This window comes from Delphinapterus leucas, unplaced genomic scaffold, assembly GCF_059928025.1.
Source record: "Delphinapterus leucas isolate spDelLeu-1000000601 "Yukka" unplaced genomic scaffold, BTC_Dleu_Yukka2 spDelLeu_asBTCV2_sq31, whole genome shotgun sequence".
Classification (NCBI taxonomy): domain Eukaryota; kingdom Metazoa; phylum Chordata; class Mammalia; order Artiodactyla; family Monodontidae; genus Delphinapterus; species Delphinapterus leucas.
In genome coordinates this window covers 7,546,075-7,618,163 of record NW_028322240.1, presented here as the reverse complement: position 1 = coordinate 7,618,163, position 72,089 = coordinate 7,546,075, and positions in this window count along the sequence as shown.

Genomic DNA, 72,089 nt, shown 5'->3' with positions numbered 1-72,089 from the left:
TTTGTTTCCTTCGTGTTTCACGAAACACCATACACTTCTCCACAGTGACTGTTGGCAATTTTCATCCCGCCCATCAGCTTAACAAGGCTCCCTGTTCTCCATGACCTGTCCTGCCTTTCTGGATTTTACACTTTTCTCAGATGGCCCTTTTGACCGTGGGGCAGTGAGACTTCATTGTAGTGCAGATTTCTTTACACGCTTGCTTGGTTGGCCAAAAAGGGCGTATGCGTTTTTTCCTGAATATATTCAGGAAAAAACTCATACGCCCTTTTTGGCTAAGTGCATCAGGGTCGACATTCTGCCTCTTTTCCTATGCTTTAAGTGCAATTCCAGTCTATCCCCTGAAATCGTGTTCCTGAAATTCTGCCCCGCTGTCAAGTCCTCTTCGAAGACTTACTTCAATACATTCTTGGACGATAGCTGCCATTCATAACTCTGCAGGTGTGTGAATTACAGTGCCCCTGAGCTCCTTTCTTCAACTCGCTTTCTTGTGAGCTGGCCGCAAAACCGCAAGATTGCTTCAGGCCCTAATCTGTTTCCGGCAGGGCACGCTGAGCCTTTGGTTAATTCCTCTTCCTGGTGCGAAATGAGCGTTCCATTTGCCCGTGCATACACCTACAGCTGGTCTCTCATTGGTTCTCCCTATTCCTGTTCATCTTGCGCAGAAATTGCAAACTGTGCCAAACAGGAGGTTAAAGGCACTGACTCTCCAAGTGGGGAGAGTGTTAGTAAAGCGTCTGGAATGGTGAACCCGAGTACCAGGGGACGAAACCTGAGATGCATTTGAAAACGTTTCCCAATCACACGGCGGACGATAGTCTGGGTTTCCCATGGATGTTTTAACTGAAGGAAGAATCCCTTAAACCTGGAGAGTTGGGACCCATGGAATGGGTTCCATGCAGTAGGACTTCAAAGGGTCTGCGTTTGCTCACCGAACCTCACCAATGCTATCAGCCCGAAGTGCCCAGCCTTATGTCTCACCCAGCTCTGGGTGTAGATGTGGTAAATCCAGGTTGCATCACAAGCCCTGAATGAATGATTTAAGAATTGCTCTCTATTTCACTGTCATTGTGTTTTGTTTTTGAAATTTATTTTGATAATGGGATTTATCGGAATTTCACTGCTGCGTTTAGGCCGTTGTACACACGCTTGATTTCCTTATGGAGACATATAAATCCATGGGTTTTAAGATTCTTACTTGTCAGGTATCTTGCCAGGCGTTGAATATGGGGTGTTGAGTCCATTTCGTTGGGCAAGGAGTAGGGCTTGTCTATTATATATTTGGCTTATGGAACGGTATCTGTGCTAATTTCAATCTCTGGTTTTATGCAGCACCCGAACTCACCTTTCCCCATAAGCAAGCATAAGTTGGTTTTCTAAATTTGAGACCCTGTTCTGTTTTGTAATTCAGTTCATGGGTAGCCAAGTTTACATTCCGTGTATTAGTGATATCTTATGATGTTTCTTTTTCTGTGTGACTTATTTCTCGTAGAATCATCGTACCTGAATCCACTCATTATGCCGCTACGGGCCCGATGACGTAGATTTCATTGCTGAGTGATATTCCATTGTACGTGCGTACCACAACTTCTTTATCCATTTTTTGCTTTCTGGGATATTTTACTTGTACCGTAGACGAGGTTCTTGTAAACAGAGCCGTCCCAAACTCGGGTGGCTGTGTGTTTTTGATTTTAATTTCCCTAAGCTATAGGACCAATAGTGGAAGTGCCATAGGCTGTGTTGCTTTGTTTCCTACGTGTTTCTAGAAACACCATACACTTCTCCAGAGTGGTTGTTGGCAATTTACATCCCGCCCATCAGCATGACAAGGCTCCCTGTTCTCCATGACCTGTCCTGACATTCTGGATTTTGCATTTTTTTCAGATGGCCCTTTTGACCGGGAGGCAGTGAGACTTCATTGTAGTGCAGATTTCCATTACACGCTTGCTTGGTTGGCCAAAAAGGGCGTATGCGTTTTTTCCTGAATATATTCAGGAAAAAACGCATACGCCCTTTTTGGCCAAGTGCATCATTGTCGACATTCTGCCTCTTTTCCTATGCTTTTAGTACAATTCCAGTCTATCCCCTGAAATCGTTTTCCTGAAATTCTGCCCCGCTTTCAAGTCCTCTTCGAAGACTTACTTCAATACATTTTTGGACGATAGCTGTCATTCATAACTCTGCAGGTTTGTGAATTACAGTGCCCCTGAGCTCATTTCTTCAACTCGCTTCCTTGTGAGCTGGCCGCAAAACCGCAGGATTGCTTCAGGCCCTAATCTGTTTCCGGCAGGGCACGCTGAGCCTTTGGTTAATTCCTCTTCCTGGTGGGAAATGAGCGTTCCATTTGCCCGTGCAGACACCTACAGCTAGTCTCTCATTGCTTCTCCCTATTCCTGTTCATCTTGCGCAGAAATTGCAAACTGTGCCAAACAGGAGGTTAATGGCACTGACTCTCCAAGTGGGGAGAGTGTTAGTAAAGCGTTCAAATGTTGAACCCGAGTACCAGGGGACGAAAACTGAGATGCATTTGAAAACGTTTCCCAATCACATGGTGGACCATACTCTGGGTTTCCCATGCATGTTTTAGCTGAAGGAAGAATCCCTTAAACCTGGAGAGTTAGGACCCATGGAATGTGTACCGTGCAGTATGACTTCAAAGGGTCTGCGTTTGCTCACCGAACCTCACCAATGCTATCAGCCCGAAGTGTCCAGCCTTATGTCTCACCCAGCTCTGGGTGTAGAAGTCGTAAATCCAGGTTGCATCACAAGACCGTAATGAATTATTTAAGAATTGCTCTCTATTTCACTGTCATGGTGTTTTGTTTTTGAAATTTATTTTGATAATGGGATTTATCGGATATTCACTGCTGTGTTTAGGCCGCTGTACACACGCTTGATTTCCTTATGGAGACATATAAATCCATGGGTTTTAAGATTCTTACTTGTCAGGTATCTTGCCAGGCGTTGAATATGGGGTGTTGAGTCCATTTCGTTGAGCAAGGAGTAGGGCTTGTCTATTATATATTTGGCTTATGGAACGGTATCTGTGCTAATTTCAATCTCTGGTTTTATGCAGCACCCCAACTCACCTTTCCCCATAAGCAAGCATAAGTTTGTTTTCTAAATTTGAGACCCTGTTCTGTTTTGTAATTCAGTTTATGTGTAGCCAAGTTTACAATCCGTGTATTACTGATATATTATGATGTTTCTATTTCTGTGTGACTTATTTCTCGTAGAATCATCGTACCTGAATCCACTCATTATGCCGCTATGGGCCTGAAGACGTAGATTTCATTGCTGAGTGATATTCCATTGTACGTGCGTACCAGAACTTCTTTATCCATTTTTTCCTTTCTCGGATATTTAACTTGTACCGTAGACAAGGTTCTTGTAAACAGAGCCATCCCAAGCTTTGGGGTGGCTGTGTGTTTTTGATTTTAATTTCCCTAAGCTATAGGACCATAAGTGGAAGTGACATAGGCTGTGTTGCTTTGTTTCCTACGTGTTTCAGGATACACCATACATTTCTCCAGAGTGGCTGTTGGCAATTTACATCCCGCCCATCAGCATAACAAGGCTCCCTGTTCTCCATGACCTGTCCTGTCTTTCTGGATTTTACTCTTTTTTCAGATGGCACTTTTGACCGGGGGGCAGTGAGACTTCATTGTAGTGCAGATTTCCTTTACACGCTTGCTTGGTTGGCCAAAAAGGGCGTATGCGTTTTTTCCTGAATATATTCAGGAAAAAACGCATACGCACTTTTTGGCCCAGTGCATCATTGTCGACATTCTGCCTCTTTTCCTATGCTTTAAGTGCAATTCCAGTCTACCCCCTGAAATCGTTTTCCTGAAATTCTGCCCCGATTTCAAGTCCTCTTTGAAGACTTACTTCAGTACATTTTTGGACGATAGCTGTCATTCATAACTCTGCAGGTTTGTGAATTACACTGCCCCTGAGCTCCTTTCTTCAACTCGCTTTCTTGTGAGCTGGCCGCAAAACCGCAGGATTGCTTCAGGCCCTAATCTGTTTCCGGCAGGGCACGCTGAGCCTTTGGTTAATTCCTCTTCCTGGTGGGAAATGAGCGTTCCATTTGCCCGTGCAGACACCTACAGCTAGTCTCTCATTGCTTCTCCCTATTCTTGTTCATCTTGCGCAGAAATTGCAAACTGTGCCAAACAGGAGGTTAATGGCACTGACTCTCCAAGTGGGGAGAGTGTTAGTAAAGCGTTCAAATGTTGAACCCGAGTACCAGGGTCGAAAACTGAGATGCATTTGAAAACGTTTCCCAATCACACGGTGGACCATACTATGGGTTTCCCATGCATGTTTTAGCTGAAGGAAGTGTCCCTTAAACCTGGAGAGTTGGGACCCATGGAATGGGTACCATGCAGTGTGACTTCAAAGGGTCTGCGTTTGCTCACCGAACCTCACCAATGCTATCAGCCCGAAGTGTCCAGACTTATGTCTCATCGAGCTCTGGGTGTAGATGTGGTAAATCCAGGTTGCATCACAAGCCCTGAATGAATTATTTAAGAATTGCTCTCTATTTCACTGTCATTGTGTTTTGTTTTTGAAAATCATTTTGATAATGGGATTTATCGGATTTTCACTGTTGCTTTTAGGCCACTGTACACACGCTTGATTTCCTTATGGAGACATATAAATCCATGGGTTTTAAGATTCTTACTTGTCAGGTATCTTCCCAGGCGATGAATATAGGGTGTTGAGTCCATTTCGTTGAGCAAGGAGTAGGTTTTGTCTATTATATATTTGGCTTATGGAACGGTATCTGTGCTAATTTCAATCTCTGGTTTTATGCAGCATCCCAACTGACCTTTCCCCATAAGCAAGCATAAGTTGGTTTGCTAAATTTGAGACCCTGTTCTGTTTTGTAGTTCAGTTCATGGGTAGCCAAGTTTACATTCCGTGTATTAGTGATAACTTATGATGTTTCTTTTTCTGTGTGACTTATTTCTCGTAGAATCATCGTACCTGAATCCACTCATTATGCCGCTACGGGCCTGATGACGTAGATTTCATTGCTGAGTGATATTCCATTGTACGTGCGTACCACAACTTCTTTATCCATTTTTTGTTTTATCGGATATTTAACTTGTACTGTAGACGAGGTTCTTGTAAACAGACCAACCCAAACTTTGGGGTGGTTTGTGTTTTTGACTTTAATTTCCCTAAGCTATAAGACCATAAGTGGAAGTGCCAAAGGCTGTGTTGCTTTGTTTCCTACGTGTTTCAGGAAACCCCATACACTTCTCCAGAGTGGCTGTTGGCAATTTACATTCCACCCATCAGCATAACAAAGTTCCCTGTTCTCCATGACGTGTCCTGCCTTTCTGGATTTTACACTTTTTTCAGATGGCCCTTTTGACCGGGGGGCAGTGAGACTTCATTGTAGTGTAGATTTCCTTTACACGCTTGCTTGGTTGGCCAAAAAGGGCGTATGCTTTTTTTCCTGAATATATTCAGGAAAAAACGCATACGCCCTTTTTGGCCAAGTGCATCATTGTCGACATTCTGCCTCTTTTCCTGTGCTTTAAGTGCAATTCCAGTCTACCCCCTGAAATCGTTTTCCTGAAATTCTGCCCCGCTTTCAAGTCCTCTTCGAAGACTTAATTCAGTACATTTTTGGACGATAGTTGTCATTCATAACTCTGCAGGTTTGTGAATTACAGTGCCCCTGAGCTCCTTTCTTCAACTCGCTTTCTCGTGAGCTGGCCGCAAAACCGCAGGATTGCTTCAGGCCCTAATCTGTTTCCGGCAGGGCACGCTGAGCCTTTGGTTAATTCCTCTTCCTGGTGGGAAATGAGCGTTCCATTTGCCCGTGCAGACACCTACAGCTAGTCTCTCATTGGTTCTCCCTATTCCTGTTCATCTTGCGCAGAAATTGCAAACTGTGCCAAACAGGAGGTTAAAGGCACTGACTCTCCAAGTGGGGAGAGTGTTAGTAAAGCGTCTGGAGTGGTGAACCCGAGTACCAGGGTTCGAAAACTGAAATGCATTTGAAAACGTTTCCCAATCACACGGTGGACCATACTCTGGGTTTCCCATGCATGTTTTAGTTGAATTAAGAATCTCTTAAACCTGGAGAGTTGGGACCCGTGGAATGGGTACCATGCAGTATGACTTCAAATGGTCTGCGTTTGCTCACCGAACCTCACCAAAGCTATCAGCCCAAAGTGTCCAGCCTTATGTCTCACCCAGCTCTGGGTGTAGATGTGTTAAATCCAGGTTGCATCACATGCCCTGAATGAATTATTTAAGAATTGCTCTCTATTTCACTGTCATGGTGTTTGTTTTTGAAATTTATTTTGATAATGGGATTTATCGGATTTTCACTGCTGCGTTTAGGCCGCTGTACACACGCTTGATTTCCTTATGGAGACATATAAATCGATGGGTTTTAAGATTCTTACTTGTCAGGTATCTTCCTAGGCATTGAATATGGGGTGTTGAGTCCATTTCGTTGAGCTAGGAGTAGGTCTTGTCTATTATATATTTGGCTTATGGAACGGTATCTGTGCTAATTTCAATCTCTTGTTTTATGCAGCACTCCAACTCACTTTTCCCCATAAGCAAGCATAAGATGGTTTTCTAAATTTGAGACCATGTTCTGTTTTGTAATTCAGTTCATGTGTAGCCAAGTTTACATTCCGTGTATTAGTGATATCTTATGATGTTTCTTTTTCTGTGTGACTTATTTCTCGTAGAATCATCGTACCTGAATCCACTCATTATGCCGCTACGGGCCTGATGACGTAGATTTCATTGCTGAGTGATATTCCATTTTACGTGCGTACCACAACTTCTTTATCCATTTTTTGCTTTCTGGGATATTTTACTTGTACCATAGACGAGGTTCTTGTAAACAGAGCCGTCCCAAACTCTGGGGTGGCTGTGTGTTTTTGATTTTAATTTCCCTAAGCTATAGGACCATAAGTGGAAGTGCCATAGGCTGTGTTGCTTTGTTTCCTACGTGTTTCTGGAAACACCATACACTTCTCCAGAGTGGTTGTTGGCAATTTACATCCCGCCCATCAGCATGACAAGGCTCCCTGTTCTCCATGACCTGTCTTGACTTTCTGGATTTTACATTTTTTTCAGATGGCCCTTTTGACCGGGGGCCAGTGAGACTTCATGGTAGTGCAGATTGCCATTACACGCTTGCTTGGTTGGCCAAAAAGGGCGTATGCGTTTTTTCCTGAATATATTCAGGAAAAAACGCATACGCCCTTTTTGGCCAAGTGCATCATTGTCGACATTCTGCCTCTTTTCCTATGTTGTTAGTACAATTCCAGTCTACCCCCTGAAATCGTTTTCCTGAAATTCTGCCCCGCTATCAAGTCCCCTTCGAAGACTTACTTCAATACATTTTTGGACGATAGCTGTCATTCATAACTCTGCAGGTTTGTGAATTACAGTGCCCCTGAGCTCATTTCTTCAACTCGCTTTCTTGTGAGCTGGCCGCAAAACCGCAGGATTGCTTCAGGCCCTAATCTGTTTCCGGCAGGGCACGCTGAGCCTTTGGTTAATTCCTCTTCCTGGTGGGAAATGAGCGTTCCATTTGCCCGTGCAGACACCTACAGCTAGTCTCTCATTGCTTCTCCCTATTCTTGTTCATCTTGCGCAGAAATTGCAAACTGTGCCAAACAGGAGGTTAATGGCACTGACTCTCCAAGTGGGGAGAGTGTTAGTAAAGCGTTCAAATGTTGAACCCGAGTACCAGGGTCGAAAACGGAGATGCATTTGAAAACGTTTCCCAATCACATGGTGGACGATATTCTGGGTTTCCCATGCATGTTTTAGCTGAAGGAAGAATCCCTTAAACCTGGAGAGTTGGGACCCATGGAATGGGTACCATGCAGTATGACTTCAAAGGGTCTGCGTTTGTTCACCGAACCTCACCAATGCTATCAGCCCGAAGTGTCCAGCCTTATGTCTCATCCAGCTCTGGGTGTAGATGTGGTAAATACAGGTTGCATCACAAGCCCTGAATGAATTATTTAAGAATTGCTCTCTATTTCACTGTCATTGTGTTTTGTTTTTGAAATTCATTTTGATAATGGGATTTATCGGATTTTCACTGCTGCTTTTAGGCCACTGTACACACGCTTGATTTCCTTATAGAGACATATAAATCCATGGGTTTTAAGATTCTTACTTGTCAGGTATCTTCCCAGGCGTTGAATATATGGTGTTGAGTCCATTTCGTTGAGCAAGGAGTAGGTTTTGTCTATTATATATTTGGCTTATGGAACGGTATCTGTGCTAATTTCAATCTCTGGTTTTATGCAGCATCCCAACTGACCTTTCCCCATAAGCAAGCATAAGTTGGTTTGCTAAATTTGAGACCCTGTTCTGTTTTGTAATTCAGTGCATGGGTAGCCAAGTTTACATTCCGTGTATTAGTGATAACTTATGATGTTTCTTTTTCTGTCTGACTTATTTCTCATAGAATCATCGTACCTGAATCCACTCATTATGCCGCTACGGGCCTGATGACGTAGATTTCATTGCTGAGTGATATTCCATTTTACGTGCGTACCACAACTTCTTTATCCATTTTATGATTTCTCGGATATTTAACTTCTACCGTAGATGAGGTTCTTGTAAACAGAGCCATCCCAAACTTTGGGGTGGCTGTGTGTTTTTGATTTTAATTTCCCTAAGCTATAGGACCATAAGTGGAAGTGCCATAGGCTGTGTTGCTTTGTTTCCTACGTGTTTCCGGAAACACCATACAGTTTTCCAGAGTGGCTGTTGGCAATTTCTATCCGCCCATCAGCATAACAAGGCTCCCTGTTCTCCAAGACCTGTCCTGCCTTTATGGATTTTACACTTTTTTCAGATGGCCCTTTTGACCGGGGGCAGTGAGACTTCATTGTAGTGCGGATTTCCTTTACACGCTTGCTTGGTTGGCCAAAAAGGGCGTATGCGTTTTTTCCTGAATATATTCAGGAAAAAACGCATACGCCCTTTTTGGCCCAGTGCATCATTGTCGACATTCTGCCTCTTTTCCTATGCTTTAAGTGCAATTCCAGTCTACCCCCTGAAATCGTTTTCCTGAAATTCTGCCCCGCTTTCAAGTCCTCTCCGAAGACTTACTTCTATACATTTTTGGACGATAGCTGTCATTCATAACTCTGCAGGTTTGTGAATTACAGTGCCCCTGAGCTCCTTTCTTCAACTCCTTTTCTTGTGAGCTGGCCGCAAAACCGCAGGATTGCTTCAGGCCCTAATATGTTTCCGGCCGGGCACGCTGAGCCTTTGGTTAATTCCTCTTCCTGGTGGGAAATGATCATTCCATTTGCCCGTGCAGACACCAACAGTTAGTCTCTCATTGGTTCTCCCTATGCCTGTTCATCTTGCGCAGAAATTGCACACTGTGCCAAACAGGAGGTTAAATGCACTGACTCTCCAAGTGGGGAGAGTGTTAGTAAAGCGTCTGGAATGGTGAACCCGAGTACCAGGGGACGAAAACTGAGATGCATTTGAAAACGTTTCCCAATCACACGGCGGACGATAGTCTGGGTTTCCCATGCATGTTTTAGCTGAAGGAAGAATCCCTTAAACCTGGAGAGTTGGGACCCATGGAATGGGTACCATGAAGTATGACTTCAAAGGGTCTGCGTTTGCTCACCGAACCTCACCAATGCTATCAGCCCGAAGTGCCCAGCCTTATGTCTCACCCAGCTCTGGGTGTAGATGTGGAAAATCCAGGTTGCATCACAAGCCCTGAATGAATTATTTAAGAATTGCTCTCTATTTCACTGTCATTGTGTTTCGTTTTTGAAATTTATTTTGATAATGGGATTTATCGGATTTTCACTGCTGCGTTTAGGCCGCTGTACACATGCTTGATTTCCTTATGGAGACATATATATCCATGGGTTTTAAGATTCTTACTTGTCAGGTATCTTGCCAGGCGTTGAATATGGGGTGTTGAGTCCATTTCGTTGAGCAAGGAGTAGGGCTTTTCTATTATATATTTGGCTTATGGAACGGTATCTGTGCTAATTTCAATCTCTGGTTTTATGCAGCACCCCAACTCACCTTTCCCCATAAGCAAGCATAAGTTGGTTTTCTAAATTTGAGACCCTGTTCTGTTTTGTAATTCAGTTCATGTGTAGCCAAGTTTACATTCCATGTATTAGTGATATCTTATGATGTTTCTTTTTCTGTGTGACTTATTTCTCGTAGAATCATCGTACCTGAATCCACTCATTATGCCGCTACGGGCCTGATGACGTAGATTTCATTGCTGAGTGATATTCCATTGTACGTGCGTACCACAACTTCTTTATCCATTTTTTGTTTTATCGGATATTTAACTTGTACCGTAGACGAGGTTCTTGTAAACAGACCCACCCAAACTTTGGGGTGGTTTGTGTTTTTGACTTTAATTTCCCTAAGCTATAGGACCATAAGTGGAAGTGCCAAAGGCTGTGTTGCTTTGTTTCCTACGTGTTTCAGGAAACCCCATACACTTCTCCAGAGTGGCTGTTGGCAATTTACATTCCACCCATCAGCATAACAAAGTTCCCTGTTCTCCATGACGTGTCCTGCCTTTCTGGATTTTACACTTTTTTCAGATGGCCCTTTTGACCGGGGGGCAGTGAGACTTCATTGTAGTGTAGATTTCCTTTACACGCTTGCTTGGTTGGCTAAAAAGGGCGTATGCGTTTTTTTCCTGAATATGTTCAGGAAAAAACGCAAACGCCCTTTTTGGCCAAGTGCATCATTGTCGACATTCTGCCTCTTTTCCTGTGCTTTAAGTGCAATTCCAGTCTACCCCCTGAAATCGTTTTCCTGAAATTCTGCCCCGCTTTCAAGTCCTCTTCGAAGACTTAATTCAGTACATTTTTGGACGATAGTTGTCATTCATAACTCTGCAGCTTTGTGAATTACAGTGCCTCTGAGCTCCTTTCTTCAACTCGCTTTCTCGTGAGCTGGCCGCAAAACCGCAGGATTGCTTCAGGCCCTAATCTGTTTCCGGCAGGGCACGCTGAGCCTTTGGTTAATTCCTCTTCCTGGTGGGAAATGAGCGTTCCATTTGCCCGTGCAGACACCTACAGCTAGTCTCTCATTGGTTCTCCCTATTCCTGTTCATCTTGCGCAGAAATTGCAAACTGTGCCAAACAGGAGGTTAAAGGCACTGACTCTCCAAGTGGGGAGAGTGTTAGTAAAGCATCTGGATTGGTGAACCCGAGTACCAGGGTTCGAAAACTGAAATGCATTTGAAAACGTTTCCCAATCACACGGTGGACCATACTCTGGGTTTCCCATGCATGTTTTAGCTGAATTAAGAATCTCTTAAACCTGGAGAGTTGGGACCCGTGGAATGGGTACCATGCAGTATGACTTCAAAGGATCTGCGTTTGCTCACCGAACCTCACCAAAGCTATCAGCCCAAAGTGTCCAGCCTTATGTCTCACCCAGCTCTGGGTGTAGATGTGGTAAATCCAGGTTGCATCACATGCCCTGAATGAATTATTTAAGAATTGCTCTCTATTTCACTGTCATGGTGTTTGTTTTTGAAATTTATTTTGATAATGGGATTTATCGGATTTTCACTGCTGCGTTTAGGCCGCTGTACACACGCTTGATTTCCTTATGGAGACATATAAATCCATGGGTTTTAAGATTCTTACTTGTCAGGTATCTTCCTAGGCATTGAATATGGGGTGTTGAGTCCATTTCGTTGAGCTAGGAGTAGGTCTTGTCTATTATATATTTGGCTTATGGAACGGTATCTGTGCTAATTTCAATCTCTTGTTTTATGCAGCACTCCAACTCACTTTTCCCCATAAGCAAGCATAAGATGGTTTTCTAAATTTGAGACCATGTTCTGTTTTGTAATTCAGTTCATGTGTAGCCAAGTTTACATTCCGTGTATTAGTGATATCTTATGATGTTTCTTTTTCTGTGTGACTTAGTTCTCGTGGAATCATCGTACCTGAATCCACTCAATATGCCGCTACGGGCCTGATGACGTAGATTTCATTGCTGAGTGATATTCCATTGTACGTGCGTACCACAACTTCTTTATCCATTTTTTGTTTTATCGGATATTTAACTTCTACCGTAGACGAGGTTCTTGTAAACAGACACACCCAAACTTTGGGGTGGTTTGTGTTTTTGACTTTAATTTCCCTAAGCTATAGGACCATAAGTGGAAGTGCCAAAGGCTGTGTTGCTTTGTTTCCTACGTGTTTCAGGAAACCCCATACACTTCTCCAGAGTGGCTGTTGGCAATTTACATTCCGCCCATCAGCGTAACAAAGTTCCCTATTCTCCATGACCTGTCCTGCCTTTCTGGATTTTACACTTTTTTCAGATGGCCCTTTTGACCGGGGGGCTGTGAGACTTCATTGTAGTGCAGATTTCCTTTACACGCTTGCTTGGTTGGCCAAAAAGGGCGTATGCGTTTTTTCCTGAATATATTCAGGAAAAAACGCATACGCCCTTTTTGGCCAAGTGCATCATTGTCGACATTCTGCCTCTTTTCCTATGCTTTAAGTGCAATTCCAGTCTACCCCCTGAAATCGTTTTCCTGAAATTCTGCCCCGCTTTCAAGTCCTCTTCGAAGACTTACTTCAATACATTTTTGGACGATAGCTGTCATTCATAACTCTGCAGGTTTGTGAATTACAGTGCCCCTGAGCTCCTTTCTTCAACTCGCTTTCTCGTGAGCTGGCCGCAGAACCGCAGGATTGCTTCAGGCCTTAATCTGTTTCCGGCAGGACATGCTGAGCCTTTGTTTAATTCCTCTTCCTGGTGGGAAATGAGCGTTCCATTTGCCCGTGCAGACACCTACAGCTAGTCTCTCATTGGTTCTCCCTATTCCTGTTCATCTTGCGCAGAAATTGCAAACTGTGCCAAACAGGAGGTTAAAGGCACTGACTCTCCAAGTGGGGAGAGTGTTAGTAAAGCGTCTGGAATGTTGAACCCGTGTAAAAGGGGACGAAACCTGAGATGCATTGGAAAACGTTTCTCGGTCACATGGTGCAGCATACTGTGGGTTTCAAAGGCATGTTTTAGCTGAAGGAAGAATCCCTTATACCTGGAGAGTTGAGACCCATGGAATGGGTACTTCAAGGGGTCTGCATTTGCTCACCGAACCTCACCAGTGCTATCAGCCTGGTGTCCAGCCTTATGTCTCACTCATCTCTAGGTGTAGATATGGTAAATCCAGGTTGCATCACAGGCCCTGAATGAATTATTTAAGAATTGCTCTCTATTTCATTGTCATTGTGTTGTGTTTCTGTAATTTATTTTGATAATGGGATTTATCGTATTTTCACTGCTGTGTTCATGCCGCTGTACACACGCTTGATTGTCTTTCGGAGACATATAAACCCATAGGTTTGAAGATTCTTACTAGTCAGGTATATTCCTAGGCGTTGAATATGTGGTGTTGAGTCCATTTTGTTGAGCAAGCAGTAGGTCTTGACTATTACATATTTGTCTTATGGAACAGTATCTGTGCTAATTTCAATCTCTGGTTTTTTGCAGCACCCCAACTCACCTTTATCCTTAAGCAAGAATAAGTTGGTTTTCTAAATATGAGACCCTGTTCTGTTTTGTAATTCAGTTCATGTGTAGCCAAGTTTACATTCCATGTATTAGTGATATAGTATGTCTTTTACTTTTTGAATTCTGTGACTTTGTATGATCATATGTAACTCCTCTGGAGTTGTTACAAGTGGCCATATTGCATTGATTTCCAGGCTGAGTCATATTCCACTCTACATGAGCACCACATCTGTATCCATTTTTTCCCTCCAGAGACATTTAAGTTATATCCTATTCGAGGATCTTTTAAACAGTGAGGCGGTATACATTGGGGTGCCTGTGTCCTCTCGATTTTTGTTTTTCCCAAGATATACGTCCATGAGTGCAAGTGCCCTGTGCTCTGTAGCTCATTTTTTAGATGCTTTAGTAAACACAATACACTTCTCCAGAGTGACCATTGGTAATATACATTTCCAGTATAAGCCTCACAGGGCTCCCTTTTCTCCTTGCCCTGTCCTGCATTTCCGGTGTTTACACTTTATGAGGACGGCTCTTCTGACTGATGCGAAGTGACATGTTTTGTAGTATTGATTTCCAGTGCCCACCTGTTTGGTTGGCTAAAAACGTGTATGCTCTTTTCTTGAATATATACAGAAAAAGACGCATACACCCTTTTTGGCCAACTGCAATGTTGGCAATGTTCAGCCCCTTTTCTTGTGCTTAATGGCGAGTCCTTTCTACCTCTTCCAATCCCTTTCCTGCCATTCTCCGTTGCTTACAAGTCCTTTTCTCTGACTTTCCTCAGGACATTTTTCAGTGATAGATATTTTCAACTCTGCAGTTTCGTGAATTTTAGTGCCACTGAGCTCCATTTTTCAACTTGTGTTTATGGGAACTGGCCACAAAGCAGCGGGATTTCCTCAAGCCCTATTCTGTTTCCATGGGCAACCCTAGCCTTTGGTCAATTCGTCTTCCTGATTGGAAATTAGAGTGACATGTGCCTGTCCGAACCCCTAGGACTTGTCTCTCATTGTTCCTCCTCCTTCTGCTTCATCCTCTGGACAAATTCCAAACTGTATGCAACAGGATGTTGACAGTGCTGACATCTCCAAGTGGGGAGACTGTTAGTAAAGACGCTGGAGGGGTGAACCCGAGCACCAGGAGATGAGGAGATGAGATGCCTTTTCCAAACTCTTCCCGATCAGACGGTATACCATCCTCTGGGTGTGACAGGCATGCTTTAGCTGTAGGAAGGGTCCCATTCATGTGAGGAGAACACCAGGGCTTTTTCAAAATCAGTGTCTCTCCGCAACCCAAACTGGCGAATTTTTTAAGCTACGGCTACACATATGTTCATTAAGGGCCTTGGGAAGTAGGCAGAGTCCAAACTTTAGATGATTGAAGTCTTCAGGGTCAGAAGCACTCACCACCGGCTTCCCTTAGGTTCCATTTTAACTGTCATTAATAGATGATGTCAATAAAAATATCTATTCTTTTTCAGATTATTTCCCCTTATAGGTTATTGCAAAATATTGAGTGTAGTTCCCTGTGCTATACAGCAGTTCCTTGTTGATGATCGATTTTATACATAGCAGTGTGTATGTGTTAATCCCAAACTGTTAATTTATCCCTCCTCTCACCTTTCCCCTTTGGCAATAATAAATTATAAGACTTTATACTTCTCAGAAATGGGGGAGCTGAAAGAGAGGTATCATTTTCAATGGAAAAGCATTTAAAACAAGATTGAAGCTTTAACCAAGATTATTAGATGTACATCCTTGGAAAGAAATCACTTCGTTTCTCTAATATTGACCTGACAAATAAGACAAACCTTTTCACTGAACTTGCTTATAATAAAGTGATGGAAATATCAAATGGAAGTGTTAGAAACATCTTATTTTACCCGAGCCTTATACACTGTTCTATGTTAATTACAGTTTGGCTCACACATCTGTTCATTGAAGTTACAATGTTCTCAATTTCTGTTACTGATCCTCCAGAGTGGACCCCAACAAGTGTCCCCCTGCCCAGTGTCATTGGAGCCAACAGATCGAGACTGAGTTTGGTTCAGAAGCAAAGGAAACTTTATATTTTGATCAGAGAGTGGAGAGGTGAGAGCATGTGCTACCCCGTGGGCTGTGGGCTGGGCTGCTGTGTAGATATCCTGTCAGAGTTGGCTGCAGCTCAGGCTCTATATCACGGAGTGTGCACTGTGCCCCAGGAGCTGAGGTGTCGACCCAGACATTCTGCACTAGGAACTCTGGTCTGAAGTGCTGGGTGTGGAACCTCTGTATGCGGGACCCTAGGAGCATGTGAAATTAGACAAAGCACAAAGGATAAAAAAGGTTAGACTTTATTTTATTGCCCAGATTCTATTTTTATCTCCCAGGGATTTTTAAGGGGCTTTGCCTGGGACAAAACCCTCTTCTGCCTTTTGTCCCCTTCCTCATTCTTGGAGTGCTGAGGGTGCAGACCCTTCTTCTGTAACTGCTGAGTGCTGAGTTAGGAGCCCTCATACCCGTGGGCGAGGGTCAGAACTTCTCCCCAGCAGCCTCCAGGTGACGTTGATTGTCCCCAGGCCTCCTGCCTCCCTGCTCGTCCGCCTGAGCACCAGTATTGGAAGTGTTATAGATTCTAATGAGCTTTGAGGGTCCAGGAAGGAGATGTGCAGTGACGCTGTGAGGTCCAGTTTCACCCCGCCCCACATTTGTTCGGCCACCTTAGGCTGACCGTTTCTGCCAGCCTAGATGCTCTGACCAGTAGTCTGCGCTTTCTTCAATTAGGCCGCTGAATTAACGTAAAAACAGCACCAGGTGTCAGGACCCTGTCCGCTCAACTCCCAGACAGTCCAGGGTCACTGGTGATGAAGGACCATGATGGCCACTGAGTCAACAGCCTTTTGAAGTAAACAGGAGTCCAGCCGGTCTTATTGGCCACCATTATCACAGTGTCTGTAGGCTTTTCTATGGTGACAGCGTGATATACGGTTCCCCCGCCAAGATTATTAGGTCCGCTCTGGGTGCAGTAAGTCCTGCAAGCAGTAGTCTACTCTTTTGGGACACACTCTTGTTGTTTTATGAGAGAAACTCCAGGTCAAGTGATGGTCACATGAGTCGTCATGGTGCCCCGTTGCCCCCGGTTATCTCTCTGGAGGTTGGAGTTGGAGGGCCTCCTCACTCGAGGTCAGTGTGCCCACGGAGCAAACCCTGCAACTTCAGGGCATGGTTGGGGGTTAGGATCACCACGTGGGGTCCTTTTCCCTTAGGAGGGAGGTGGCCTTTTGGGCTGCTGATTTCCAGGTTTTTAGATACCGCCAGTATCTTGGCCAGATGTGGCAGTGGGCCAAGCCCCTTGGTGACTGTAGTTTATCCTACCTGGATGGCATTCTTGCATTGTTCCATTTCAAGTGGTCCCAGGTTTTGCACTAATACTCCAATGGCGATTCACTTTTCACCAGGAATGTAAAGATCAAAGGGTTTAGCTAAATTAGGGAGTTCCAGGGCAAGGGTCTGAATTGACTGCTCTTTCCATTCTTGAAAGGCCACTTCTGGATTCTATTCAAAAGGATCATCATCTTTTCCTTTCAGTGTTTCATATAGAGGCCCAGCTAGTAGACTGTAGTTAGGGATCCAGAAGCAGCAAACCCTGGCCTCCCCAGGAACCCCTAAGCTGTCTTCTAGTTTTAGATATGGGTAAGACTGTAAATTGTTTCTTCCCTTTCCTGGGATGGGCTTCTCCGACCTTCTGTGAGAATGAAGCCCAGGCAGGTCACCGTAGTCTGTGATATTTGAGCTTTTTCTTGGACAACCTGTATCCTTTATTGGCTTGGTAGTTCAGAGGTCTCCTTAGTAGGGCTGGCAATCAGAATGTCATCTGCAAATTGAAGGAGTGTTTCCTTTTCCAGAGGTAGAACTTTTAGGTCTTTAGCTGAGCTTTCCCCAAAGATGGTGTGGGAATTTTTGAACCCTTGGGGCAAGACGGCCCAGAAGTATTGTTTTAGTTGTATGTTGAGTCCTGCCACTCACAAGCCAAAATTTCTTGTGACTCTGGGACTAATAGAATACAAAAGAAGGCATCATTGAAGACTAATACAGAATACCATGTCCTGGTGGTTGGTAGAATGACCAGCAGGGTGTAGAATTTAGGAACTACTGGAGGTATATCCTCGGTGGCTTCACTGACTGTCCTGACATCATTTACCAGGACTCCAGCAGCCCGTGGGGCTCTCGAGGTCAGGCCAATCCCAGGATATGGAGATCACCTGCACAGGTACCCTACCCGAACCCCATACCACGGGGTTCTCGTGGTCAGGCCCCTCCCAGGATATGGGGTTCCCTTGGCAGGTTCCCCTGCAGCTCATGGGGCTCTCGTGGTCAGGCCCCTCCCAGGATACAGAGCTACCCATGCAGGTACCATGGCAGGGCTGGGAACACAGGAACCGTGCATATCGCCCTCATTGCAGAGCACTCCCAGCTCACCTGTCACTCAGATCTGACACAGAGCACCTCAGAGCAGGACTTGAACTAACAAACAGCAGCTCCGACAGGTCTGTGACCCTGGGCATCACTCTGTGTGGCCTCCCTCCACCTGGCCTTTCAGAGACTTCCACTGCACCCGGGGCACCAGGCCTCTGTCTCCACCCACCAGCCACTCCTCCTCTCCCTGACTCCTGGGTTCCTCTCATTAGGTGAGGGTTTTCTTGAAGTTGTCTCCCACTCATGGGCCAGATAATATAATTAGAAAACAAGCCAGAGCTGCAGCCCCTTGTCTATCCTGACTCTCAGGAGCCCACACCTGTTCCTTGGACGTGGCCGATTCAGCAAGTTCCAGTTTCTGCAACTGTGAGCCCCTGAGGGGTGATTATTGGCTGGCCTGGGAAGCCCGACCATGCCGGCCAGATCTCCCCAGGTGTGCCTGGGATCAGATCAATATAAACACCGCTCCAGGCAGCAAGAGCCCCTGCAGCTGTGCCTGACGCCATTTTCTCTGCCCTGTCAGCAGTCTTGGGGCTGGACTGGTGGGAGGGAGTGAGAGGCCACGGCTTTGTGGGTGGCCCAGTGTGAGTGGGGCTCTGCTGGACTTTCTGCAGCAGTTGCCAAGATGCCACCTGCTAAAGAAGAGGATGTGTCACCCATACCTGCCGCTGGAATTTCTCCCTGGGCAGAGGTGAGTGAGGAAGAAAGCAGTGGGGGCCGGGACAGCAGGGGTATCTCAGGCAGGGAAATGGAAAGCTTCCAGAAGAGTACCCAGGGCCAGGACCATCCTGGCTGGCCTGCAGGCACCAAGTCGGCTGGCATGCTGTCACTCATGTGGCTCCATGGCCCTTCCTCTAGGCTTTCAAGTCCTTGTACATATTCAGGTGTTTTACCTGGGAAGGGTGGGAACATTTCAGCAGCAGCTGGCCTGGGGCTCAGCCCACGTTTACTCACAGATGCCTCGGCACTGTCCCCCAGCTTTGCAATGAGGAAGCTTGTTGCGTGGGGCCTGCTGGCTGAATGGGAGATGATTCCCCACCACTGACCAACTTCAGAATTGTTTACAACTGGAGCAAGTGCCCTGATACGGTTTTCCTCTGTGTAGCTGGTGGGTTCTGTTTTTTTTTTCTTTTTTGGTTCAAGGTAGATTTTATTCCTCTTTTTTGTATTTACAGATATAAGCATGGAAATAATTTATTTATATAAATACATGTATGTGAAGGGAAGAATATTTTTTCTGTTTTACTTTTTGTAATTTGAATTTTATTTTATTTTTTTATACAGCAGGTTCTTTTTGGTTATCTATTTTATACATATAAATGTATACATGCCAATCCCAATCTCTCAACTCCTCCCACCACCACCCCCCAACAGCTTTCCCCCCTTGGTGTCCATACGTTTGTTGTCTACATCTGTTGCTCTATTTCTGCCTTGCAAAACGGTTCATCTGTACAATTTGTCTAGGTTCCACATATAGCCATTAATAGACAAGATTTCTTTTTCTCTTTCTGACTTACTTCACTCTGTATGACAGTCTCTAGATCCATCAACGTCTCTACAAATGACCCAATTTCATTCCTTTTTATGGCTTAGTAATATTCCATTTCATATATGTACCACATCTTTATGCATTCGTCTGTCTGTGGGCATTTAGGTTGCTTCCATTACCTGGATATTGTAAATAGTGATGCAATGAACATTGCAGTGAATGTCTCTTTTTGATTTATGGCTTTGTCTGGGTATATGCCCAGTAGTGGGATTGCTGTATCATATGGTAATTCTATTCTTAGTTTTATAAGAAACTCCATAATGTTCTCCACAGTGACTGTATCAATTTACATTCCCAACAATAGCGGAAGAGGGTTCCTTATCTCCACACCCTTTCCAGCATTTGTTGTTTGTAGATTTTCTGATGATGCCCATTCTAACAGGTGTGAGGTGATACACCATGGATGAGTCTATTTCGTTGAGCAAAGAGTAGGTCTTGTCTATTACATATTTGGCTTATGGAACGGTATGTGTGCTAATTTCAATCTCTGGTTTTATACAGCACCGCAACTCAACTTTCCCCTTAAGCAAGCATAAGTTTTTATCTAAATGTGAGACTCTGTTCGGTTTTGGAATTCAGTTGATGTGTAGCCAAGTTTACACTCTCTCTATTAGTGATATCTTATGATAATTATCTTTCTCTGTGTGACCTATTTCTCTTAGAATCATCATACTTAAATCCACTCAATTTGCTGCTACAGGCCTGATGACATTGATTTCATTGCTGAGTGATATTCCATTGTACGTAAGTAGCACAACTCCTTTATCCATTTTTTTCTTTCTGGGATATTTAATTTGTACTGGACTCAAGGTTCTTGTAAACACAGCAGCCCTAAATTTTGTGTTGGCTGTGTCTTGTTGATTTTAATTTTCCTAAGCTATAGGGCCAAAAGTGGAAGTGCCCTAGGGTCTGTAGCTTTGTTTTTCAGATGTTTCAGGATACACCATAAACATCTCCAGAGTGTCTGTTGGCAATTTACATCCCGCCCATCAGCATAACAAGGCTCCCTGTTCTCCATGGCCTGTCCTGTGTTTCTGGTTTTTACACTTTTTTCAGATGGCCCTTTTGACGAATGGGAAATGAAACTTCATTGTAGTGCGGATTTCCATTTCTCAAGTGCTTGGTTGGCCAAAAAGGGCATATGTGTTTTTTCCTGAATATATTCAGGAAAAAATGTTTACGCACTTTTGTCCAAGTGCATCACTGTCAAAGATCTGCCGCTTTTCACATGCTTTAAATGCAATTCCAATCTACCTCCTGAAATATGATTCCTGCAATTCTGCCTCGTTTTCAAGTCCTCTTTGCAGACTTACTTCCATATATTTTTGCCAATAGCTGTCATTTATAACTCTGCAGGTTTGTGAATTACAGTGCCCGTGATTTCCTTTCTTAACACGTTTCCTTGAAAACTGGCCACCGAACCGCAGGTTTGCTTCAGGCCATAATCAGGGTCCGGCACGGCACTCTGAGACTTTGGTTCATTCCACTTCCTGGTGGGAAATTAGAGTTAAATGTGCCCCTCCAGACACCTGCCTCACTCCTAGCCCCTTGGTGATGTGTGTCCTCTGGTTTGAGGCCACATGTGCTGGGTTCCTCACCTTTGGCTGATGTGGCCCCACTGGTGTGAGGACACTCCTGCCTGGTTCCCATCCCCTTGGTGATGTGGGCCCTCCGGTGAGAGTCTGATCCTGGTTGGGTTCCTCACACTTCTGTGAGGTGGGCCCTCTTCTCTGAGGTCACTCCTGCCTGGCTGGCACACCCCGCCTTGGCGACGTCGGCCCTCTGGTGGGATTTGGTGCCTGCTGGGTGTCTCCTCCCCTCGGTAATGAGGGCCCTCTGGCGTCAGGCCCTAACTCCTGGGCTCCCAATATTTTCTGATATGCGCCCTGTGGTTCGAGTACACTCCTGCCAGGTTCCCAACCCCATGGGAATGTGGGCCTTCTGCTCTGAGGTCCCAACCGTGGGTTGCTCAGTTTCATGATGAGGGCCCTCTGCTGTGAGTTCTCTCTGGCCTGGATCCCATAAGCTCGCTGCTCCTGGCCACCTGCTGGGAGGTTACAACTGCGGGATTCCTCACCTTTTTTCTTCTATGGGCCCTCTGTTTTGAGACTCCTCCTGCCTGCCTCACTCCCAGCCCCTTGGTGATGTGTGTCCTCTGGTTTGAGGCCACGTATGCTGGGTCCCTCGCCTTTCGATGATGTGGCCCCACAGGTGTGAGGACACTCCTGCCTGGTTCCTATCCCCTTGATGATGTGGGCCCTCTGGTGAGAGTCTGATCCTGGCTGGGTTCCTCACCCTTCTGTGAGGGGGGCCCTCTGCTGTGAGGTCACTCCTGCCTGGCTGGCACACCCCACCTGAGTAACATCGGCCCTCTTGTGGCAGTTGGAGCCTGCTGGGAACCTCCCCTCGGTGATGGGGGCCCTCTTGCGTCAGGCCCTAACTGCTGGGTACCCACATTTTCTGATACGTGCTAAGTGGTGCGAGGACACTCCTGCGAGGTTCCCATCCCCATGGGCATGCGGGCCTTCTGCTCTAAGGTCCCAACACCTGTGTTGTTCACCGTTTCATGATGTTGGCTCTCTGGTGTTAGTTCACCCAGGCCTAGATCCCATAGACTCTGTGCTCTGAGCGGCCTGCTGGGAGGTTCCTACTGCTGGATTCCTTACCTTTTTTTATTCTTTTGTTCCTGTGTTTTCATGCTCCTACTTCCTGACTCACTCCCAGCCCATTTGTGATGTAGGTCCTCTGGTTTAAGGCCACATGTACCGGTTTCCTCACCTTTATTGATGTGGCCCCACTGGTGTGAGAACACTCCTGCCTGGTTCCCATCCCCTTGTTGATGGGGGCCCTCTGGTGAGAGTCTGATCCTGTCTGGATTCCTCACACTTCTGGGAGGTGGGCCCTCTGCTGTGAGGTCACTCCTGCCTGGCTGGCACACGTCACCTTGGCGATGTGGGCCCTCAGTTGGGAGTTGGTGCCTGCTGGGAGTCTCCTCCCCTCGGTAATGAGGGCCCTCTGGCGTCAGGCCCTAACTCATGGGCTCCCAAAATTTTCTGATGTGCGCCCTGTCGTGCGAGTACACTCCAGCCAGGGTCCCATCCCCATGGGGATGTGGGCTTTCTGCTCTGAGGTCCCAACGCCTGGGTTGCTCACAGTGTCAGAATGTGGGCCCTCTGCTGTGAGTTCACTCCGGCATGGATCCCATAGCCTCGGTGCTCTGGGCCACCTGCTTGGAGCTTCCATCTGCGGGGTTCCTCACCTTTTTTATTCTATGGGCGCTCTGTTGTGAGTCTCCTCCTGCATGCCTCACTCCCAGCCCTTTCGTGATGTGTGTCCGCTTGTTTGAGGCCACATGTGCTGTGTTCCTCACCTTTCGCTGATGTGGCCCCACTGGTGTGAGGACACTCTTGCCTGGTTTCCATCCCCTTGGTGATGTGGGCGCACTGGTTAGAGTCTGATCCTGTTTGGGCTCCTCACACTTCTGTGAGGTGGGCCCTCTGCTGTGAGGTAACTCCTGCCTGGCTTGCTCCCATTGCCTTGGTGACGTCGGCCCTCTGGTGGCATTTGGAGCCTGCTGGTAGCCTCCTCTCCTCCGTGATGAGGGCCCTCTGGCGTCAGGCCATAACTGCTGGGTTCCCACATTTTCTGATACGTGCTAAGTTGTGCGTGGACACTCCTGCGAGGTTCCCATCCCCATGGGGATGTGGGCCTTCTGCTCTGAGGTCCCAACGCCTGGGTTGCTCACAGTTTCATGATGTGGGCCCTCTGCTGTGAGTTCACCTTGGCCTGGATCACATAGACTCGGTGCTCTGGGCCGCCTGCTGGGAGGTTCCCACTGCAGGATTCCTCAGCTTTTTTATTCTATTGGCCCTGTGTTGTGAGGCTACTCTTGCCTGCCTCACTCCGAGCCCCTTGGAGATCTGGATCCTCTGGTTTAGGCCACATGTGCTGGGTTCCTCACCTTTCTATGATGTGGCCACCCTGGTGTGAAGACAGTCCTGCCTGGTTCTGATGCCCTTGGTGATGTGGGCCCTCTGGTGAGAGTCTTACCCTGGCTGGGTTCCTCACCATTCTGTGAGGTAGGCCCTCATCTGTGAGGTCACTCCTGCCTGGCTGTTGCACGTCACCTTGGCGACATGGGCCCTCAGTTGGGAGTTGGTGCCTGCTTGGGGTCTCCTCCCCTTGGTAATGAGGGCTCTCTGGCGTCAGGCCCTAACTTCTGGGCTCCCAAAATTCTCTGATGTGCGCCCTGTGGTGCGAGTACACTTCTGCCAGGTTCCCAACCACATGGGAATGTGGGCCTTCTGCTCTAAGGTCCCAACGGCTGGGTTGCTCACAGTTTCATGATGAGGGCCCTCTGTTTTGAGTTCAGTCAGGCCTGGATCCCATAGCCTCGCTGCTCCTGGCCACCTGCTGGGAGGTTCCAACTGCGGGATTCCTCACCTTTTTTACGCTATGGGCCCTCTGTTTGGAGGCTCCTCCTGCCTGCCTCACTCCCAGCCCCTTGGTGATGTGTGTCCTCTGGTTTGAGGCCACGTGTGCTGGGTCCGTCACATTTCGGTGATGTGGCCCCACTGGTGTGAGGACACTCCTGCCTGGTTTCCATTCCCTTGGTGATGTGGGCCCTCCGGTGAGTGTCTGATCCTCTTTGGGTTCCTCACACTTTTGTGTGGTTGGCCCTCTGCTGTGAGGTCACTCCTGCCTGGCTGGCACACCCCGCATTGGCGACATCGGCCTTCTGGTAGCAGTTGGAGCTTGCTGGGAGCCTCCTCTCCTCAGTGATGAGGGCCCTCTGGCGTCCGGCCCTAACTGCTGGGCTCCCCACATTTCCTGATGTGTGCCCACTGGTGCGATGACACTCCTGCTTGTTTCCCTTCCCCATGGGGATGTGGGCCTTGTGCTCTGAGGTTACAACGGCTGGGTTGCTTACAGTATCACGATGAGGGCCCTCTGTTGTGAGTTCATCACTGCCTGGATCCCATAGCCTCGGTGCTCTGGGCCGCCTGCTGGGATGTTCCAACTGCTGGATTCCTCACCTTTTTTATACAATGGGCCATGTGTTTTGAGGTTAATCCTGACTGCCTCGCTCCGAGACCCATGGTGATGTGGGTCCTCTGGTTTGAGGCCACATGTGCTGGGTACCTCAACTTTCGATGATGTGGCCCCACGGGTGTGAGGACACTCCTGCCTGGTTCCCAGCCCCTTGCTTATGTGGGCACCCTGGTGAGAGTCTGATCCTGACTGGGTTCCTTACCCTTCTGTGAGGTGGGCCCTCTGATGTGAGGTCACTCCTGCCTGGATGGCTCATGTCGCCTTGGCGACATAGGCCCTCTGTTGGCCACTGAAGCATGCTGGGAGCCTCCTACCCTCTTTAATGAGGGCCCTGGAAGAAACGCATATGCCCTTTTTGAGCAAGTGCATCATTGTCGAGGTTCTGCCTCTTCTCCTATACTTTCAGAGGACTTCCCGTCTACCTCCTGAAATCGTATTCCTGGAATTCTGCCCCGCGTTCAAGTCCTCTTTGCAGCCTTACTTCAATATATTTTTGGACGATAGCGGTCATTTATAACTCTGCAGGTTTGTGAATTACAGTGCCCCTGAGCTCCTTTCTTCAACTCGCTTTCTTGTGAGCTGGCCGCAAAACCGCAGGATTGCTTCGGGCCCTAATCTGGTTCCGGCACGGCATGCTGAGCCTTAGGCTAATTCCTCTTCCTGGTGGGAAATGAGTGTTAAATTTGTTTGTGCAGACACCTACAGCTAATCTCTCATTGGTTCTCCCTATTCCTGTACATCTTGCGCAGAAATTCCAAACTGTGCCAAACAGGAGGTTAAAGGCACTGACTCTCCAAGTGGGGAGAGTGTTAGTAAAGCGTCTGGAATGGTAAAACCGAGTACGAGGGGACGAAAACTGAGATGCATTTAAAAAGGTTTCCCGGTCATACGGTGGACCATATTCTGGGTTGCCCATGCATGTTTTACCTGAAGGAAGAATCCCTTCAACCTGGAGAGTTGGGACCCATGGAATGGGTACCATGCAGTATGACTTCAAAGGGTTGCATTTGCTCACCGAACGTCACCAATGCTATCAGCCCGAAGTGTCCAGCCTTATGTCTCACACAGCTCTGGGTGTAGATGTGGTAAATCCAGGTTGCATCACAAGCCCTGAATGAATTATTTAAGAATTGCTCTCTATTTCACTATCATTGTGTTTAGTTTTTGAAATTTATTTTTGATAATGGGATTTATCGGATTTTCACTGCTGCGTTTAGGCCGCTGTACACACGCTTGATTTCCTTATGGAGACATATAAATCCATGGGTTTTAAGATTCTTACTTGTCAGGTATCTTGCCAGGCGTTGAATATGGGGTGTTGAGTCCATTTCGTTGAGCAAGGAGTAGGGCTTGTCTATTATATATTTGGCTTATGGAACGGTATCTGTGCTAATTTCAATCTCTGGTTTTATGCAGCATCCCAACTGACCTTTCCCCATAAGCAAGCATAAGTTGGTTTGCTAAATTTGAGACCCTGTTCTGTTTTGTAATTCAGTTCATGGGTAGCCAAGTTTACATTCCGTGTATTAGTGATAACATATGATGTTTCTTTTTCTGTCTGACTTATTTCTCATAGAATCATCGTACCTGAATCCACTCATTATGCCGCTATGGGCCTGATGACGTAGATTTCATTGCTGAGTGATATTCCATTGTACGTGCGTACCACAACTTCTTTATCCATTTTATGCTTTCTGGGATATTTAACTGCTACCGTAGATGAGGTTCTTGTAAACAGAGCCATCCCAAACTTTGGTGTGGCTGTGTGTTTTTGATTTTAATTTCCCTAAGCTATAGGACCATAAGTGGAAGTGCCATAGGCTGTGTTGCTTTGTTTCCTACGTGTTTCAGGAAACACCATACACTTTTCCAGAGTGGCTGTTGGCAATTTAAATCCGCCCATCAGCATAACAAGGCTCCCTGTTCTCCATGACCTGTCCTGCCTTTCTGGATTTTACACTTTTTTCAGATGTCCCTTTTGACCGGGGGGCAGTGAGACTTCATTGTAGTGCAGATTTCCTTTACACGCTTGCTTGGTTGGCCAAAAAGGGCGTATGCGTTTTTTCCTGAATATATTCAGGAAAAAACGCATACGCCCTTTTTGGCGAAGTGCATCATTGTCAACATTCTGCCTCTTTTCCTATGCTTTAAGTGCAATTCCAGTCTACCCCCTGAAATCGTTTTCCTGAAATTCTGCTCCACTTTCAAGTCCTCTTCGAAGACTTACTTCTATACATTTTTGGACGATAGCTGTCATTCATAACTCTGCAGGTTTGTGAATTACAGTGCCCCTGAGCTCCTTTCTTCAACTCGTTTTCTTGTGAGCTGGCCGCAAAACCGCAGGATTGCTTCAGGCCCTAATCTGTTTCCGACATGGCACGCTGAGCCTTTGGTTAATTCCTCTTCCTGGTGGGAAATGAGCATTCAATTTGCCTGTGCAGACACCAACAGCTAGTCTCTCATTGGTTCTCCCTATGCCTGTTCATCGTGCGCAGAAATTGCAAACTGTGCGAAACAGGAGGTTAAAAGCACCATACTATGGGTTTCCCATGCATGTTTTACCTGAAGGAAGAATCCCTTAAACCTGGAGAGTTGGGACCCATGGAATGGGTACCATGCAGTATGACTTCAAAGGGTCTGCGTTTGCTCACCGAACCTCACCAATGCTATCAGCCCGAAGTGTCCAGCCTTATGTCTCACCCAGCTCTGGGTGTAGATGTGGTAAATCCAGGTTGCATCACAAGCCCTGAATGAATTATTTAAGAATTGCTCTCTATTTCACTGTCATTGTGTTTTGTTTTTGAAATTTATTTTGATAATGGGATTTATCGGATTTTCACTGCTGCGTTTAGGCCGCTGTACACACGCTTGATTTCCTTATGGAGACATATAAATCCATGGGTTTTAAGATTCTTACTTGTCAGGTATCTTGCCAGGAGTTGAATATGGGGTGTTGAGTCCATTTCGTTGAGCAAGGAGTAGGGCTTGTCTATTATATATTTGGCTTATGGAACGGTATCTGTGCTAATTTCAATCTCTGGTTTTATGCAGCACCCCAACTCACCTTTCCCCATAAGCAAGCATAAGTTGGTTTTCGAAATTTGAGACCCTGTTCTGTTTTGTAATTCAGTTCATGTGTATCCAACTTTACATTCCGTGTATTAGTGATATCTTATGATGTTTCTTTTTCTGTGTGACTTATTTCTCGTAGAATCATCGTACCTGAATCCACTCATTATGCCGCTACGGGCCTGATGACGTAGATTTCATTGCTGAGTGATATTCCATTGTACGTGCGTACCACAACTTCTTTATCCATTTTTTGCTTTCTGGGATATTTTACTTGTACCGTAGACGAGGTTCTTGTAAACAGAGCCGTCCCAAACTCTGGGGTGGCTGTGTGTTTTTGATTTTAATTTCCCTAAGCTATAGGACCATAAGTGGAAGTGCCATAGGCTGTGTTGCTTTGTTTCCTACGTGTTTCTGGAAACACCATACACTTCTCCAGAGTGGTTGTTGGCAATTTACATCCCGCCCATCAGCATGACAAGGCTCCCTGTTCTCCATGACCTGTCCTGACTTTCTGGATTTTACAATTTTTTCAGATGGCCCTTTTGACCGGGGGGCAGTGAGACTTCACTGTAGTGCAGATTTCCTTTACACGCTTGCTTGGTTGGCCAAAAAGGGCGTATGCGTTTTTTCCTGAATATATTCAGGAAAAAACGCATACGCCCTTTTTGGCCAAGTGCATCATTGTCGACATTCTCCCTCTTTTCCTATGCTTTTAGTAAAATTCCAGTCTACCCCCTGAAATCGTTTTCCTGAAATTCTGCCCCGCTTTCAAGTCCTCTTCGAAGACTTACTTCAATACATTTTTGGACGATAGCTGTCATTCATAACTCTGCAGGTTTGTGAATTACACTGCCCCTGAGCTCCTTTCTTCAACTCGCTTTCTTGTGAGCTGGCCGCAAAACCGCAGGATTGCTTCAGGCCCTAATCTGTTTCCGGCAGGGCACGCTGAGCCTTTGATTAATTCCTCTTCCTGGTGGGAAATGAGCGTTCCATTTGCCCGTGCAGACACCTACAGCTAGTCTCTCATTGCTTCTCCCTATTCTTGTTCATCTTGCGCAGAAATTGCAAACTGTGCCAAACAGGAGGTTAATGGCACTGACTCTCCAAGTGGGGAGAGTGTTAGTAAAGCGTTCAAATGTTGAACCCGAGTACCAGGGTCGAAAACTGAGATGCATTTGAAAACGTTTCCCAATCACACGGTGGACCATACTATGGGTTTCCCATGCATGTTTTAGCTGAAGGAAGTGTCCCTTAAACCTGGAGAGTTGGGACCCATGGAATGGGTACCATGCAGTGTGACTTCAAAGGGTCTGCGTTTGCTCACCGAACCTCACCAATGCTATCAGCCCGAAGTGTCCAGACTTATGTCTCATCGAGCTCTGGGTGTAGATGTGGTAAATCCAGGTTGCATCACAAGCCCTGAATGAATTATTTAAGAATTGCTCTCTATTTCACTGTCATTGTGTTTTGTTTTTGAAAATCATTTTGATAATGGGATTTATCGGATTTTCACTGTTGCTTTTAGGCCACTGTACACACGCTTGATTTCCTTATGGAGACATATAAATCCATGGGTTTTAAGATTCTTACTTGTCAGGTATCTTCCCAGGCGATGAATATAGGGTGTTGAGTCCATTTCGTTGAGCAAGGAGTAGGTTTTGTCTATTATATATTTGGCTTATGGAACGGTATCTGTGCTAATTTCAATCTCTGGTTTTATGCAGCATCCCAACTGACCTTTCCCCATAAGCAAGCATAAGTTGGTTTGCTAAATTTGAGACCCTGTTCTGTTTGTAGTTCAGTTCATGGGTAGCCAAGTTTACATTCCGTGTATTAGTGATAACTTATGATGTTTCTTTTTCTGTCTGACTTATTTCTCATAGAATCATCGTACCTGAATCCACTCATTATGCCGCTACGGTCCTGATGACGTAGATTTTATTGCTGAGTGATATTCCATTGTACGTGCGTACCACAACTTCTTTATCCATTTTATGCTTTCTGAGATATTTAACTGCTACCATAGATGAGGTTCTTGTAAACAGAGCCATCCCAAACTTTGGGGTGGCTGTGTGTTTTTGATTTTAATTTCCCTAAGCTATAGGACCATACGTGGAAGTGCCATAGGCTGTGTTGCTTTGTTTCCTACATGTTTTAGGAAACACCATACACTTTTCCAGAGTGGCTGTTGGCAATATAAATCCGCCCATCAGCATAACAAGGCTCCCTGTTCTCCATGAACTGTCCTGCCTTTCTGGATTTTACACTTTTTTCAGATGTCCCTTTTGACCAGGGGGCAGTGAGACTTCATTGTAGTGCAGATTTCCTTTACACGCTTGCTTGGTTGGCCAAAAAGGGCGTATGCGTTTTTTCCTGAATATATTCAGGAAAAAACGCATACGCCCTTTTTGGCCAAGTGCATCATTGTCGACATTCTGCCTCTTTTCCTATGCTTTAAGTGCAATTCCAGTCTACCCCTGAAATCGTTTTCCTGAAATTCTGCCCCGCTTTCAAGTCCTCTTCGAAGACTTACTTCTATACATTTTTGGACGATAGCTGTCATTCATAACTCTGCAGGTTTGTGAATTACAGTGCCCCTGAGCTCCTTTCTTCAACTCGCTTTCTTGTGAGCTGGCCGCAAAACCGCAGGATTGCTTCAGGCCCTAATCTGTTTCCGGCAGGGCACGCTGAGCCTTTGGTTAATTCCTCTTCCTGGTGGGAAATGAGCGTTCCATTTGCCCGTGCAGACACCTACAGCTAGTCTCTCATTGCTTCTCCCTATTCCTGTTCATCTTGCACAGAAATTGCAAAGTGTGCCAAACAGGAGGTTAAATGCACTGACTCTCCAAGTGGGGAGAGTGTTAGTAAAGCGTCTGGAATGGTGAACCCGAGTACCAGGGGACGAAAACTGAGATGCATTTGAAAACATTTACCCGTCACACAGTGCACTGTACTGTGGGTTTCCCATGCATGTTTTAGCTGAAGGAAGAATCCCTTAAACCTGGAGAGTTGGGACCCATGGAATGGGTACCATGCAGTATGACTTCAAAGGGTCTGCGTTTGCTCACCGAACCTCACCAATGCTATCAGCCCGAAGTGTCCAGCCTAATGTCTCACCCAGCTCTGGGTGTAGATGTGGTAAATCCAGGTTGCATCACAAGCCCTGAATGAATTATTTAAGAATTGCTCTCTATTTCACTGTCATTGTGTTTTGTTTTTGAAATTTATTTTGATAATGGGATTTATCGGATTTTCACTGCTGTGTTTAGGCCGCTGTACACACGCTTGATTTCCTTATGGAGACATATAAATCCATGGGTTTTAAGATTCTTACTTGTCAGGTATCTTGCCAGGCGTTGAATATGGGGTGTTGAGTCCATTTCGTTGAGCAAGGAGTAGGGCTTGTCTATTATATATTTGGCTTATGGAACGGTATCTGTGCTAATTTCAATCTCTGGTTTTATGCAGCACCCCAACTCACCTTTCCCCATAAGCAAGCATAAGTTTGTTTTCTAAATTTGAGACCCTGTTCTGTTTTGTAATTCAGTTTATGTGTAGCCAAGTTTACAATCCGTGTATTACTGATATATTATGATGTTTCTATTTCTGTGTGACTTATTTCTCGTAGAATCATCGTACCTGAATCCACTCATTATGCCGCTATGGGCCTGAAGACGTAGATTTCATTGCTGAGTGATATTCCATTGTACGTGCGTACCAGAACTTCTTTATCCATTTTTTCCTTTCTCGGATATTTAACTTGTACCGTAGACAAGGTTCTTGTAAACAGAGCCATCCCAAGCTTTGGGGTGGCTGTGTGTTTTTGATTTTAATTTCCCTAAGCTATAGGACCATAAGTGGAAGTGACATAGGCTCTGTTGCTTTGTTTCCTACGTGTTTCAGGATACACCATACATTTCTCCAGAGTGGCTGTTGGCAATTTACATCCTGCCCATCAGCATAACAAGGCTCCCTGTTCTCCATGACCTGTCCTGTCTTTCTGGATTTTACTCTTTTTTCAGATGGCACTTTTGACCGGGGGGCAGTGAGACTTCATTGTAGTGCAGATTTCCTTTACACGCTTGCTTGGTTGGCCAAAAAGGGCGTATGCGTTTTTTCCTGAATATATTCAGGAAAAAACGCATACGCCCTTTTTGGCCAAGTGCATCATTGTCGACATTCTGCCTCTTTTCCTATGCTTTAAGTGCAATTCCAGTCTACCCCCTGAAATCGTTTTCCTGAAATTCTGCCCCGATTTCAAGTCCTCTTTGAAGACTTACTTCAGTACATTTTTGGACGATAGCTGTCATTCATAACTCTGCAGGTTTGTGAATTACAGTGCCCCTGAGCCCCTTTCTTCAACTCGTTTTCTTGTGAGCTGGCCGCAAAACCGCAGGATTGCTTCAGGCCCTAATCTGTTTCCGGCATGGCATGATGAGCCTTTGGTTAATTCCTCTTCCTGGTGGGAAATGAGCGTTCAATTTGCCCGTGCAGACACCAACAGCTAGTCTCTCATTGGTTCTCCCTATTCCTGTTCATCTTGCGCAGAAATTGCAAACTGTGCCAAACAGGAGGTTAAAGGCACTGACTCTCCAAGTGGGGAGAGTGTTAGTAAAGCGTCTGGAATGTTGAACCCGTGTAAAAGGGGACGAAACCTGAGATGCATTGGAAAACGTTTCTCGGTCACATGGTGCAGCATACTGTGGGTTTCAAAGGCATGTTTTAGCTGAAGGAAGAATCCCTTATACCTGGAGAGTTGAGACCCATGGAATGGGTACTTCAAGGGGTCTGCATTTGCTCACCGAACCTCACCAGTGCTATCAGCCTGGTGTCCAGCCTTATGTCTCACTCATCTCTAGGTGTAGATATGGTAAATCCAGGTTGCATCACAGGCCCTGAATGAATTATTTAAGAATTGCTCTCTATTTCATTGTCATTGTGTTGTGTTTCTGTAATTTATTTTGATAATGGGATTTATCGTATTTTCACTGCTGTGTTCATGCCGCTGTACACACGCTTGATTGTCTTTCGGAGACATATAAACCCATAGGTTTGAAGATTCTTACTAGTCAGGTATATTCCTAGGCGTTGAATATGTGGTGTTGAGTCCATTTTGTTGAGCAAGCAGTAGGTCTTGACTATTACATATTTGTCTTATGGAACAGTATCTGTGCTAATTTCAATCTCTGGTTTTTTGCAGCACCCCAACTCACCTTTATCCTTAAGCAAGAATAAGTTGGTTTTCTAAATATGAGACCCTGTTCTGTTTTGTAATTCAGTTCATGTGTAGCCAAGTTTACATTCCATGTATTAGTGATATAGTATGTCTTTTACTTTTTGAATTCTGTGACTTTGTATGATCATATGTAACTCCTCTGGAGTTGTTACAAGTGGCCATATTGCATTGATTTCCAGGCTGAGTCATATTCCACTCTACATGAGCAACACATCTGTATCCATTTTTTCCCTCCAGAGACATTTAAGTTATATCCTATTCGAGGATCTTTTAAACAGTGAGGCGGTATACATTGGGGTGCCTGTGTCCTCTCGATTTTTGTTTTTCCCAAGATATACGTCCATGAGTGCAAGTGCCCTGTGCTCTGTAGCTCATTTTTTAGATGCTTTAGTAAACACAATACACTTCTCCAGAGTGACCATTGGTAATATACATTTCCAGTATAAGCCTCACAGGGCTCCCTTTTCTCCTTGCCCTGTCCTGCATTTCCGGTGTTTACACTTTATGAGGACGGCTCTTCTGACTGATGCGAAGTGACATGTTTTGTAGTATTGATTTCCAGTGCCCACCTGTTTGGTTGGCTAAAAACGTGTATGCTCTTTTCTTGAATATATACAGAAAAAGACGCATACACCCTTTTTGGCCAACTGCAATGTTGGCAATGTTCAGCCCCTTTTCTTGTGCTTAATGGCGAGTCCTTTCTACCTCTTCCAATCCCTTTCCTGCCATTCTCCGTTGCTTACAAGTCCTTTTCTCTGACTTTCCTCAGGACATTTTTCAGTGATAGATATTTTCAACTCTGCAGTTTCGTGAATTTTAGTGCCACTGAGCTCCATTTTTCAACTTGTGTTTATGGGAACTGGCCACAAAGCAGCGGGATTTCCTCAAGCCCTATTCTGTTTCCATGGGCAACCCTAGCCTTTGGTCAATTCGTCTTCCTGATTGGAAATTAGAGTGACATGTGCCTGTCCGAACCCCTAGGACTTGTCTCTCATTGTTCCTCCTCCTTCTGCTTCATCCTCTGGACAAATTCCAAACTGTATGCAACAGGATGTTGACAGTGCTGACATCTCCAAGTGGGGAGACTGTTAGTAAAGACGCTGGAGGGGTGAACCCGAGCACCAGGAGATGAGGAGATGAGATGCCTTTTCCAAACTCTTCCCGATCAGACGGTATACCATCCTCTGGGTGTGACAGGCATGCTTTAGCTGTAGGAAGGGTCCCATTCATGTGAGGAGAACACCAGGGCTTTTTCAAAATCAGTGTCTCTCCGCAACCCAAACTGGCGAATTTTTTAAGCTACGGCTACACATATGTTCATTAAGGGCCTTGGGAAGTAGGCAGAGTCCAAACTTTAGATGATTGAAGTCTTCAGGGTCAGAAGCACTCACCACCGGCTTCCCTTAGGTTCCATTTTAACTGTCATTAATAGATGATGTCAATAAAAATATCTATTCTTTTTCAGATTATTTCCCCTTATAGGTTATTGCAAAATATTGAGTGTAGTTCCCTGTGCTATACAGCAGTTCCTTGTTGATGATCGATTTTATACATAGCAGTGTGTATGTGTTAATCCCAAACTGTTAATTTATCCCTCCTCTCACCTTTCCCCTTTGGCAATAATAAATTATAAGACTTTATACTTCTCAGAAATGGGGGAGCTGAAAGAGAGGTATCATTTTCAATGGAAAAGCATTTAAAACAAGATTGAAGCTTTAACCAAGATTATTAGATGTACATCCTTGGAAAGAAATCACTTCGTTTCTCTAATATTGACCTGACAAATAAGACAAACCTTTTCACTGAACTTGCTTATAATAAAGTGATGGAAATATCAAATGGAAGTGTTAGAAACATCTTATTTTACCCGAGCCTTATACACTGTTCTATGTTAATTACAGTTTGGCTCACACATCTGTTCATTGAAGTTACAATGTTCTCAATTTCTGTTACTGATCCTCCAGAGTGGACCCCAACAAGTGTCCCCCTGCCCAGTGTCATTGGAGCCAACAGATCGAGACTGAGTTTGGTTCAGAAGCAAAGGAAACTTTATATTTTGATCAGAGAGTGGAGAGGTGAGAGCATGTGCTACCCCGTGGGCTGTGGGCTGGGCTGCTGTGTAGATATCCTGTCAGAGTTGGCTGCAGCTCAGGCTCTATATCACGGAGTGTGCACTGTGCCCCAGGAGCTGAGGTGTCGACCCAGACATTCTGCACTAGGAACTCTGGTCTGAAGTGCTGGGTGTGGAACCTCTGTATGCGGGACCCTAGGAGCATGTGAAATTAGACAAAGCACAAAGGATAAAAAAGGTTAGACTTTATTTTATTGCCCAGATTCTATTTTTATCTCCCAGGGATTTTTAAGGGGCTTTGCCTGGGACAAAACCCTCTTCTGCCTTTTGTCCCCTTCCTCATTCTTGGAGTGCTGAGGGTGCAGACCCTTCTTCTGTAACTGCTGAGTGCTGAGTTAGGAGCCCTCATACCCGTGGGCGAGGGTCAGAACTTCTCCCCAGCAGCCTCCAGGTGACGTTGATTGTCCCCAGGCCTCCTGCCTCCCTGCTCGTCCGCCTGAGCACCAGTATTGGAAGTGTTATAGATTCTAATGAGCTTTGAGGGTCCAGGAAGGAGATGTGCAGTGACGCTGTGAGGTCCAGTTTCACCCCGCCCCACATTTGTTCGGCCACCTTAGGCTGACCGTTTCTGCCAGCCTAGATGCTCTGACCAGTAGTCTGCGCTTTCTTCAATTAGGCCGCTGAATTAACGTAAAAACAGCACCAGGTGTCAGGACCCTGTCCGCTCAACTCCCAGACAGTCCAGGGTCACTGGTGATGAAGGACCATGATGGCCACTGAGTCAACAGCCTTTTGAAGTAAACAGGAGTCCAGCCGGTCTTATTGGCCACCATTATCACAGTGTCTGTAGGCTTTTCTATGGTGACAGCGTGATATACGGTTCCCCCGCCAAGATTATTAGGTCCGCTCTGGGTGCAGTAAGTCCTGCAAGCAGTAGTCTACTCTTTTGGGACACACTCTTGTTGTTTTATGAGAGAAACTCCAGGTCAAGTGATGGTCACATGAGTCGTCATGGTGCCCCGTTGCCCCCGGTTATCTCTCTGGAGGTTGGAGTTGGAGGGCCTCCTCACTCGAGGTCAGTGTGCCCACGGAGCAAACCCTGCAACTTCAGGGCATGGTTGGGGGTTAGGATCACCACGTGGGGTCCTTTTCCCTTAGGAGGGAGGTGGCCTTTTGGGCTGCTGATTTCCAGGTTTTTAGATACCGCCAGTATCTTGGCCAGATGTGGCAGTGGGCCAAGCCCCTTGGTGACTGTAGTTTATCCTACCTGGATGGCATTCTTGCATTGTTCCATTTCAAGTGGTCCCAGGTTTTGCACTAATACTCCAATGGCGATTCACTTTTCACCAGGAATGTAAAGATCAAAGGGTTTAGCTAAATTAGGGAGTTCCAGGGCAAGGGTCTGAATTGACTGCTCTTTCCATTCTTGAAAGGCCACTTCTGGATTCTATTCAAAAGGATCATCATCTTTTCCTTTCAGTGTTTCATATAGAGGCCCAGCTAGTAGACTGTAGTTAGGGATCCAGAAGCAGCAAACCCTGGCCTCCCCAGGAACCCCTAAGCTGTCTTCTAGTTTTAGATATGGGTAAGACTGTAAATTGTTTCTTCCCTTTCCTGGGATGGGCTTCTCCGACCTTCTGTGAGAATGAAGCCCAGGCAGGTCACCGTAGTCTGTGATATTTGAGCTTTTTCTTGGACAACCTGTATCCTTTATTGGCTTGGTAGTTCAGAGGTCTCCTTAGTAGGGCTGGCAATCAGAATGTCATCTGCAAATTGAAGGAGTGTTTCCTTTTCCAGAGGTAGAACTTTTAGGTCTTTAGCTGAGCTTTCCCCAAAGATGGTGTGGGAATTTTTGAACCCTTGGGGCAAGACGGCCCAGAAGTATTGTTTTAGTTGTATGTTGAGTCCTGCCACTCACAAGCCAAAATTTCTTGTGACTCTGGGACTAATAGAATACAAAAGAAGGCATCATTGAAGACTAATACAGAATACCATGTCCTGGTGGTTGGTAGAATGACCAGCAGGGTGTAGAATTTAGGAACTACTGGAGGTATATCCTCGGTGGCTTCACTGACTGTCCTGACATCATTTACCAGGACTCCAGCAGCCCGTGGGGCTCTCGAGGTCAGGCCAATCCCAGGATATGGAGATCACCTGCGCAGGTACCCTACCCGAACCCCATACCACGGGGTTCTCGTGGTCAGGCCCCTCCCAGGATATGGGGTTCCCTTGGCAGGTTCCCCTGCAGCTCATGGGGCTCTCGTGGTCAGGCCCCTCCCAGGATACAGAGCTACCCATGCAGGTACCATGGCAGGGCTGGGAACACAGGAACCGTGCATATCGCCCTCATTGCAGAGCACTCCCAGCTCACCTGTCACTCAGATCTGACACAGAGCACCTCAGAGCAGGACTTGAACTAACAAACAGCAGCTCCGACAGGTCTGTGACCCTGGGCATCACTCTGTGTGGCCTCCCTCCACCTGGCCTTTCAGAGACTTCCACTGCACCCGGGGCACCAGGCCTCTGTCTCCACCCACCAGCCACTCCTCCTCTCCCTGACTCCTGGGTTCCTCTCATTAGGTGAGGGTTTTCTTGAAGTTGTCTCCCACTCATGGGCCAGATAATATAATTAGAAAACAAGCCAGAGCTGCAGCCCCTTGTCTATCCTGACTCTCAGGAGCCCACACCTGTTCCTTGGACCTGGCCGATTCAGCAAGTTCCAGTTTCTGCAACTGTGAGCCCCTGAGGGGTGATTATTGGCTGGCCTGGGAAGCCCGACCATGCCGGCCAGATCTCCCCAGGTGTGCCTGGGATCAGATCAATATAAACACCGCTCCAGGCAGCAAGAGCCCCTGCAGCTGTGCCTGACGCCATTTTCTCTGCCCTGTCAGCAGTCTTGGGGCTGGACTGGTGGGAGGGAGTGAGAGGCCACGGCTTTGTGGGTGGCCCAGTGTGAGTGGGGCTCTGCTGGACTTTCTGCAGCAGTTGCCAAGATGCCACCTGCTAAAGAAGAGGATGTGTCACCCATACCTGCCGCTGGAATTTCTCCCTGGGCAGAGGTGAGTGAGGAAGAAAGCAGTGGGGGCCGGGACAGCAGGGGTATCTCAGGCAGGGAAATGGAAAGCTTCCAGAAGAGTACCCAGGGCCAGGACCATCCTGGCTGGCCTGCAGGCACCAAGTCGGCTGGCATGCTGTCACTCATGTGGCTCCATGGCCCTTCCTCTAGGCTTTCAAGTCCTTGTACATATTCAGGTGTTTTACCTGGGAAGGGTGGGAACATTTCAGCAGCAGCTGGCCTGGGGCTCAGCCCACGTTTACTCACAGATGCCTCGGCACTGTCCCCCAGCTTTGCAATGAGGAAGCTTGTTGCGTGGGGCCTGCTGGCTGAATGGGAGATGATTCCCCACCACTGACCAACTTCAGAATTGTTTACAACTGGAGCAAGTGCCCTGATACGGTTTTCCTCTGTGTAGCTGGTGGGTTCTGTTTTTTTTTCTTTTTTGGTTCAAGGTAGATTTTATTCCTCTTTTTTGTATTTACAGATATAAGCATGGAAATAATTTATTCATATAAATACATGTATGTGAAGGGAAGAATATTTTTTCTGTTTTACTTTTTGTAATTTGAATTTTATTTTATTTTTTTATACAGCAGGTTCTTTTTGGTTATCTATTTTATACATATAAATGTATACATGCCAATCCCAATCTCTCAACTCCTCCCACCACCACCCCCCAACAGCTTTCCCCCCTTGGTGTCCATACGTTTGTTGTCTACATCTGTTGCTCTATTTCTGCCTTGCAAAACGGTTCATCTGTACAATTTGTCTAGGTTCCACATATAGCCATTAATAGACAAGATTTCTTTTTCTCTTTCTGACTTACTTCACTCTGTATGACAGTCTCTAGATCCATCAACGTCTCTACAAATGACCCAATTTCATTCCTTTTTATGGCTTAGTAATATTCCATTTCATATATGTACCACATCTTTATGCATTCGTCTGTCTGTGGGCATTTAGGTTGCTTCCATTACCTGGATATTGTAAATAGTGATGCAATGAACATTGCAGTGAATGTCTCTTTTTGATTTATGGCTTTGTCTGGGTATATGCCCAGTAGTGGGATTGCTGTATCATATGGTAATTCTATTCTTAGTTTTATAAGAAACTCCATAATGTTCTCCACAGTGACTGTATCAATTTACATTCCCAACAATAGCGGAAGAGGGTTCCTTATCTCCACACCCTTTCCAGCATTTGTTGTTTGTAGATTTTCTGATGATGCCCATTCTAACAGGTGTGAGGTGATACACCATGGATGAGTCTATTTCGTTGAGCAAAGAGTAGGTCTTGTCTATTACATATTTGGCTTATGGAACGGTATGTGTGCTAATTTCAATCTCTGGTTTTATACAGCACCGCAACTCAACTTTCCCCTTAAGCAAGCATAAGTTTTTATCTAAATGTGAGACTCTGTTCGGTTTTGGAATTCAGTTGATGTGTAGCCAAGTTTACACTCTCTCTATTAGTGATATCTTATGATAATTATCTTTCTCTGTGTGACCTATTTCTCTTAGAATCATCATACTTAAATCCACTCAATTTGCTGCTACAGGCCTGATGACATTGATTTCATTGCTGAGTGATATTCCATTGTACGTAAGTAGCACAACTCCTTTATCCATTTTTTTCTTTCTGGGATATTTAATTTGTACTGGACTCAAGGTTCTTGTAAACACAGCAGCCCTAAATTTTGTGTTGGCTGTGTCTTGTTGATTTTAATTTTCCTAAGCTATAGGGCCAAAAGTGGAAGTGCCCTAGGGTCTGTAGCTTTGTTTTTCAGATGTTTCAGGATACACCATAAACATCTCCAGAGTGTCTGTTGGCAATTTACATCCCGCCCATCAGCATAACAAGGCTCCCTGTTCTCCATGGCCTGTCCTGTGTTTCTGGTTTTTACACTTTTTTCAGATGGCCCTTTTGACGAATGGGAAATGAAACTTCATTGTAGTGCGGATTTCCATTTCTCAAGTGCTTGGTTGGCCAAAAAGGGCATATGTGTTTTTTCCTGAATATATTCAGGAAAAAATGTTTACGCACTTTTGTCCAAGTGCATCACTGTCAAAGATCTGCCGCTTTTCACATGCTTTAAATGCAATTCCAATCTACCTCCTGAAATATGATTCCTGCAATTCTGCCTCGTTTTCAAGTCCTCTTTGCAGACTTACTTCCATATATTTTTGCCAATAGCTGTCATTTATAACTCTGCAGGTTTGTGAATTACAGTGCCCGTGATTTCCTTTCTTAACACGTTTCCTTGAAAACTGGCCACCGAACCGCAGGTTTGCTTCAGGCCATAATCAGGGTCCGGCACGGCACTCTGAGACTTTGGTTCATTCCACTTCCTGGTGGGAAATTAGAGTTAAATGTGCCCCTCCAGACACCTGCCTCACTCCTAGCCCCTTGGTGATGTGTGTCCTCTGGTTTGAGGCCACATGTGCTGGGTTCCTCACCTTTGGCTGATGTGGCCCCACTGGTGTGAGGACACTCCTGCCTGGTTCCCATCCCCTTGGTGATGTGGGCCCTCCGGTGAGAGTCTGATCCTGGTTGGGTTCCTCACACTTCTGTGAGGTGGGCCCTCTTCTCTGAGGTCACTCCTGCCTGGCTGGCACACCCCGCCTTGGCGACGTCGGCCCTCTGGTGGGATTTGGTGCCTGCTGGGTGTCTCCTCCCCTCGGTAATGAGGGCCCTCTGGCGTCAGGCCCTAACTCCTGGGCTCCCAATATTTTCTGATATGCGCCCTGTGGTTCGAGTACACTCCTGCCAGGTTCCCAACCCCATGGGAATGTGGGCCTTCTGCTCTGAGGTCCCAACCGTGGGTTGCTCAGTTTCATGATGAGGGCCCTCTGCTGTGAGTTCTCTCTGGCCTGGATCCCATAAGCTCGCTGCTCCTGGCCACCTGCTGGGAGGTTACAACTGCGGGATTCCTCACCTTTTTTCTTCTATGGGCCCTCTGTTTTGAGACTCCTCCTGCCTGCCTCACTCCCAGCCCCTTGGTGATGTGTGTCCTCTGGTTTGAGGCCACGTATGCTGGGTCCCTCGCCTTTCGATGATGTGGCCCCACAGGTGTGAGGACACTCCTGCCTGGTTCCTATCCCCTTGATGATGTGGGCCCTCTGGTGAGAGTCTGATCCTGGCTGGGTTCCTCACCCTTCTGTGAGGGGGGCCCTCTGCTGTGAGGTCACTCCTGCCTGGCTGGCACACCCCACCTGAGTAACATCGGCCCTCTTGTGGCAGTTGGAGCCTGCTGGGAACCTCCCCTCGGTGATGGGGGCCCTCTTGCCTCAGGCCCTAACTGCTGGGTACCCACATTTTCTGATACGTGCTAAGTGGTGCGAGGACACTCCTGCGAGGTTCCCATCCCCATGGGCATGCGGGCCTTCTGCTCTAAGGTCCCAACACCTGTGTTGTTCACCGTTTCATGATGTTGGCTCTCTGGTGTTAGTTCACCCAGGCCTAGATCCCATAGACTCTGTGCTCTGAGCGGCCTGCTGGGAGGTTCCTACTGCTGGATTCCTTACCTTTTTTTATTCTTTTGTTCCTGTGTTTTCATGCTCCTACTTCCTGACTCACTCCCAGCCCATTTGTGATGTAGGTCCTCTGGTTTAAGGCCACATGTACCGGTTTCCTCACCTTTATTGATGTGGCCCCACTGGTGTGAGAACACTCCTGCCTGGTTCCCATCCCCTTGTTGATGGGGGCCCTCTGGTGAGAGTCTGATCCTGTCTGGATTCCTCACACTTCTGGGAGGTGGGCCCTCTGCTGTGAGGTCACTCCTGCCTGGCTGGCACACGTCACCTTGGCGATGTGGGCCCTCAGTTGGGAGTTGGTGCCTGCTGGGAGTCTCCTCCCCTCGGTAATGAGGGCCCTCTGGCGTCAGGCCCTAACTCATGGGCTCCCAAAATTTTCTGATGTGCGCCCTGTCGTGCGAGTACACTCCAGCCAGGGTCCCATCCCCATGGGGATGTGGGCTTTCTGCTCTGAGGTCCCAACGCCTGGGTTGCTCACAGTGTCAGAATGTGGGCCCTCTGCTGTGAGTTCACTCCGGCATGGATCCCATAGCCTCGGTGCTCTGGGCCACCTGCTTGGAGCTTCCATCTGCGGGGTTCCTCACCTTTTTTATTCTATGGGCGCTCTGTTGTGAGTCTCCTCCTGCATGCCTCACTCCCAGCCCTTTCGTGATGTGTGTCCGCTTGTTTGAGGCCACATGTGCTGTGTTCCTCACCTTTCGCTGATGTGGCCCCACTGGTGTGAGGACACTCTTGCCTGGTTTCCATCCCCTTGGTGATGTGGGCGCACTGGTTAGAGTCTGATCCTGTTTGGGCTCCTCACACTTCTGTGAGGTGGGCCCTCTGCTGTGAGGTAACTCCTGCCTGGCTTGCTCCCATTGCCTTGGTGACGTCGGCCCTCTGGTGGCATTTGGAGCCTGCTGGTAGCCTCCTCTCCTCCGTGATGAGGGCCCTCTGGCGTCAGGCCATAACTGCTGGGTTCCCACATTTTCTGATACGTGCTAAGTTGTGCGTGGACACTCCTGCGAGGTTCCCATCCCCATGGGGATGTGGGCCTTCTGCTCTGAGGTCCCAACGCCTGGGTTGCTCACAGTTTCATGATGTGGGCCCTCTGCTGTGAGTTCACCTTGGCCTGGATCACATAGACTCGGTGCTCTGGGCCGCCTGCTGGGAGGTTCCCACTGCAGGATTCCTCAGCTTTTTTATTCTATTGGCCCTGTGTTGTGAGGCTACTCTTGCCTGCCTCACTCCGAGCCCCTTGGAGATCTGGATCCTCTGGTTTAGGCCACATGTGCTGGGTTCCTCACCTTTCTATGATGTGGCCACCCTGGTGTGAAGACAGTCCTGCCTGGTTCTGATGCCCTTGGTGATGTGGGCCCTCTGGTGAGAGTCTTACCCTGGCTGGGTTCCTCACCATTCTGTGAGGTAGGCCCTCATCTGTGAGGTCACTCCTGCCTGGCTGTTGCACGTCACCTTGGCGACATGGGCCCTCAGTTGGGAGTTGGTGCCTGCTTGGGGTCTCCTCCCCTTGGTAATGAGGGCTCTCTGGCGTCAGGCCCTAACTTCTGGGCTCCCAAAATTCTCTGATGTGCGCCCTGTGGTGCGAGTACACTTCTGCCAGGTTCCCAACCACATGGGAATGTGGGCCTTCTGCTCTAAGGTCCCAACGGCTGGGTTGCTCACAGTTTCATGATGAGGGCCCTCTGTTTTGAGTTCAGTCAGGCCTGGATCCCATAGCCTCGCTGCTCCTGGCCACCTGCTGGGAGGTTCCAACTGCGGGATTCCTCACCTTTTTTACGCTATGGGCCCTCTGTTTGGAGGCTCCTCCTGCCTGCCTCACTCCCAGCCCCTTGGTGATGTGTGTCCTCTGGTTTGAGGCCACGTGTGCTGGGTCCGTCACATTTCGGTGATGTGGCCCCACTGGTGTGAGGACACTCCTGCCTGGTTTCCATTCCCTTGGTGATGTGGGCCCTCCGGTGAGTGTCTGATCCTCTTTGGGTTCCTCACACTTTTGTGTGGTTGGCCCTCTGCTGTGAGGTCACTCCTGCCTGGCTGGCACACCCCGCATTGGCGACATCGGCCTTCTGGTAGCAGTTGGAGCTTGCTGGGAGCCTCCTCTCCTCAGTGATGAGGGCCCTCTGGCGTCCGGCCCTAACTGCTGGGCTCCCCACATTTCCTGATGTGTGCCCACTGGTGCGATGACACTCCTGCTTGTTTCCCTTCCCCATGGGGATGTGGGCCTTGTGCTCTGAGGTTACAACGGCTGGGTTGCTTACAGTATCACGATGAGGGCCCTCTGTTGTGAGTTCATCACTGCCTGGATCCCATAGCCTCGGTGCTCTGGGCCGCCTGCTGGGATGTTCCAACTGCTGGATTCCTCACCTTTTTTATACAATGGGCCATGTGTTTTGAGGTTAATCCTGACTGCCTCGCTCCGAGACCCATGGTGATGTGGGTCCTCTGGTTTGAGGCCACATGTGCTGGGTACCTCAACTTTCGATGATGTGGCCCCACGGGTGTGAGGACACTCCTGCCTGGTTCCCAGCCCCTTGCTTATGTGGGCACCCTGGTGAGAGTCTGATCCTGACTGGGTTCCTTACCCTTCTGTGAGGTGGGCCCTCTGATGTGAGGTCACTCCTGCCTGGATGGCTCATGTCGCCTTGGCGACATAGGCCCTCTGTTGGCCACTGAAGCATGCTGGGAGCCTCCTACCCTCTTTAATGAGGGCCCTGGAAGAAACGCATATGCCCTTTTTGAGCAAGTGCATCATTGTCGAGGTTCTGCCTCTTCTCCTATACTTTCAGAGGACTTCCCGTCTACCTCCTGAAATCGTATTCCTGGAATTCTGCCCCGCGTTCAAGTCCTCTTTGCAGCCTTACTTCAATATATTTTTGGACGATAGCGGTCATTTATAACTCTGCAGGTTTGTGAATTACAGTGCCCCTGAGCTCCTTTCTTCAACTCGCTTTCTTGTGAGCTGGCCGCAAAACCGCAGGATTGCTTCAGGCCCTAATCTGGTTCCGGCACGGCATGCTGAGCCTTAGGCTAATTCCTCTTCCTGGTGGGAAATGAGTGTTAAATTTGTTTGTGCAGACACCTACAGCTAATCTCTCATTGGTTCTCCCTATTCCTGTACATCTTGCGCAGAAATTCCAAACTGTGCCAAACAGGAGGTTAAAGGCACTGACTCTCCAAGTGGGGAGAGTGTTAGTAAAGCGTCTGGAATGGTAAAACCGAGTACGAGGGGACGAAAACTGAGATGCATTTAAAAAGGTTTCCCGGTCATACGGTGGACCATATTCTGGGTTGCCCATGCATGTTTTACCTGAAGGAAGAATCCCTTCAACCTGGAGAGTTGGGACCCACGGAATGGGTACCATGCAGTATGACTTCAAAGGGTAGCCTTTGCTCACCGAACGTCACCAATGCTATCAGCCCGAAGTGTCCAGCCTTATGTCTCACACAGCTCTGGGTGTAGATGTGGTAAATCCAGGTTGCATCACAAGCCCTGAATGAATTATTTAAGAATTGCTCTCTATTTCACTATCATTGTGTTTAGTTTTTGAAATTTATTTTTGATAATGGGATTTATCGGATTTTCACTGCTGCGTTTAGGCCGCTGTACACACGCTTGATTTCCTTATGGAGACATATAAATCCATGGGTTTTAAGATTCTTACTTGTCAGGTATCTTGCCAGGCGTTGAATATGGGGTGTTGAGTCCATTTCGTTGAGCAAGGAGTAGGGCTTGTCTATTATATATTTGGCTTATGGAACGGTATCTGTGCTAATTTCAATCTCTGGTTTTATGCAGCATCCCAACTGACCTTTCCCCATAAGCAAGCATAAGTTGGTTTGCTAAATTTGAGACCCTGTTCTGTTTTGTAATTCAGTTCATGGGTAGCCAAGTTTACATTCCGTGTATTAGTGATAACTTATGATGTTTCTTTTTCTGTCTGACTTATTTCTGATAGAATCATCGTACCTGAATCCACTCATTATGCCGCTACGGTCCTGATGACGTAGATTTCATTGCTGAGTGATATTCCATTGTACGTGCGTACCACAACTTCTTTATCCATTTTATGCTTTCTGGGATCTTTAACTGCTACCGTAGATGAGGTTCTTGTAAACAGAGCCATCCCAAACTTTGGGGTGGCTGTGTGTTTTTGATTTTAATTTCCCTAAGCTATAGGACCATAAGTGGAAGTGACATAGGCTGTGTTGCTTTGTTTCCTACGTGTTTCAGGAAACACCATACACTTTTCCAGAGTGGCTGTTGGCAATTTAAATCCGCCCATCAGCATAACAAGGCTCCCTGTTCTCCATGACCTGTCCTGCCTTTCTGGATTTTACACTTTTTTCAGATGTCCCTTTTGACCGGGGGGCAGTGAGACTTCATTGTAGTGCAGATTTCCTTTACACGCTTGCTTGGTTGGCCAAAAAGGGCGTATGCGTTTTTTCCTGAATATATTCAGGAAAAAACGCATACGCCCTTTTTGGCGAAGTGCATCATTGTCAACATTCTGCCTCTTTTCCTATGCTTTAAGTGCAATTCCAGTCTACCCCCTGAAATCGTTTTCCTGAAATTCTGCTCCACTTTCAAGTCCTCTTCGAAGACTTACTTCTATACATTTTTGGACGATAGCTGTCATTCATAACTCTGCAGGTTTGTGAATTACAGTGCCCCTGAGCTCCTTTCTTCAACTCGTTTTCTTGTGAGCTGGCCGCAAAACCGCAGGATTGCTTCAGGCCCTAATATGTTTCCGGCCGGGCACGCTGAGCCTTTGGTTAATTCCTCTTCCTGGTGGGAAATGATCGTTCAATTTGCCCGTGCAGACACCAACAGCTAGTCTCTCATTGGTTCTCCCTATGCTGTTCATCTTGCGCAGAAATTGCAAACTGTGCCAAACAGGAGGTTAATGGCACTGACTCTCCAAGTGGGGAGAGTGTTAGTAAAGCGTCTGGAATGGTGAACCCGAGTACCAGGGGACGAAAACTGAGATGCATTTGAAAACGTTTCCCAATCACACGGCGGACGATAGTCTGGGTTTCCCATGCATGTTTTAGCTGAAGGAAGAATCCCTTAAACCTGGAGAGTTGGGACCCATGGAATGGGTACCATGCAGTATGACTTCAAAGGGTCTGCGTTTGCTCACCGAACCTCACCAATGCTATCAGCCCGAAGTGTCCAGCCTTATGTCTCACCCAGCTCTGGGTGTAGATGTGGTAAATCCAGGTTGCATCACAAGCCCTGAATGAATTATTTAAGAATTGCTCTCTATTTCACTGTCATTGTGTTTTGTTTTTGAAATTTATTTTGATAATGGGATTTATCGGATTTTCACTGCTGCGTTTAGGCCGCTGTACACACGCTTGATTTCCTTATGGAGACATATAAATCCATGGGTTTTAAGATTCTTACTTGTCAGGTATCTTGCCAGGCGTTGAATATGGGGTGTTGAGTCCATTTCGTTGAGCAAGGAGTAGGGCTTGTCTATTATATATTTGGCTTATGGAACGGTATCTGTGCTAATTTCAATCTCTGGTTTTATGCAGCACCCCAACTCACCTTTCCCCATAAGCAAGCATAAGTTGCTTTTCTAAATTTGAGACCCTGTTCTGTTTTGTAATTCAGTTCATGTGTAGCCAACTTTACATTCCGTGTATTAGTGATATCTTATGATGTTTCTTTTTCTGTGTGACATTTCTCGTAGAATCATCGTACCTGAATCCACTCATTAGGCCGCTACGGGCCTGATGACGTAGATTTCATTGCTGAGTGATATTCCATTGTACGTGCGTACCACAACTTCTTTATCCATTTTTTGCTTTCTGGGATATTTTACTTGTACCATAGACGAGGTTCTTGTAAACAGAGCCGTCCCAAACTCTGGGGTGGATGTGTGTTTTTGATTTTAATTTCCCTAAGCTATAGGACCATAAGTGGAAGTGCCATAGGCTGTGTTGCTTTGTTTCCTACGTGTTTCTGGAAACACCATACACTTCTCCAGAGTGGTTGTTGGCAACTTACATCCCGCCCATCAGCATGACAAGGCTCCCTCTTCTCCATGACCTGTCCTGACTTTCTGGATTTTACATTTTTTTCAGATGGCCCTTTTGACCGGGGGCCAGTGAGACTTCATGGTAGTGCAGATTTCCATTACACGCTTGCTTGGTTGGCCAAAAAGGGCGTATGCGTTTTTTCCTGAATATATTCAGGAAAAAACGCATACGCACTATTTGGCCAAGTGCATCATTGTCGACATTCTGCCTCTTTTCCTATGCTGTTAGTACAATTCCAGTCTACCCCCTGAAATCGTTTTCCTGAAATTCTGCCCCGCTATCAAGTCCTCTTCGAAGACTTACTTCAATACATTTTTGGACGATAGCTGTCATTCATAACTCTGCAGGTTTGTGAATTACAGTGCCCCTGAGCTCATTTCTTCAACTCGCTTTCTTGTGAGCTGGCCGCAAAACCGCAGGATTGCTTCAGGCCCTAATCTGTTTCCGGCAGGGCACGCTGAGCCTTTGGTTAATTCCTCTTCCTGGTGGGAAATGAGCGTTCCATTTGCCCGTGCAGACACCTACAGCTAGTCTCTCATTGCTTCTCCCTATTCTTGTTCATCTTGCGCAGAAATTGCAAACTGTGCCAAACAGGAGGTTAATGGCACTGACTCTCCAAGTGGGGAGAGTGTTAGTAAAGCGTTCAAATGTTGAACCCGAGTACCAGGGTCGAAAACTGAGATGCATTTGAAAACGTTTCCCAATCACATGGTGGACGATATTCTGGGTTTCCCATGCATGTTTTAGCTGAAGGAAGAATCCCTTAAACCTGGAGAGTTGGGACCCATGGAATGGGTACCATGCAGTATGACTTCAAAGGGTCTGCGTTTGTTCACCGAACCTCACCAATGCTATCAGCCCGAAGTGTCCAGCCTTATGTCTCATCCAGCTCTGGGTGTAGATGTGGTAAATACAGGTTGCATCACAAGCCCTGAATGAATTATTTAAGAATTGCTCTCTATTTCACTGTCATTGTGTTTTGTTTTTGAAATTCATTTTGATAATGGGATTTATCGGATTTTCACTGCTGCTTTTAGGCCACTGTACACACACTTGATTTCCTTATAGAGACATATAAATCCATGGGTTTTAAGATTCTTACTTGTCAGGTATCTTCCCAGGCGTTGAATATAGGGTGTTGAGTCCATTTCGTTGAGCAAGGAGTAGGTTTTGTCTATTATATAGTTGGCTTATGGAACGGTATCTGTGCTAATTTCAATCTCTGGTTTTATGCAGCATCCCAACTGACCTTTCCCCATAAGCAAGCATAAGTTGGTTTGCTAAATTTGAGACCCTGTTCTGTTTTGTAATTCAGTGCATGGGTAGCCAAGTTTACATTCCGTGTATTAGTGATAACTTATGATGTTTCTTTTTCTGTCTGACTTATTTCTCATAGAATCATCGTACCTGAATCCACTCATTATGCCGTTACGCTCCTGATGTCGTAGATTTAAATGCTGAGTGATATTCCATTGTACGTGCGTACCACAACTTCTTTATCCATTTTATGCTTTCTCGGATATTTAACTTCTACCGTAGATGAGGTTCTTGTAAACAGAGCCATCCCAAACTTTGGGGTGGCTGTGTGTTTTTGATTTTAATTTCCCTAAGCTATAGGACCATAAGTGGAAGTGCCATAGGCTGTGTTGCTTTGTTTCCTACGTGTTTCCGGAAACACCATACAGTTTTCCAGAGTGGCTGTTGGCAATTTCAATCCGCCCATCAGCATAACAAGGCTCCCTGTTCTCCAAGACCTGTCCTGCCTTTATGGATTTTACACTTTTTTCAGATGGCCCTTTTGACCGGGGGCAGTGAGACTTCATTGTAGTGCGGATTTCCTTTACACGCTTGCTTGGTTGGCCAAAATGGGCGTATGCGTTTTTTCCTGAATATATTCAGGAAAAAACGCATACGCCCTTTTTGGCCCAGTGCATCATTGTCGACATTCTGCCTCTTTTCCTATGCTTTAAGTGCAATTCCAGTCTACCCCCTGAAATCGTTTTCCTGAAATTCTGCCCCGCTTTCAAGTCCTCTCCGAAGACTTACTTCTATACATTTTTGGACGATAGCTGTCATTCATAACTCTGCAGGTTTGTGAATTACAGTGCCCCTGAGCTCCTTTCTTCAACTCGTTTTCTTGTGAGCTGGCCGCAAAACCGCAGGATTGCTTCAGGCCCTAATATGTTTCTGGCCGGGCACGGTGAGCCTTTGGTTAATTCCTCTTCCTGGTGGGAAATGATCATTCCATTTGCCCGTGCAGACACCAACAGTTAGTCTCTCATTGGTTCTCCCTATGCCTGTTCATCTTGCGCAGAAATTGCACACTGTGCCAAACAGGAGGTTAAAGGCACTGACTCTCCAAGTGGGGAGAGTGTTAGTAAAGCTTCTGGAATGGTGAAACCAAGTACAAGGGGACGAAAACTGAGATGCATTTGAAAACGTTTCCCAATCACACAGCGGACGATAGTCTGGGTTTCCCATGCATGTTTTAGCTGAAGGAAGAATCCCTTAAACCTGGAGAGTTGGGACCCATGGAATGGGTACCATGAAGTATGACTTCAAAGGGTCTGCGTTTGCTCACCGAACCTCACCAATGTTATCAGCCCGAAGTGCCCAGCCTTATGTCTCACCCAGCTCTGGGTGTAGATGTGGAAAATCCAGGTTGCATCACAAGCCCTGAATGAATTATTTAAGAATTGCTCTCTATTTCACTGTCATTGTGTTTCGTTTTTGAAATTTATTTTGATAATGGGATTTATCGGATTTTCACTGCTGCGTTTAGGCCGCTGTACACATGCTTGATTTCCTTATGGAGACATATATATCCATGGGTTTTAAGATTCTTACTTGTCAGGTATCTTGCCAGGCGTTGAATATGGGGTGTTGAGTCCATTTCGTTGAGCAAGGAGTAGGGCTTGTCTATTATATATTTGGCTTATGGAACGGTATCTGTGCTAATTTCAATCTCTGGTTTTATGCAGCACCCCAACTCACCTTTCCCCATAAGCAAGCATAAGTTGCTTTTCTAAATTTGAGACCCTGTTCTGTTTTGTAATTCAGTTCATGTGTAGCCAACTTTACATTCCGTGTATTAGTGATATCTTATGATGTTTCTTTTTCTGTGTGACTTATTTCTCGTAGAATCATCGTACCTGAATCCACTCATTAGGCCGCTACGGGCCTGATGACGTAGATTTCATTGCTGAGTGATATTCCATTGTACGTGCGTACCACAACTTCTTTATCCATTTTTTGCTTTCTGGGATATTTTACTTGTACCATAGACGAGGTTCTTGTAAACAGAGCCGTCCCAAACTCTGGGGTGGATGTGTGTTTTTGATTTTAATTTCCCTAAGCTATAGGACCATAAGTGGAAGTGCCAAAGGCTGTGTTGCTTTGTTTCCTACGTGTTTCAGGAAACCCCATACACTTCTCCAGAGTGGCTGTTGGCAATTTACATTCCACCCATCAGCATAACAAAGTTCCCTGTTCTCCATGACGTGTCCTGCCTTTCTGGATTTTACACTTTTTTCAGATGGCCCTTTTGACCGGGGGGCAGTGAGACTTCATTGTAGTGTAGATTTCCTTTACACGCTTGCTTGGTTGGCTAAAAAGGGCGTATGCGTTTTTTTCCTGAATATGTTCAGGAAAAAACGCATACGCCCTTTTTGGCCAAGTGCATCATTGTCGACATTCTGCCTCTTTTCCTGTGCTTTAAGTGCAATTCCAGTCTACCCCCTGAAATCGTTTTCCTGAAATTCTGCCCCGCTTTCAAGTCCTCTTCGAAGACTTAATTCAGTACATTTTTGGACGATAGTTGTCATTCATAACTCTGCAGCTTTGTGAATTACAGTGCCTCTGAGCTCCTTTCTTCAACTCGCTTTCTCGTGAGCTGGCCGCAAAACCGCAGGATTGCTTCAGGCCCTAATCTGTTTCCGGCAGGGCACGCTGAGCCTTTGGTTAATTCCTCTTCCTGGTGGGAAATGAGCGTTCCATTTGCCCGTGCAGACACCTACAGCTAGTCTCTCATTGGTTCTCCCTATTCCTGTTCATCTTGCGCAGAAATTGCAAACTGTGCCAAACAGGAGGTTAAAGGCACTGACTCTCCAAGTGGGGAGAGTGTTAGTAAAGCGTCTGGATTGGTGAACCCGAGTACCAGGGTTCGAAAACTGAAATGCATTTGAAAACGTTTCCCAATCACACGGTGGACCATACTCTGGGTTTCCCATGCATGTTTTAGCTGAATTAAGAATCTCTTAAACCTGGAGAGTTGGGACCCGTGGAATGGGTACCATGCAGTATGACTTCAAAGGATCTGCGTTTGCTCACCGAACCTCACCAAAGCTATCAGCCCAAAGTGTCCAGCCTTATGTCTCACCCAGCTCTGTGTGTAGATGTGGTAAATCCAGGTTGCATCACATGCCCTGAATGAATTATTTAAGAATTGCTCTCTATTTCACTGTCATGGTGTTTGTTTTTGAAATTTATTTTGATAATGGGATTTATCGGATTTTCACTGCTGCGTTTAGGCCGCTGTACACACGCTTGATTTCCTTATGGAGACATATAAATCCATGGGTTTTAAGATTCTTACTTGTCAGGTATCTTCCTAGGCATTGAATATGGGGTGTTGAGTCCATTTCGTTGAGCTAGGAGTAGGTCTTGTCTATTATATATTTGGCTTATGGAACGGTATCTGTGCTAATTTCAATCTCTTGTTTTATGCAGCACTCCAACTCACTTTTCCCCATAAGCAAGCATAAGATGGTTTTCTAAATTTGAGACCATGTTCTGTTTTGTAATTCAGTTCATGTGTAGCCAAGTTTACATTCCGTGTATTAGTGATATCTTATGATGTTTCTTTTTCTGTGTGACTTAGTTCTCGTGGAATCATCGTACCTGAATCCACTCAATATGCCGCTACGGGCCTGATGACGTAGATTTCATTGCTGAGTGATATTCCATTGTACGTGCGTACCACAACTTCTTTATCCATTTTTTGTTTTATCGGATATTTAACTTCTACCGTAGACGAGGTTCTTGTAAACAGACCCACCCAAACTTTGGGGTGGTTTGTGTTTTTGACTTTAATTTCCCTAAGCTATAGGACCATAAGTGGAAGTGCCAAAGGCTGTGTTGCTTTGTTTCCTACGTGTTTCAGGAAACCCCATACACTTCTCCAGAGTGGCTGTTGGCAATTTACATCCCGCCCATCAGCATAACAAGGCTCCCTGTTCTCCATGGCCTGTCCTGTGTTTCTGGTTTTTACACTTTTTTCAGATGGCCCTTTTGACGAATGGGAAATGAAACTTCATTGTAGTGCGGATTTCCATTTCTCAAGTGCTTGGTTGGCCAAAAAGGGCATATGTGTTTTTTCCTGAATATATTCAGGAAAAAATGTTTACGCACTTTTGTCCAAGTGCATCACTGTCAAAGATCTGCCGCTTTTCACATGCTTTAAATGCAATTCCAATCTACCTCCTGAAATATGATTCCTGCAATTCTGCCTCGTTTTCAAGTCCTCTTTGCAGACTTACTTCCATATATTTTTGCCAATAGCTGTCATTTATAACTCTGCAGGTTTGTGAATTACAGTGCCCGTGATTTCCTTTCTTAACACATTTCCTTGAAAACTGGCCACCGAACCGCAGGTTTGCTTCAGGCCATAATCAGGGTCCGGCACGGCACTCTGAGACTTTGGTTCATTCCACTTCCTGGTGGGAAATTAGAGTTAAATGTGCCCCTCCAGACACCTGCCTCACTCCTAGCCCCTTGGTGATGTGTGTCCTCTGGTTTGAGGCCACATGTGCTGGGTTCCTCACCTTTGGCTGATGTGGCCCCACTGGTGTGAGGACACTCCTGCCTGGTTCCCATCCCCTTGGTGATGTGGGCCCTCCGGTGAGAGTCTGATCCTGGTTGGGTTCCTCACACTTCTGTGAGGTGGGCCCTCTTCTCTGAGGTCACTCCTGCCTGGCTGGCACACCCCGCCTTGGCGACGTCGGCCCTCTGGTGGGATTTGGTGCCTGCTGGGTGTCTCCTCCCCTCGGTAATGAGGGCCCTCTGGCGTCAGGCCCTAACTCCTGGGCTCCCAATATTTTCTGATATGCGCCCTGTGGTTCGAGTACACTCCTGCCAGGTTCCCAACCCCATGGGAATGTGGGCCTTCTGCTCTGAGGTCCCAACCGTGGGTTGCTCAGTTTCATGATGAGGGCCCTCTGCTGTGAGTTCTCTCTGGCCTGGATCCCATAAGCTCGCTGCTCCTGGCCACCTGCTGGGAGGTTACAACTGCGGGATTCCTCACCTTTTTTCTTCTATGGGCCCTCTGTTTTGAGACTCCTCCTGCCTGCCTCACTCCCAGCCCCTTGGTGATGTGTGTCCTCTGGTTTGAGGCCACGTATGCTGGGTCCCTCGCCTTTCGATGATGTGGCCCCACAGGTGTGAGGACACTCCTGCCTGGTTCCTATCCCCTTGATGATGTGGGCCCTCTGGTGAGAGTCTGATCCTGGCTGGGTTCCTCACCCTTCTGTGAGGGGGGCCCTCTGCTGTGAGGTCACTCCTGCCTGGCTGGCACACCCCACCTGAGTAACATCGGCCCTCTTGTGGCAGTTGGAGCCTGCTGGGAACCTCCCCTCGGTGATGGGGGCCCTCTTGCCTCAGGCCCTAACTGCTGGGTACCCACATTTTCTGATACGTGCTAAGTGGTGCGAGGACACTCCTGCGAGGTTCCCATCCCCATGGGCATGCGGGCCTTCTGCTCTAAGGTCCCAACACCTGTGTTGTTCACCGTTTCATGATGTTGGCTCTCTGGTGTTAGTTCACCCAGGCCTAGATCCCATAGACTCTGTGCTCTGAGCGGCCTGCTGGGAGGTTCCTACTGCTGGATTCCTTACCTTTTTTTATTCTTTTGTTCCTGTGTTTTCATGCTCCTACTTCCTGACTCACTCCCAGCCCATTTGTGATGTAGGTCCTCTGGTTTAAGGCCACATGTACCGGTTTCCTCACCTTTATTGATGTGGCCCCACTGGTGTGAGAACACTCCTGCCTGGTTCCCATCCCCTTGTTGATGGGGGCCCTCTGGTGAGAGTCTGATCCTGTCTGGATTCCTCACACTTCTGGGAGGTGGGCCCTCTGCTGTGAGGTCACTCCTGCCTGGCTGGCACACGTCACCTTGGCGATGTGGGCCCTCAGTTGGGAGTTGGTGCCTGCTGGGAGTCTCCTCCCCTCGGTAATGAGGGCCCTCTGGCGTCAGGCCCTAACTCATGGGCTCCCAAAATTTTCTGATGTGCGCCCTGTCGTGCGAGTACACTCCAGCCAGGGTCCCATCCCCATGGGGATGTGGGCTTTCTGCTCTGAGGTCCCAACGCCTGGGTTGCTCACAGTGTCAGAATGTGGGCCCTCTGCTGTGAGTTCACTCCGGCATGGATCCCATAGCCTCGGTGCTCTGGGCCACCTGCTTGGAGCTTCCATCTGCGGGGTTCCTCACCTTTTTTATTCTATGGGCGCTCTGTTGTGAGTCTCCTCCTGCATGCCTCACTCCCAGCCCTTTCGTGATGTGTGTCCGCTTGTTTGAGGCCACATGTGCTGTGTTCCTCACCTTTCGCTGATGTGGCCCCACTGGTGTGAGGACACTCTTGCCTGGTTTCCATCCCCTTGGTGATGTGGGCGCACTGGTTAGAGTCTGATCCTGTTTGGGCTCCTCACACTTCTGTGAGGTGGGCCCTCTGCTGTGAGGTAACTCCTGCCTGGCTTGCTCCCATTGCCTTGGTGACGTCGGCCCTCTGGTGGCATTTGGAGCCTGCTGGTAGCCTCCTCTCCTCCGTGATGAGGGCCCTCTGGCGTCAGGCCATAACTGCTGGGTTCCCACATTTTCTGATACGTGCTAAGTTGTGCGTGGACACTCCTGCGAGGTTCCCATCCCCATGGGGATGTGGGCCTTCTGCTCTGAGGTCCCAACGCCTGGGTTGCTCACAGTTTCATGATGTGGGCCCTCTGCTGTGAGTTCACCTTGGCCTGGATCACATAGACTCGGTGCTCTGGGCCGCCTGCTGGGAGGTTCCCACTGCAGGATTCCTCAGCTTTTTTATTCTATTGGCCCTGTGTTGTGAGGCTACTCTTGCCTGCCTCACTCCGAGCCCCTTGGAGATCTGGATCCTCTGGTTTAGGCCACATGTGCTGGGTTCCTCACCTTTCTATGATGTGGCCACCCTGGTGTGAAGACAGTCCTGCCTGGTTCTGATGCCCTTGGTGATGTGGGCCCTCTGGTGAGAGTCTTACCCTGGCTGGGTTCCTCACCATTCTGTGAGGTAGGCCCTCATCTGTGAGGTCACTCCTGCCTGGCTGTTGCACGTCACCTTGGCGACATGGGCCCTCAGTTGGGAGTTGGTGCCTGCTTGGGGTCTCCTCCCCTTGGTAATGAGGGCTCTCTGGCGTCAGGCCCTAACTTCTGGGCTCCCAAAATTCTCTGATGTGCGCCCTGTGGTGCGAGTACACTTCTGCCAGGTTCCCAACCACATGGGAATGTGGGCCTTCTGCTCTAAGGTCCCAACGGCTGGGTTGCTCACAGTTTCATGATGAGGGCCCTCTGTTTTGAGTTCAGTCAGGCCTGGATCCCATAGCCTCGCTGCTCCTGGCCACCTGCTGGGAGGTTCCAACTGCGGGATTCCTCACCTTTTTTACGCTATGGGCCCTCTGTTTGGAGGCTCCTCCTGCCTGCCTCACTCCCAGCCCCTTGGTGATGTGTGTCCTCTGGTTTGAGGCCACGTGTGCTGGGTCCGTCACATTTCGGTGATGTGGCCCCACTGGTGTGAGGACACTCCTGCCTGGTTTCCATTCCCTTGGTGATGTGGGCCCTCCGGTGAGTGTCTGATCCTCTTTGGGTTCCTCACACTTTTGTGTGGTTGGCCCTCTGCTGTGAGGTCACTCCTGCCTGGCTGGCACACCCCGCATTGGCGACATCGGCCTTCTGGTAGCAGTTGGAGCTTGCTGGGAGCCTCCTCTCCTCAGTGATGAGGGCCCTCTGGCGTCCGGCCCTAACTGCTGGGCTCCCCACATTTCCTGATGTGTGCCCACTGGTGCGATGACACTCCTGCTTGTTTCCCTTCCCCATGGGGATGTGGGCCTTGTGCTCTGAGGTTACAACGGCTGGGTTGCTTACAGTATCACGATGAGGGCCCTCTGTTGTGAGTTCATCACTGCCTGGATCCCATAGCCTCGGTGCTCTGGGCCGCCTGCTGGGATGTTCCAACTGCTGGATTCCTCACCTTTTTTATACAATGGGCCATGTGTTTTGAGGTTAATCCTGACTGCCTCGCTCCGAGACCCATGGTGATGTGGGTCCTCTGGTTTGAGGCCACATGTGCTGGGTACCTCAACTTTCGATGATGTGGCCCCACGGGTGTGAGGACACTCCTGCCTGGTTCCCAGCCCCTTGCTTATGTGGGCACCCTGGTGAGAGTCTGATCCTGACTGGGTTCCTTACCCTTCTGTGAGGTGGGCCCTCTGATGTGAGGTCACTCCTGCCTGGATGGCTCATGTCGCCTTGGCGACATAGGCCCTCTGTTGGCCACTGAAGCATGCTGGGAGCCTCCTACCCTCTTTAATGAGGGCCCTGGAAGAAACGCATATGCCCTTTTTGAGCAAGTGCATCATTGTCGAGGTTCTGCCTCTTCTCCTATACTTTCAGAGGACTTCCCGTCTACCTCCTGAAATCGTATTCCTGGAATTCTGCCCCGCGTTCAAGTCCTCTTTGCAGCCTTACTTCAATATATTTTTGGACGATAGCGGTCATTTATAACTCTGCAGGTTTGTGAATTACAGTGCCCCTGAGCTCCTTTCTTCAACTCGCTTTCTTGTGAGCTGGCCGCAAAACCGCAGGATTGCTTCGGGCCCTAATCTGGTTCCGGCACGGCATGCTGAGCCTTAGGCTAATTCCTCTTCCTGGTGGGAAATGAGTGTTAAATTTGTTTGTGCAGACACCTACAGCTAATCTCTCATTGGTTCTCCCTATTCCTGTACATCTTGCGCAGAAATTCCAAACTGTGCCAAACAGGAGGTTAAAGGCACTGACTCTCCAAGTGGGGAGAGTGTTAGTAAAGCGTCTGGAATGGTAAAACCGAGTACGAGGGGACGAAAACTGAGATGCATTTAAAAAGGTTTCCCGGTCATACGGTGGACCATATTCTGGGTTGCCCATGCATGTTTTACCTGAAGGAAGAATCCCTTCAACCTGGAGAGTTGGGACCCACGGAATGGGTACCATGCAGTATGACTTCAAAGGGTAGCCTTTGCTCACCGAACGTCACCAATGCTATCAGCCCGAAGTGTCCAGCCTTATGTCTCACACAGCTCTGGGTGTAGATGTGGTAAATCCAGGTTGCATCACAAGCCCTGAATGAATTATTTAAGAATTGCTCTCTATTTCACTATCATTGTGTTTAGTTTTTGAAATTTATTTTTGATAATGGGATTTATCGGATTTTCACTGCTGCGTTTAGGCCGCTGTACACACGCTTGATTTCCTTATGGAGACATATAAATCCATGGGTTTTAAGATTCTTACTTGTCAGGTATCTTGCCAGGCGTTGAATATGGGGTGTTGAGTCCATTTCGTTGAGCAAGGAGTAGGGCTTGTCTATTATATATTTGGCTTATGGAACGGTATCTGTGCTAATTTCAATCTCTGGTTTTATGCAGCATCCCAACTGACCTTTCCCCATAAGCAAGCATAAGTTGGTTTGCTAAATTTGAGACCCTGTTCTGTTTTGTAATTCAGTTCATGGGTAGCCAAGTTTACATTCCGTGTATTAGTGATAACTTATGATGTTTCTTTTTCTGTCTGACTTATTTCTGATAGAATCATCGTACCTGAATCCACTCATTATGCCGCTACGGTCCTGATGACGTAGATTTCATTGCTGAGTGATATTCCATTGTACGTGCGTACCACAACTTCTTTATCCATTTTATGCTTTCTGGGATCTTTAACTGCTACCGTAGATGAGGTTCTTGTAAACAGAGCCATCCCAAACTTTGGGGTGGCTGTGTGTTTTTGATTTTAATTTCCCTAAGCTATAGGACCATAAGTGGAAGTGACATAGGCTGTGTTGCTTTGTTTCCTACGTGTTTCAGGAAACACCATACACTTTTCCAGAGTGGCTGTTGGCAATTTAAATCCGCCCATCAGCATAACAAGGCTCCCTGTTCTCCATGACCTGTCCTGCCTTTCTGGATTTTACACTTTTTTCAGATGTCCCTTTTGACCGGGGGGCAGTGAGACTTCATTGTAGTGCAGATTTCCTTTACACGCTTGCTTGGTTGGCCAAAAAGGGCGTATGCGTTTTTTCCTGAATATATTCAGGAAAAAACGCATACGCCCTTTTTGGCGAAGTGCATCATTGTCAACATTCTGCCTCTTTTCCTATGCTTTAAGTGCAATTCCAGTCTACCCCCTGAAATCGTTTTCCTGAAATTCTGCTCCACTTTCAAGTCCTCTTCGAAGACTTACTTCTATACATTTTTGGACGATAGCTGTCATTCATAACTCTGCAGGTTTGTGAATTACAGTGCCCCTGAGCTCCTTTCTTCAACTCGTTTTCTTGTGAGCTGGCCGCAAAACCGCAGGATTGCTTCAGGCCCTAATATGTTTCCGGCCGGGCACGCTGAGCCTTTGGTTAATTCCTCTTCCTGGTGGGAAATGATCGTTCAATTTGCCCGTGCAGACACCAACAGCTAGTCTCTCATTGGTTCTCCCTATGCTGTTCATCTTGCGCAGAAATTGCAAACTGTGCCAAACAGGAGGTTAATGGCACTGACTCTCCAAGTGGGGAGAGTGTTAGTAAAGCGTCTGGAATGGTGAACCCGAGTACCAGGGGACGAAAACTGAGATGCATTTGAAAACGTTTCCCAATCACACGGCGGACGATAGTCTGGGTTTCCCATGCATGTTTTAGCTGAAGGAAGAATCCCTTAAACCTGGAGAGTTGGGACCCATGGAATGGGTACCATGCAGTATGACTTCAAAGGGTCTGCGTTTGCTCACCGAACCTCACCAATGCTATCAGCCCGAAGTGTCCAGCCTTATGTCTCACCCAGCTCTGGGTGTAGATGTGGTAAATCCAGGTTGCATCACAAGCCCTGAATGAATTATTTAAGAATTGCTCTCTATTTCACTGTCATTGTGTTTTGTTTTTGAAATTTATTTTGATAATGGGATTTATCGGATTTTCACTGCTGCGTTTAGGCCGCTGTACACACGCTTGATTTCCTTATGGAGACATATAAATCCATGGGTTTTAAGATTCTTACTTGTCAGGTATCTTGCCAGGCGTTGAATATGGGGTGTTGAGTCCATTTCGTTGAGCAAGGAGTAGGGCTTGTCTATTATATATTTGGCTTATGGAACGGTATCTGTGCTAATTTCAATCTCTGGTTTTATGCAGCACCCCAACTCACCTTTCCCCATAAGCAAGCATAAGTTGCTTTTCTAAATTTGAGACCCTGTTCTGTTTTGTAATTCAGTTCATGTGTAGCCAACTTTACATTCCGTGTATTAGTGATATCTTATGATGTTTCTTTTTCTGTGTGACTTATTTCTCGTAGAATCATCGTACCTGAATCCACTCATTAGGCCGCTACGGGCCTGATGACGTAGATTTCATTGCTGAGTGATATTCCATTGTACGTGCGTACCACAACTTCTTTATCCATTTTTTGCTTTCTGGGATATTTTACTTGTACCATAGACGAGGTTCTTGTAAACAGAGCCGTCCCAAACTCTGGGGTGGATGTGTGTTTTTGATTTTAATTTCCCTAAGCTATAGGACCATAAGTGGAAGTGCCATAGGCTGTGTTGCTTTGTTTCCTACGTGTTTCTGGAAACACCATACACTTCTCCAGAGTGGTTGTTGGCAACTTACATCCCGCCCATCAGCATGACAAGGCTCCCTCTTCTCCATGACCTGTCCTGACTTTCTGGATTTTACATTTTTTTCAGATGGCCCTTTTGACCGGGGGCCAGTGAGACTTCATGGTAGTGCAGATTTCCATTACACGCTTGCTTGGTTGGCCAAAAAGGGCGTATGCGTTTTTTCCTGAATATATTCAGGAAAAAACGCATACGCACTATTTGGCCAAGTGCATCATTGTCGACATTCTGCCTCTTTTCCTATGCTGTTAGTACAATTCCAGTCTACCCCCTGAAATCGTTTTCCTGAAATTCTGCCCCGCTATCAAGTCCTCTTCGAAGACTTACTTCAATACATTTTTGGACGATAGCTGTCATTCATAACTCTGCAGGTTTGTGAATTACAGTGCCCCTGAGCTCATTTCTTCAACTCGCTTTCTTGTGAGCTGGCCGCAAAACCGCAGGATTGCTTCAGGCCCTAATCTGTTTCCGGCAGGGCACGCTGAGCCTTTGGTTAATTCCTCTTCCTGGTGGGAAATGAGCGTTCCATTTGCCCGTGCAGACACCTACAGCTAGTCTCTCATTGCTTCTCCCTATTCTTGTTCATCTTGCGCAGAAATTGCAAACTGTGCCAAACAGGAGGTTAATGGCACTGACTCTCCAAGTGGGGAGAGTGTTAGTAAAGCGTTCAAATGTTGAACCCGAGTACCAGGGTCGAAAACTGAGATGCATTTGAAAACGTTTCCCAATCACATGGTGGACGATATTCTGGGTTTCCCATGCATGTTTTAGCTGAAGGAAGAATCCCTTAAACCTGGAGAGTTGGGACCCATGGAATGGGTACCATGCAGTATGACTTCAAAGGGTCTGCGTTTGTTCACCGAACCTCACCAATGCTATCAGCCCGAAGTGTCCAGCCTTATGTCTCATCCAGCTCTGGGTGTAGATGTGGTAAATACAGGTTGCATCACAAGCCCTGAATGAATTATTTAAGAATTGCTCTCTATTTCACTGTCATTGTGTTTTGTTTTTGAAATTCATTTTGATAATGGGATTTATCGGATTTTCACTGCTGCTTTTAGGCCACTGTACACACACTTGATTTCCTTATAGAGACATATAAATCCATGGGTTTTAAGATTCTTACTTGTCAGGTATCTTCCCAGGCGTTGAATATAGGGTGTTGAGTCCATTTCGTTGAGCAAGGAGTAGGTTTTGTCTATTATATAGTTGGCTTATGGAACGGTATCTGTGCTAATTTCAATCTCTGGTTTTATGCAGCATCCCAACTGACCTTTCCCCATAAGCAAGCATAAGTTGGTTTGCTAAATTTGAGACCCTGTTCTGTTTTGTAATTCAGTGCATGGGTAGCCAAGTTTACATTCCGTGTATTAGTGATAACTTATGATGTTTCTTTTTCTGTCTGACTTATTTCTCATAGAATCATCGTACCTGAATCCACTCATTATGCCGTTACGCTCCTGATGTCGTAGATTTAAATGCTGAGTGATATTCCATTGTACGTGCGTACCACAACTTCTTTATCCATTTTATGCTTTCTCGGATATTTAACTTCTACCGTAGATGAGGTTCTTGTAAACAGAGCCATCCCAAACTTTGGGGTGGCTGTGTGTTTTTGATTTTAATTTCCCTAAGCTATAGGACCATAAGTGGAAGTGCCATAGGCTGTGTTGCTTTGTTTCCTACGTGTTTCCGGAAACACCATACAGTTTTCCAGAGTGGCTGTTGGCAATTTCAATCCGCCCATCAGCATAACAAGGCTCCCTGTTCTCCAAGACCTGTCCTGCCTTTATGGATTTTACACTTTTTTCAGATGGCCCTTTTGACCGGGGGCAGTGAGACTTCATTGTAGTGCGGATTTCCTTTACACGCTTGCTTGGTTGGCCAAAATGGGCGTATGCGTTTTTTCCTGAATATATTCAGGAAAAAACGCATACGCCCTTTTTGGCCCAGTGCATCATTGTCGACATTCTGCCTCTTTTCCTATGCTTTAAGTGCAATTCCAGTCTACCCCCTGAAATCGTTTTCCTGAAATTCTGCCCCGCTTTCAAGTCCTCTCCGAAGACTTACTTCTATACATTTTTGGACGATAGCTGTCATTCATAACTCTGCAGGTTTGTGAATTACAGTGCCCCTGAGCTCCTTTCTTCAACTCGTTTTCTTGTGAGCTGGCCGCAAAACCGCAGGATTGCTTCAGGCCCTAATATGTTTCCAGCCGGGCACGGTGAGCCTTTGGTTAATTCCTCTTCCTGGTGGGAAATGATCATTCCATTTGCCCGTGCAGACACCAACAGTTAGTCTCTCATTGGTTCTCCCTATGCCTGTTCATCTTGCGCAGAAATTGCACACTGTGCCAAACAGGAGGTTAAAGGCACTGACTCTCCAAGTGGGGAGAGTGTTAGTAAAGCTTCTGGAATGGTGAAACCAAGTACAAGGGGACGAAAACTGAGATGCATTTGAAAACGTTTCCCAATCACACAGCGGACGATAGTCTGGGTTTCCCATGCATGTTTTAGCTGAAGGAAGAATCCCTTAAACCTGGAGAGTTGGGACCCATGGAATGGGTACCATGAAGTATGACTTCAAAGGGTCTGCGTTTGCTCACCGAACCTCACCAATGTTATCAGCCCGAAGTGCCCAGCCTTATGTCTCACCCAGCTCTGGGTGTAGATGTGGAAAATCCAGGTTGCATCACAAGCCCTGAATGAATTATTTAAGAATTGCTCTCTATTTCACTGTCATTGTGTTTCGTTTTTGAAATTTATTTTGATAATGGGATTTATCGGATTTTCACTGCTGCGTTTAGGCCGCTGTACACATGCTTGATTTCCTTATGGAGACATATATATCCATGGGTTTTAAGATTCTTACTTGTCAGGTATCTTGCCAGGCGTTGAATATGGGGTGTTGAGTCCATTTCGTTGAGCAAGGAGTAGGGCTTGTCTATTATATATTTGGCTTATGGAACGGTATCTGTGCTAATTTCAATCTCTGGTTTTATGCAGCACCCCAACTCACCTTTCCCCATAAGCAAGCATAAGTTGCTTTTCTAAATTTGAGACCCTGTTCTGTTTTGTAATTCAGTTCATGTGTAGCCAACTTTACATTCCGTGTATTAGTGATATCTTATGATGTTTCTTTTTCTGTGTGACTTATTTCTCGTAGAATCATCGTACCTGAATCCACTCATTAGGCCGCTACGGGCCTGATGACGTAGATTTCATTGCTGAGTGATATTCCATTGTACGTGCGTACCACAACTTCTTTATCCATTTTTTGCTTTCTGGGATATTTTACTTGTACCATAGACGAGGTTCTTGTAAACAGAGCCGTCCCAAACTCTGGGGTGGATGTGTGTTTTTGATTTTAATTTCCCTAAGCTATAGGACCATAAGTGGAAGTGCCAAAGGCTGTGTTGCTTTGTTTCCTACGTGTTTCAGGAAACCCCATACACTTCTCCAGAGTGGCTGTTGGCAATTTACATTCCACCCATCAGCATAACAAAGTTCCCTGTTCTCCATGACGTGTCCTGCCTTTCTGGATTTTACACTTTTTTCAGATGGCCCTTTTGACCGGGGGGCAGTGAGACTTCATTGTAGTGTAGATTTCCTTTACACGCTTGCTTGGTTGGCTAAAAAGGGCGTATGCGTTTTTTTCCTGAATATGTTCAGGAAAAAACGCATACGCCCTTTTTGGCCAAGTGCATCATTGTCGACATTCTGCCTCTTTTCCTGTGCTTTAAGTGCAATTCCAGTCTACCCCCTGAAATCGTTTTCCTGAAATTCTGCCCCGCTTTCAAGTCCTCTTCGAAGACTTAATTCAGTACATTTTTGGACGATAGTTGTCATTCATAACTCTGCAGCTTTGTGAATTACAGTGCCTCTGAGCTCCTTTCTTCAACTCGCTTTCTCGTGAGCTGGCCGCAAAACCGCAGGATTGCTTCAGGCCCTAATCTGTTTCCGGCAGGGCACGCTGAGCCTTTGGTTAATTCCTCTTCCTGGTGGGAAATGAGCGTTCCATTTGCCCGTGCAGACACCTACAGCTAGTCTCTCATTGGTTCTCCCTATTCCTGTTCATCTTGCGCAGAAATTGCAAACTGTGCCAAACAGGAGGTTAAAGGCACTGACTCTCCAAGTGGGGAGAGTGTTAGTAAAGCGTCTGGATTGGTGAACCCGAGTACCAGGGTTCGAAAACTGAAATGCATTTGAAAACGTTTCCCAATCACACGGTGGACCATACTCTGGGTTTCCCATGCATGTTTTAGCTGAATTAAGAATCTCTTAAACCTGGAGAGTTGGGACCCGTGGAATGGGTACCATGCAGTATGACTTCAAAGGATCTGCGTTTGCTCACCGAACCTCACCAAAGCTATCAGCCCAAAGTGTCCAGCCTTATGTCTCACCCAGCTCTGTGTGTAGATGTGGTAAATCCAGGTTGCATCACATGCCCTGAATGAATTATTTAAGAATTGCTCTCTATTTCACTGTCATGGTGTTTGTTTTTGAAATTTATTTTGATAATGGGATTTATCGGATTTTCACTGCTGCGTTTAGGCCGCTGTACACACGCTTGATTTCCTTATGGAGACATATAAATCCATGGGTTTTAAGATTCTTACTTGTCAGGTATCTTCCTAGGCATTGAATATGGGGTGTTGAGTCCATTTCGTTGAGCTAGGAGTAGGTCTTGTCTATTATATATTTGGCTTATGGAACGGTATCTGTGCTAATTTCAATCTCTTGTTTTATGCAGCACTCCAACTCACTTTTCCCCATAAGCAAGCATAAGATGGTTTTCTAAATTTGAGACCATGTTCTGTTTTGTAATTCAGTTCATGTGTAGCCAAGTTTACATTCCGTGTATTAGTGATATCTTATGATGTTTCTTTTTCTGTGTGACTTAGTTCTCGTGGAATCATCGTACCTGAATCCACTCAATATGCCGCTACGGGCCTGATGACGTAGATTTCATTGCTGAGTGATATTCCATTGTACGTGCGTACCACAACTTCTTTATCCATTTTTTGTTTTATCGGATATTTAACTTCTACCGTAGACGAGGTTCTTGTAAACAGACCCACCCAAACTTTGGGGTGGTTTGTGTTTTTGACTTTAATTTCCCTAAGCTATAGGACCATAAGTGGAAGTGCCAAAGGCTGTGTTGCTTTGTTTCCTACGTGTTTCAGGAAACCCCATACACTTCTCCAGAGTGGCTGTTGGCAATTTACATCCCGCCCATCAGCATAACAAGGCTCCCTGTTCTCCATGGCCTGTCCTGTGTTTCTGGTTTTTACACTTTTTTCAGATGGCCCTTTTGACGAATGGGAAATGAAACTTCATTGTAGTGCGGATTTCCATTTCTCAAGTGCTTGGTTGGCCAAAAAGGGCATATGTGTTTTTTCCTGAATATATTCAGGAAAAAATGTTTACGCACTTTTGTCCAAGTGCATCACTGTCAAAGATCTGCCGCTTTTCACATGCTTTAAATGCAATTCCAATCTACCTCCTGAAATATGATTCCTGCAATTCTGCCTCGTTTTCAAGTCCTCTTTGCAGACTTACTTCCATATATTTTTGCCAATAGCTGTCATTTATAACTCTGCAGGTTTGTGAATTACAGTGCCCGTGATTTCCTTTCTTAACACGTTTCCTTGAAAACTGGCCACCGAACCGCAGGTTTGCTTCAGGCCATAATCAGGGTCCGGCACGGCACTCTGAGACTTTGGTTCATTCCACTTCCTGGTGGGAAATTAGAGTTAAATGTGCCCCTCCAGACACCTGCCTCACTCCTAGCCCCTTGGTGATGTGTGTCCTCTGGTTTGAGGCCACATGTGCTGGGTTCCTCACCTTTGGCTGATGTGGCCCCACTGGTGTGAGGACACTCCTGCCTGGTTCCCATCCCCTTGGTGATGTGGGCCCTCCGGTGAGAGTCTGATCCTGGTTGGGTTCCTCACACTTCTGTGAGGTGGGCCCTCTTCTCTGAGGTCACTCCTGCCTGGCTGGCACACCCCGCCTTGGCGACGTCGGCCCTCTGGTGGGATTTGGTGCCTGCTGGGTGTCTCCTCCCCTCGGTAATGAGGGCCCTCTGGCGTCAGGCCCTAACTCCTGGGCTCCCAATATTTTCTGATATGCGCCCTGTGGTTCGAGTACACTCCTGCCAGGTTCCCAACCCCATGGGAATGTGGGCCTTCTGCTCTGAGGTCCCAACCGTGGGTTGCTCAGTTTCATGATGAGGGCCCTCTGCTGTGAGTTCTCTCTGGCCTGGATCCCATAAGCTCGCTGCTCCTGGCCACCTGCTGGGAGGTTACAACTGCGGGATTCCTCACCTTTTTTCTTCTATGGGCCCTCTGTTTTGAGACTCCTCCTGCCTGCCTCACTCCCAGCCCCTTGGTGATGTGTGTCCTCTGGTTTGAGGCCACGTATGCTGGGTCCCTCGCCTTTCGATGATGTGGCCCCACAGGTGTGAGGACACTCCTGCCTGGTTCCTATCCCCTTGATGATGTGGGCCCTCTGGTGAGAGTCTGATCCTGGCTGGGTTCCTCACCCTTCTGTGAGGGGGGCCCTCTGCTGTGAGGTCACTCCTGCCTGGCTGGCACACCCCACCTGAGTAACATCGGCCCTCTTGTGGCAGTTGGAGCCTGCTGGGAACCTCCCCTCGGTGATGGGGGCCCTCTTGCGTCAGGCCCTAACTGCTGGGTACCCACATTTTCTGATACGTGCTAAGTGGTGCGAGGACACTCCTGCGAGGTTCCCATCCCCATGGGCATGCGGGCCTTCTGCTCTAAGGTCCCAACACCTGTGTTGTTCACCGTTTCATGATGTTGGCTCTCTGGTGTTAGTTCACCCAGGCCTAGATCCCATAGACTCTGTGCTCTGAGCGGCCTGCTGGGAGGTTCCTACTGCTGGATTCCTTACCTTTTTTTATTCTTTTGTTCCTGTGTTTTCATGCTCCTACTTCCTGACTCACTCCCAGCCCATTTGTGATGTAGGTCCTCTGGTTTAAGGCCACATGTACCGGTTTCCTCACCTTTATTGATGTGGCCCCACTGGTGTGAGAACACTCCTGCCTGGTTCCCATCCCCTTGTTGATGGGGGCCCTCTGGTGAGAGTCTGATCCTGTCTGGATTCCTCACACTTCTGGGAGGTGGGCCCTCTGCTGTGAGGTCACTCCTGCCTGGCTGGCACACGTCACCTTGGCGATGTGGGCCCTCAGTTGGGAGTTGGTGCCTGCTGGGAGTCTCCTCCCCTCGGTAATGAGGGCCCTCTGGCGTCAGGCCCTAACTCATGGGCTCCCAAAATTTTCTGATGTGCGCCCTGTCGTGCGAGTACACTCCAGCCAGGGTCCCATCCCCATGGGGATGTGGGCTTTCTGCTCTGAGGTCCCAACGCCTGGGTTGCTCACAGTGTCAGAATGTGGGCCCTCTGCTGTGAGTTCACTCCGGCATGGATCCCATAGCCTCGGTGCTCTGGGCCACCTGCTTGGAGCTTCCATCTGCGGGGTTCCTCACCTTTTTTATTCTATGGGCGCTCTGTTGTGAGTCTCCTCCTGCATGCCTCACTCCCAGCCCTTTCGTGATGTGTGTCCGCTTGTTTGAGGCCACATGTGCTGTGTTCCTCACCTTTCGCTGATGTGGCCCCACTGGTGTGAGGACACTCTTGCCTGGTTTCCATCCCCTTGGTGATGTGGGCGCACTGGTTAGAGTCTGATCCTGTTTGGGCTCCTCACACTTCTGTGAGGTGGGCCCTCTGCTGTGAGGTAACTCCTGCCTGGCTTGCTCCCATTGCCTTGGTGACGTCGGCCCTCTGGTGGCATTTGGAGCCTGCTGGTAGCCTCCTCTCCTCCGTGATGAGGGCCCTCTGGCGTCAGGCCATAACTGCTGGGTTCCCACATTTTCTGATACGTGCTAAGTTGTGCGTGGACACTCCTGCGAGGTTCCCATCCCCATGGGGATGTGGGCCTTCTGCTCTGAGGTCCCAACGCCTGGGTTGCTCACAGTTTCATGATGTGGGCCCTCTGCTGTGAGTTCACCTTGGCCTGGATCACATAGACTCGGTGCTCTGGGCCGCCTGCTGGGAGGTTCCCACTGCAGGATTCCTCAGCTTTTTTATTCTATTGGCCCTGTGTTGTGAGGCTACTCTTGCCTGCCTCACTCCGAGCCCCTTGGAGATCTGGATCCTCTGGTTTAGGCCACATGTGCTGGGTTCCTCACCTTTCTATGATGTGGCCACCCTGGTGTGAAGACAGTCCTGCCTGGTTCTGATGCCCTTGGTGATGTGGGCCCTCTGGTGAGAGTCTTACCCTGGCTGGGTTCCTCACCATTCTGTGAGGTAGGCCCTCATCTGTGAGGTCACTCCTGCCTGGCTGTTGCACGTCACCTTGGCGACATGGGCCCTCAGTTGGGAGTTGGTGCCTGCTTGGGGTCTCCTCCCCTTGGTAATGAGGGCTCTCTGGCGTCAGGCCCTAACTTCTGGGCTCCCAAAATTCTCTGATGTGCGCCCTGTGGTGCGAGTACACTTCTGCCAGGTTCCCAACCACATGGGAATGTGGGCCTTCTGCTCTAAGGTCCCAACGGCTGGGTTGCTCACAGTTTCATGATGAGGGCCCTCTGTTTTGAGTTCAGTCAGGCCTGGATCCCATAGCCTCGCTGCTCCTGGCCACCTGCTGGGAGGTTCCAACTGCGGGATTCCTCACCTTTTTTACGCTATGGGCCCTCTGTTTGGAGGCTCCTCCTGCCTGCCTCACTCCCAGCCCCTTGGTGATGTGTGTCCTCTGGTTTGAGGCCACGTGTGCTGGGTCCGTCACATTTCGGTGATGTGGCCCCACTGGTGTGAGGACACTCCTGCCTGGTTTCCATTCCCTTGGTGATGTGGGCCCTCCGGTGAGTGTCTGATCCTCTTTGGGTTCCTCACACTTTTGTGTGGTTGGCCCTCTGCTGTGAGGTCACTCCTGCCTGGCTGGCACACCCCGCATTGGCGACATCGGCCTTCTGGTAGCAGTTGGAGCTTGCTGGGAGCCTCCTCTCCTCAGTGATGAGGGCCCTCTGGCGTCCGGCCCTAACTGCTGGGCTCCCCACATTTCCTGATGTGTGCCCACTGGTGCGATGACACTCCTGCTTGTTTCCCTTCCCCATGGGGATGTGGGCCTTGTGCTCTGAGGTTACAACGGCTGGGTTGCTTACAGTATCACGATGAGGGCCCTCTGTTGTGAGTTCATCACTGCCTGGATCCCATAGCCTCGGTGCTCTGGGCCGCCTGCTGGGATGTTCCAACTGCTGGATTCCTCACCTTTTTTATACAATGGGCCATGTGTTTTGAGGTTAATCCTGACTGCCTCGCTCCGAGACCCATGGTGATGTGGGTCCTCTGGTTTGAGGCCACATGTGCTGGGTACCTCAACTTTCGATGATGTGGCCCCACGGGTGTGAGGACACTCCTGCCTGGTTCCCAGCCCCTTGCTTATGTGGGCACCCTGGTGAGAGTCTGATCCTGACTGGGTTCCTTACCCTTCTGTGAGGTGGGCCCTCTGATGTGAGGTCACTCCTGCCTGGATGGCTCATGTCGCCTTGGCGACATAGGCCCTCTGTTGGCCACTGAAGCATGCTGGGAGCCTCCTACCCTCTTTAATGAGGGCCCTGGAAGAAACGCATATGCCCTTTTTGAGCAAGTGCATCATTGTCGAGGTTCTGCCTCTTCTCCTATACTTTCAGAGGACTTCCCGTCTACCTCCTGAAATCGTATTCCTGGAATTCTGCCCCGCGTTCAAGTCCTCTTTGCAGCCTTACTTCAATATATTTTTGGACGATAGCGGTCATTTATAACTCTGCAGGTTTGTGAATTACAGTGCCCCTGAGCTCCTTTCTTCAACTCGCTTTCTTGTGAGCTGGCCGCAAAACCGCAGGATTGCTTCAGGCCCTAATCTGGTTCCGGCACGGCATGCTGAGCCTTAGGCTAATTCCTCTTCCTGGTGGGAAATGAGTGTTAAATTTGTTTGTGCAGACACCTACAGCTAATCTCTCATTGGTTCTCCCTATTCCTGTACATCTTGCGCAGAAATTCCAAACTGTGCCAAACAGGAGGTTAAAGGCACTGACTCTCCAAGTGGGGAGAGTGTTAGTAAAGCGTCTGGAATGGTAAAACCGAGTACGAGGGGACGAAAACTGAGATGCATTTAAAAAGGTTTCCCGGTCATACGGTGGACCATATTCTGGGTTGCCCATGCATGTTTTACCTGAAGGAAGAATCCCTTCAACCTGGAGAGTTGGGACCCATGGAATGGGTACCATGCAGTATGACTTCAAAGGGTTGCATTTGCTCACCGAACGTCACCAATGCTATCAGCCCGAAGTGTCCAGCCTTATGTCTCACACAGCTCTGGGTGTAGATGTGGTAAATCCAGGTTGCATCACAAGCCCTGAATGAATTATTTAAGAATTGCTCTCTATTTCACTATCATTGTGTTTAGTTTTTGAAATTTATTTTTGATAATGGGATTTATCGGATTTTCACTGCTGCGTTTAGGCCGCTGTACACACGCTTGATTTCCTTATGGAGACATATAAATCCATGGGTTTTAAGATTCTTACTTGTCAGGTATCTTGCCAGGCGTTGAATATGGGGTGTTGAGTCCATTTCGTTGAGCAAGGAGTAGGGCTTGTCTATTATATATTTGGCTTATGGAACGGTATCTGTGCTAATTTCAATCTCTGGTTTTATGCAGCATCCCAACTGACCTTTCCCCATAAGCAAGCATAAGTTGGTTTGCTAAATTTGAGACCCTGTTCTGTTTTGTAATTCAGTTCATGGGTAGCCAAGTTTACATTCCGTGTATTAGTGATAACATATGATGTTTCTTTTTCTGTCTGACTTATTTCTCATAGAATCATCGTACCTGAATCCACTCATTATGCCGCTATGGGCCTGATGACGTAGATTTCATTGCTGAGTGATATTCCATTGTACGTGCGTACCACAACTTCTTTATCCATTTTATGCTTTCTGGGATATTTAACTGCTACCGTAGATGAGGTTCTTGTAAACAGAGCCATCCCAAACTTTGGTGTGGCTGTGTGTTTTTGATTTTAATTTCCCTAAGCTATAGGACCATAAGTGGAAGTGCCATAGGCTGTGTTGCTTTGTTTCCTACGTGTTTCAGGAAACACCATACACTTTTCCAGAGTGGCTGTTGGCAATTTAAATCCGCCCATCAGCATAACAAGGCTCCCTGTTCTCCATGACCTGTCCTGCCTTTCTGGATTTTACACTTTTTTCAGATGTCCCTTTTGACCGGGGGGCAGTGAGACTTCATTGTAGTGCAGATTTCCTTTACACGCTTGCTTGGTTGGCCAAAAAGGGCGTATGCGTTTTTTCCTGAATATATTCAGGAAAAAACGCATACGCCCTTTTTGGCGAAGTGCATCATTGTCAACATTCTGCCTCTTTTCCTATGCTTTAAGTGCAATTCCAGTCTACCCCCTGAAATCGTTTTCCTGAAATTCTGCTCCACTTTCAAGTCCTCTTCGAAGACTTACTTCTATACATTTTTGGACG